This window comes from Ambystoma mexicanum, chromosome 6p, assembly GCF_040938575.1.
Source record: "Ambystoma mexicanum isolate Mex_15411 chromosome 6p, UKY_AmexF1_1, whole genome shotgun sequence".
Lineage (NCBI taxonomy): Eukaryota > Metazoa > Chordata > Amphibia > Caudata > Ambystomatidae > Ambystoma > Ambystoma mexicanum.
The window spans coordinates 1,212,928,346-1,213,000,434 of NC_090935.1; the positions used below are offsets into that span (position 1 = coordinate 1,212,928,346).

Consider the following 72,089-nt stretch of genomic DNA (forward strand, 5'->3'; position numbering starts at 1 on the left):
AGCCAACTTCTATGACTGAAATTTCAATGATGACGATGACATTGGCTCAAAAGGGGGCTTCATCAGGGCTGCCAGAACCAGGTTAAGACTCCAGCTTGGAGGGAACTGTTTCGCCGGAGGAAAGGTTCGGACCAACCCTTTAAGGAAATGTTTAATCAGCCGGTCACTAAATAACAGAGTTGAATGTCTCTTCCGAGTAAATCTCAAAATGGCAGCTAGATGCACTTTTATGGATGAAACAGACTAGCCTTTTTGAGCTAGGAGTAGCAAGTATGGTAGAAGCTGTTCCGGTGTGATATCCAGCGAGGCCAGACCTAGTTGACCTGCGCACCATATGCAGAATCTCCTCCATTTGTATGAATATGACGCGTTCGTGGACGGCGCCCTCGCCGCTTGCAAAATGCGACGACAGTCCGCTGGAATCTCTAACGTACCAAACTCGGAGAAATCAGGAGCCAGGCTGTCAGACTGAGGCTGTCGGGGTCGTGATGCCAAACAACCCTTTTCAACTGAGACAGAAGGTTTGGGACTTTCTGGAACCTCATTGTTTCTGCCGCTGAAAGATGAAGTAGATCGGAGAACCACACTTGTCTGACCCAGTACGGGGCGCCACCAGGATCACCCGACATGGATATCTTTGGATCCATTGCAGCGTCTGACGTATGAGCGGAAAGGGGGGGAAGGCATACAGAAACTTGCCCGTCCACGGGAAAGAGAACGCTTCCCCTAGTGAGTCTTGCTGCGGCCACCTGCTTGCGTATTGTGGGCATTTCTTGTTGTCTCTCGTTGCAAAGAGGTTGAGGGCCGGATGACCCCATTTCTCGAAGACACGGTGTAGTTGTTGGTCGCTCAATTCCCATTCGTGTAGTTGGTTCATTTCCCTGCTGAGAGTCTGCTTGCACGTTTTTGACTCCTGGCAAGTGGAACGCCAATAGATATATCTTCTGCTGAATGGCCCAATGCCAGATCTCCTGGGCTTCGGATGACAGTGGAGCGAGTTCCTCCCCGTTTCCTTAGGTAAAACATTGTTGTTGTGTTGTCTGTCATAATCCGTACAACCGATCCCTTTATCCGTGGAAGAAAGGATTTCAGGGCCCAACGCACCGCCCTTAATTCCAGCACATTGATATGAAGGCCGGATTCCTCCGATGACCAACGCCCCTGAACCTATAGGGAATCCAGATGAGCTCCCCATCCAGTTAGGGAAGCATCCGTCACCACCGTCATCTGGAACACCGGTTCCAGTAAAGGTATTCCCTTCGTCAGACTTATGGAAATTCTCCACCACTGAAGTGCCTGCACGAGTTTGCTGTTGATGGTCAATTTGTCCGACCAAAGCCCTTGACTCTGTGCCCATCGATCCGCCAAGAATTCTTGAATCGGTCTCATGAAGAGACGACAATTGTTGATTAAGGGTATGCAGGACGACATGGTCCCCAGTAGGGACATGTACCTTCGCACTGATACTCTGGTGTTGACTTTCCACTCCGATGCTTTTTGCTGCAGTTTCAGAACCCTTTCGACGGATGGCTTTACCAGTCCTGACTGCGTCTGGAACTCTGCCCCCAGAAAGACCAAGGTCCTTGATGGCAATAAGGAGGACTTTTCGAAGTTCATTGCGAAGCCCAAACGTTGTAGGAGGCACATGGTGGCATGCAGACTTTCCTGTGTTCTTTCTGGAGTCAACCCTCAACTAGCCAATCGTCTAGATAAGGGTACACATGATGACCTTCTTTCCTTAACCAGGCTGCTACTGGAGCCAGACACTTAGTGAACGTCCTGGGAGACGATTTTAGACCGAATGGGAGGACCTTGAACTGATAGTGGGTCCGTCCGACGACGAACCTTAGAAATATTTTCTGACGCCGACGCATCGGGATATGGAAGTATGCGTCCTGAAGATCTAGCGCCGACAAATAGTCTTTAGATTGAACTTTAGATTCTTGAGCAGTTTGTTGAGTGCTCGTAGATCTAGAATGGGACGCCATTTTCCATTGGGTTTCTTGACGACAAAGTAACGGGAGTACACTCCGTCCTCTTTCTGCCACCGGGACCAGTTCTATAGCCCCTTTCTGCAGCATAAGCGTCACCTCTTGCCTTAGTATTTGAAGGTGGGGCTGCGTCGAGAACACCGGTGGAATGTGTGGCGGCTTGTCCTTGAACTGTAGAGAATGGCCCAGATGTATCGTGTCCAAAACCCATTGGTCTGTTATGCGTGCCCACTAGTCGACGTAACGAGACACTCTGCCCCCCAGGACGCCCTGTAAGTTGTCATTGCTGGCTTTTGGTCTGTTTATCCTTCGTCGACGAGGAGTAGGCGCCTCGTCATCTGGAGGTTTGGTCATCTCTGCCTTTTCGAGTAGCTTGGGCTGCACATCTGTAGCCTTGGGAAGAATAGGAGGGCCTGGTAAAACCTTGGTCTCTAGATGATCCAAACCGGGAGTTACCTGATGCTCCTCTGAAGGGACGAAAGGAACGAAAATTCCTACCACTCTGGAGGGCTCCAAGGGAACAAGCCGTGTCAGAATCTTCTTTCATGCCCTTCAGGGCTTCATCGACTTTCTCCCCAAACAGGTGTTCTCCTTCGCACGGCATATCCATTACCTTATATTGTACCTCTGGTCTGAACGTCGTGCATTTAAGCCAGGCCTGCCTCCGTAACACTACGCCATTGTTAATTTGCTTAAAGCCTGATTCCGCCAGGTCGACAGCAATGTTAATGGAATGATTGGAGGCCTCTTCTCCCTCACGTACGAGCAGCATGGCAGACTTCGTGTTCCTCCGACAGATGGTCCAAGATAGGAGCTAGTCGATGCCACATTTCCCTATCATACCTGGCCATAATAGCCAGGGAGTTGGCTGCTTTAACTGTAGTCGCTCCGACAGATAGCACTTTCTTTCCAAAAGCATCTTGTCTCCTGGCTTCGTTATCGGGCGGGGTCGTGCATTTGTGTTGCGACCTTGCCTTTCTGGCTGCCGCGGCAGATACCACTGATTCCAGCGAAGCTTGAGACGTCAAGAACTTGGGGGTCGATTCCGGAGCCTTGAATTTCTTTTCCAATCGACCTTTTACTGTCGGTTCTGAAAAAGGGTGATGCATGGTTTTCAGTCCATCCTGCCAGACATGGTCTAAAATGGGGATAGCAAATATCGGCTTTCTTCTCTTGCCCATATGATCGAACAGAAAATCTTTTTTCTCTTCTTCTAGGACTAGGCCAAACTCCGCACATGCCTTACCCATCATGGCATGGAAAGCACCCACATCATCAGGTGGTGATGGCTGTGCTGGACTCTTCGGAGTTTCCATCTCTGCTTCAGAGTCCCATGTAGGGTCCCTTGAGGGGGATAACGAGATGTCTGAAACCGACCCTTCACGTTCCGACTTTGACATTTCCCCTTCTTCCTGCGGACGAGAACGATCTTCCTCAACCGGGTAAGCGGTAGGAATTCTGGGTGGAGGGCGAGGAGCCAGGCCTGGCTCGTCCACGACTGACAAGGCTTGCGGCGCTGTCAGGACAAGCTGAGGTAACCGAGTGTCCAACCGCTCCAACAGCTTCTGTAATGTGTTCAACACCGCCAGGGACAGAACAGCCTGGGGATTCAGTAAGGAAGAGGTAACTGGAATGGCACTTCCACTAAAGAGCGACCCCGAACCAGTTGGTTGTAGTCCCAGATCGGTTGGATGTGCGACCGGATCACGGTCATCCTCCGCCGAGGAGATGGAGAAAGCCGCTTCTGGTTACAGCAAGGCTTCAGGTGGAATCGGGTCAAAAACCTTCGGTTGCCATCCCACCGACGGGGCCACCGTCGACAATATCTTTCCCATAGGCTCAGTTTGACCTGATGAAATAGCCGTCGGAAGAGCCGTCGCCAAAGACAAAGCAGGCGTCGACGACCGGACCGTCGCCGATGAAGTCTGTGGAGCAGGGCCTTGAGGCGTTCCTGCCGTTTTTGGCCTCGACTTGTGGGACGAGGACTCTCGACTCGAGGTAGACTTAAGACGGTCTCCTGAGGAGGATTGCGATGGGTCTTTTCTCTCCTTTTTAGATGAGGGAGAAGACGAAGCCTTATGTGAAGAGGACGACTTTGCAGGATGTTTCTCCGAGAGGCGTTTTTCAGATGAGCGCGATTTCTTCGCCGGAGGCTCTGCCGACCCTGATCGACGAGCCAAGTAACCAGGCGTCTGTTGCAGTCTTTTAGGGTCTTCTGTGAGAAGCCTTGACAGATCTCACACATGTCCGCTGTATGAGGGTGAAGGCAGTAAATACAGTCCATATAGCTGTCTCCTTCATATACCTTCTTAAGACCGCATGTAGCACACGGACGAAATAACGCCTTTCCAGACATACTTCGAAAAGAAACAGTCGAATCAGAAGTAGAAGAACGCACAACCTAATAAAATAGTAGATACGAGGTAATCCCACTACTTTGGTAGACGGTTGAACTCTGAGGGAGCCGCGGGGGCGGGGCTACTTATACCTCTACATCCTAATGGCGCAGGCGTACGCGGCCCAAAACGACATAGATAGGACACAAAGTGTCGAAATTTTCCTATGGAAAAGGTCTATATAATTTACTGAGGATTCCCAGCCCATGAAAGATCCAATGCTGGAGAACTAGATGAACCGGCATGGATAAAACCTAGTAGGGAAAATGCCTGCTAGGAGATTCCAAAAACCCATAAGATGACATACTAATGAAAGTAAGAAATCTATTGATATTCAGAACTACATGGAAGAAAATACAAATTAAAAAAGTAAGTGAAGAATCACAAAACTCACATGTAATTCAAATACACAAGCATTCAACTAAAACTAGTCCAAACCAATCGATCCCACACCAGGAGGGGAATGAAGCAGTGGAGTGCATATTGCTGCAATCAAGTAACGTGAAATGTGAACCACAGCTAGTGGTTGACAGGTACATTACAGGAATTGATTTTCGCATGATTTCTCTTTTAGTTTCACTTTTTGGAGTCACACCATGTGTGAATTAAGATACACTATGCACTGAAATAATAACCAATTACTTGTACAATAGAGTGACTCTTTTGAAATGTGTCTAGCGATAATACATGTATTGATTTGTTCAAGTATATTGAAATTGTTGAATTATGAGTCGATTGATATTTTTGTGTGTATATATGCGATTGCAGATTGTTTTGCTCCTGGGTGTTTCCCCAAAATGCGTAGAGCTTGAAATTTCGTCTCAACACAAGAACGTTGTTCCCCTTGTTCATGATGTCCATATGTGAAGCCTGTTATTTTATGTCCATATTCAATTGTTAACCAGAAATTATTGATTCATTTATTTGTTTCATTATTTAAACTTTATCATACATATGTGAAAATCTAAACAGTGTATTGACTGGTTTATTTCAGCTTAAATGGTGTGCAGGGGACAGGAGTGTCTTTAGAATTAGACACTTTCTTAGTTCATGTTTTGCACGAGCTCCATGTCAGTCAGGGCTTGTATTCCTCCCCACCACCCGGAACATATAAAAGTGTTGTGAAACTGCTCCATTTTCTATATAGGTGTGCTCCTATTGAATGACATTTTGGTTTATGAAGGTGGAATCAAGACAGTAATGCTTAGTAAACGTGTGAATTGTAGAGCAAGTGGCTGCCTCACAAACATTTTTAATAGGAACACCTTTTTTGCAAAGCAGTAGTAGTAACCATGCCCCTAGTGGAATGGGCTCTCAATCCTTCTGGAGGATCTTTGCCGGCCAGCCTGTAGCATTCTGAAATAACTAAAATAACCCATCTGGACATGGTTAGGTTAGCACATGCTGTAACCAATCAACAGTGTATCATATAACTAGTTGGTCATGCAGACAAAGTTTTTATAACCTTGAGATGCAGAAACTCAGAGCCCTTTGCAGGGGTCAAGCCTACGTAACCTCTCCTCTTCCTTGCCAGGTGGAGGGTAGAAAGTGGGTAGCTATCTTTTGTCCTAAATGAAAGTCTGATATGACCATAGGTAGGAATGAAGGTCTGACCCCCCAGGACAACCTTGTCCCTATGAAATACTGTAAAAAGTGGTTATGGGGACAGTGCCTGCAACGCACTCTATGGGCTGATGTTAGCGCTATCAACAAGCTGGTTTTCAATGTTAGTAGTCAAGGGGCATGAATCGAGTGATTAAAATGGTGCAAACATGAGAAACATTAAAACAGGATTAAGGTCCCAAACGGGAACCTGAAAGGGAGATGGAGGGAACACATTAGTGAGTCCCTTTATCAACAAGGGTATTTTAAAATGTGATGTTTCCTCAGACGAGCGCTTGAAGATGGAAAGCATCGCCAAATAACCTTTAATGGTCCCAACCTGGAGCGCAGTACAAGGATTTTATTGCTGGCCTCCTGGCCGAAAGCAAAATCTCCATTACGTCATCCGGGAGGTTCCAGTCCTTACACCTCAGCCTCTCAGAAACCATGCGTGAAGGCTGAGTGGCTTGACCTCTGGATGGAGAACCCGACCCTCCTCTCACAAGAGAAGGTGCTCCCTTTGTGGAAGACGTATTGGAGGCATACCTGCTACATTCCCAAAAGAAAAACCCAGGGAATGAGGTCACTGATGCCCTGCCCCCTTCCCCAAGACCCTTGTTCAGAGACACACTCAAACACGCAAACAAGAAAATGAGCAGTCTTTCCCTTTTTTGCGTGTGCGCAGAAGTCAATCTTCACATCAGAGCAGGAGATGCTAACTGGGCGCCAGCCTTCAGATCAGTCGCAGATCCTTTGTTTCCACCCACACCTCCAAGTGATTGGCCAGATACTGTGTGTGTAGTTAATCACATGGAGGCGTGGGCGGATTTCCTTCGATTGCAGGAAACCCCGGAGACTCCACGCTCTTCCCCAGAAACCCGGAGAAGAGCACAAAAACCCAGAGACTAGGCAGGTATGAATGGAGGGCAGAGGGACATGTCCAGAAGGTCTGGGTACCACGTCTCCCTGGCCAAATACGGGGCAATTAGGATCATGTATTTCCTGAACATTCTCAACCTCCTGACTGGAGGAAACGTAAAGGAGTGGATACTCCCAGACCACAACAAACGTGTCCCCTAATGCTCCTCTTGGGGGAAATTCCCTGGAGCAGTAAAGTTCACACTGGTCACGAACAGATCCACTTGAGAGGTCAGGGGCATAGGAGACCGATAAAATCTGGGGGTACAGGGGACCCCTTGGGGACTTTGCAGAACTGAAATTTTCACAATAGCAGTACGTATTAAATTACATATACCATCAATATAAAAAAACAAGAGAAAAGAAAACAGAAGAAAATTAAGGGAAAAAAAAGCAGTTCAGGGTATGAAATCCTTCAATGTGGAGTCCCACTTTAGAAGGCTCAGTTCACGTAAAAATCTTACCACTTCCCAGGTCAAAAGACTTTCCAGGTCAAAACAAATTGCCACTAGCACAGATCGCTAACACTATGAACTCAAGGGCAGAACTGCTAGATACAGGAATACACAACAGAGCGAGTGATAATGATCCAAGTCCCGCGCGTATTCTTAGCAGGGAGTGGGGCATAAGGACTGCCTCCCACATTCACCTGCGCAACAGGAACTTCCTCGTGTGAGAAAACTAAGCCCAACTCCCTTGTCTCCAACAACTAGCCATTCTCTTATTAAAAAGAATACGTGCATTGATGCTACCACCAAAAGATAACTAAAGTTTTGATCGCATGCTGCACGCACCAAAGAAATAGATGTAAAAGTACTAACCATTGGGCCCGAAGTGAGATTGGAGCCCAGCCTTCCGCCAACATTCCCTTGGGCAGCCCCATAAGACCAATCCCTTGGGCGTACTACCATAAGACCACCTTCCAACACAAATGTTAATCTTTGCACCCTTGTCTTGCATACACAACACAAGCAGCGCTGTGTGCAGCCACCCCCAGGGTGCAGACTCACTTTAACTGGTCTGTGGGTGTGATATATAGATGGAACTAGCAGTGAACCGTTCACGTGCACATTGCTAGATGAGTTTGTTAGTTCCACAACCTGGATGCCCTTAAAATGCCAAGCGTGTCATTTAACGCAGGAGCGGCCACAGTCAGTCTTCTACCCACCTCCAGGTGCTGTTTCTTGGGCTGGGTTCTGTATTAACAGGAGCTTCTTACAGAAGCGAGCACAGGTCATGGTCACCTGGGTTTGGGCATGAAATCTGCAGCACGCTGACGGCACCCCCGTCAGACACGCAGTTTATTACCCAAGCTTTAAAAATGTGTTAGTCAGGTTTCATTCCGACCAGACAGACCGCAGATAACACTCACAGGGTATGCCACCTCATAGAAAAAGTAGGATTCACCCAAACCCCCGCTATTCTCCTCCCCTTAGATGCGGAGAAAACATTTGACCATTTGGAGTGGTCACAGCTGTTCCGCACCCTGGAGGGAATGGGATTCGGCCACAACTTCATACAAATGGTCAGAGCAAATTACAGAGCCCCATCACTTCGAGTATCAATGAACACAGTTGCAAGGCAGATTGCCTTAACCAGGGGCACAAAATAGGGCTGCCCATTATCGCCGTTACAATATGCATTGTTCCTCGAACCCTTCCTGATCAGACTCAGGGGGCAAACCACGTAAAAGGCATAACGAGGGCCGGGGTAGAGCATAAGACCATGGCCTACTCAGACGACATGCTAATTTTGCTAACGGCCCTGGAGACTTCCCTTCCAGCGCACCTGCCAGAACTAACCCAATTCGGAGCAGTCTCAAGCTAAGCAAGCAAAAGTCGGAAATACTGAACCTAGCGGCGGATCCACAAGTAGTGGACACCTTAGCAATAGAGACGCAACTCCATAAAGCCTCAGATGAACTACAGTACTTCGGTATTCATTTAACACCTACAACAGGTCAGATCTACCGGGCTAATTACCCGAACATACTAGCGAAAGTGAAAAAGGACCTTGAGAAGTGGGTCCCCCTGAATATCTGCTGGTGGGGCAGGTTGATGGCAGTAAAAACGTCGATCCTGCCGAAGATCCTGTACTATTTCCAGACGCTCCCGAGAGCATTTTTCAGGGCAAATTAATTAGTGAAGGCCTTCATATGGAAACACAAACCACCCATGCTCGCAATGTCTGCCCTAACAGCACAAAGAGACCAGGGGGGACTGTCAGTACCCCAGTTCCTGAAATACTATGAAGCGCCACAACTGAGGATCATCAAGGAATGGGTGGCACAGTCTCCCACCCAAATATGGGCGCTGCAGGATCAGGCGGTAGCAGGGGCCCCCTTATCTAACCTAGTATGGCTACTGAAGCAGCATAGATACCCAAATGTTAAGGTGAGCGAAGTGCTGGGGGCAGGCAGGGTTAGGTGTGTGGGATTCAGCACTAAAAAGAGGAGCACTACGATGCTCCCATCCCCACTCACAACGCTATTTGGCAACCCGGACTTCCAGCCAGGTCTGAACCGGAGTTCATATCGGAGCTGGACCCAGGCGGGTTGTACAAAACTGAGGCACATGTACACCGAACAGGAACCCATGACATTCCAGGAATGGAAAAGAGATGTCGGGATAAAAGACACAGAAGAATATAAATACATGCAGCTGAAGCACTGGGTCTCCTCTCCCACCAATAAGGAAGCGGCCACAAGGCAACTAACCCCATTCGAGACCTACATAACAGACTCGGGCTCCAAGAAATTGGTCTAATATCTACAAACATCTAAATGACCGGGGGGGGGGGGGGGGGGGCTGGAGACATTCAGTGGGCATACATGAAAAGATGGAAGACCCTGGACGAACTAATAGCAAGACAACAATGGGCCTCGACATGGAACAGAATCCCAAAACTGACCCGCCCCATCCAAATCAGAGAGATGTGGCTGAAAGTGATAATACAGTGGCACTTTACACCAGAAAGACTTCAGGCAATGTTCCCAACTACAAGTGGCAAATGCTGGAGAGGTGCCGGAACAAAGGGGACTGGAGACCCATTTTTTTGGAGCTGCCCACACCTTCAGCCATTTTGGCAAGGGGTCAAAAAGCAAACAAAAAAAGATGCTTCACGGGCTGGGAACGATACAAGAATCGGAATGACAGGCGGCCTCTGGCCTCCGGGTCAAAAGGACTACTCTAAGGCGCAACAGATGGGGGGAATGACCCTGATCAAAGCAGCCTAGATGACAATAGCCCAGCACTGGAAGCAGAAGGATCCACCCTCACAGACAGACTGGATTCACAGGGTATGGAAATTTGTCGCATTGGAATGGATGACAAACTGCAGGGAAGGCGTGAAGCTTCCCACAAAGAATGGGGTACCATTTTAGCCTACTTACAAAGTGACTTCATGACCCAATGGTGTCCCCACAAGATACAAATACTAGACATTGTGAAGGATATGGTGTCGGGATGAAGCAGAAATTCTATCAACAGGGGGGGGGGGGGGGGGAGTACAATCATATGTCTATTTTATTGTTGTTTAAGAAAATGCCAATAAAAACAAGTTTTTTTTTTTTTAAATGCTGTTAAGCAAACTCTCTAAACAGGTTTTTGTCACGACTGGGACCTTGCTCCTGCAAACGCCTGGATTGTTGAGTGCTACCTTTTTAAGGTGTACAGTTAGATACTCCCCAAAATCTGAGAATATATGTCCCAAACTTCAAGGATTGGTGGCCAAACCTTCAGGACCAAGTTGGGCCAGAGGGAGGGGGCAGCTGCCCAGAGCAAATAAACCAGATCATTAATGAGTCTTGGGGCTGAGAGGACCGCCGTCAACCATACAGATGCAGCCTTAAGTAAATAAACACTCGGACTGGCCCAGATTGCGGACCTTACACATTAGAGCTGGTCCCGGTCACGAGAGCGAGGCCTGGAGAGTTCTCAACAAGCATGTGCCTGCCTCTGGAAGGCTGGGACAGGAGAGCCGGGAGGGGGTGGGGAAATCAGTCACACCGTCCATGGGCAGCAGGGGAAGAGTCAGCCGCATGTCAGGCTTACCTGGGAGAGAGGCTCTAAAGGTGGGTAGGTTTTACCTGAGCCTTACTCCAACAGCACTCCAGACACTGGGCGCAATGAAGCACCAAAGAACATCTGCCGCGTTGGCAGGCAACAAAGACTGCCGCCAGAGCCCAGCATTCACAAGACAGCTTTTAATTACAATCTGCTGGTGCAATGTTTAAAACTGGTGTAATTTGTTGGTGTCATAGGATTGTTGAATGCCATTCATCGACCACCCACCATTTGCCCCATTTTTGCCAGTGTAGTAGTGGCACACTGAAGTGCATATATGTAACTAATCAAAGGAGCATTCAGAGTGTCTTTCCGGTGGAACATACTCTGAGAGGCACATGCATGGCTTTCTGCAACATGTGAACTTCATTTATATTACAATTATTCACTGTTACATTTAATTCTACCAGAGGGGCGGAAAAGTGCTGTAAAGAGTTATATCATTCCACATTCCTATGCAGTTAAGTTAACCTGGCCCAAAAATATATTTGAACAAAAATATATTAAAAATAGCAAAATACTACTACGCCCGGGAAGAACAAAACACCATGTGTAAAAAGAAAATGCAATTCTCAAAAAGAATATTTAAATCCCTTATGAAAGGACACCAGGTTGTCCGATAATCCCAGTTCCAAATGCGCTGGGCACGCATGAGTGCGCAGCAGAAGTACTTAGTTATAACTTGTACTTTTGCTGTTTTGCATGCACGCTCACAGCTGCAGACAGTGCAGACTGCCTGCAGATGTATTTTTACACACTGCAGGCCTGCAGCAGAGACAATTTTTGGGGGGGATAAATGCCATTATATACCCCCCACTTAAAAAGGTGGGGGATTTGTCCCCCCTGCTCCCCCACCCCCATGTCCTACACCCATGAGAGGGGTTTCCCCAAAGGACTTCCTGAGCTAGTTCCCATACATGGGAGACTGCTCTGCCTGCTCAAAGCATCCACCGCCGTGTTCTCCTCTACGGCTAGGTGAACTGCTTGTATTGCTCAGAACCAGAGCTGAATTGCCTCTCTGCACAGTGGTAGTGACCCTACACCCCCCTCTCTCGCCACTGTGTTGTCCATCATTATCAGGATATTATTTCCCCGTATAGAGGGCAGTAAAAGCCTTCAGTGCAAGGGATTGCTCTCAGCTCCAAAAGGAGGATGTATAGTTTGGACTCGGGCCAGGAGACGCTGGGCACGCTGAAATTTTGTGACTATCTGCAGAATGTCCTGAGCCCTCACCTCAGGTGGCGAGGTCTTTCCCAAGGATGTATTCAGTACAGTCCCAATGAATTGGAGCTTTTGAAATGGCATCATGTGGGACTTGTAACTGAGGGAGAAGCCTAGTCTGGAGTGTGTGGCAGATCATGCTGAGATGATCCAGGACTTTTTCGGGAGAATGGGCTCTGATCAGCCAATCGTCCAGGTAGGGGTAGACGAGAGACACGCTATCACCACCGCCATCAGTTTGGTGAAAACCCTTGAAGCTGAGGTCAGCCTAAATGGCAGAACTCGAAACTGATAAGGAGAACCACCAACGGTGTACCTCAGGTACTCTGTGCTTGAGATTGATTGGCACGTGAAAATAAGCTTCTGATGCTTGTTAATCTGCTTAGAATCACATGCTGTGCATATGGTCCGACATCCAGTGGTAACCATGTATTTCGGTGACGCCAGCATAGGAGTGTCTGTAACACTATCCCTATCGGGACGTGTAGTGTGCCCAAAATCCCTGACCCACCGATGTCCCTCAGATTGTTTTTTCCCACCCAGATAACTGGTCACTCTATTGCAGAGCTCTTTCATAAGAGACATTGTTATACCTTGTTTATCGACTGTCGATTATTCCCCAAGAGTAACTTCGATGGTGCTTCCTGTGCTACGGTGAAGACAACGGGGGACTTTCAACGCTGCGGTGGACTTTCCCGACACCTAAACTCTGGCGGTGGAGCTGCCCACTTGGCCGGGCCCTCTGGCCGGCCTACACAGTAGGTAGAGTGTGGTCGGTGGGGGACACATCATTTGAGCTATGTCTCTCCTCCTTACCCCTCTTTGCAATCTAGGTCTGGTCATCGCTTTTATTACCTTTCGCTATGGAAATGACATCATTTAGGTTTTGCCCCTCTTGAAGGGCCAGATAGGATGAACACAATAAGTGCAATAATTGTCTACCCCTTCACCACAGCGAAGCAGGATGCGTGGCCTGTAGACTCCTTCAACCTAAAACGTTTAAGGAGCACAGCGTTTAGCGGTGGGACGCCTACGGCATGTCACGTGCTGGATCTTGTTTCCCCCACCGCCGCACCCGCTGAAAGTGACAGGGGCACTAGTGATGACCATGCATCCGTGTCAGATGCCATCGACCGCACGACAGACCTCTAGGTCCGCCACGCCTGTCGCGAGTCACGCTATCGGCGTACAAGATCGCCACACTAAACACACAACCCCTTCCCCGGTTTCGACGTTAGCGGCGACAGGACTGCTGAAAGTTGACGGAATCCTCGGATCCTCAAGATCAACAGCCATCACCCCACAGCAGCGTCTTGCGACTAGACCTTCAAAAAAAATAAGGGTGCTCCCTCCAAACCACATTCGGCCATCGGAAGGGGACAAATCTACCGTTAGGCCTCCTTGTCATACGGCACGCCCCACTTCGCCAAATGCATTGCTAGGATTGCTTTGGCGGTCGGGCTGAAGCCCAAAGACGCAACGAAGCACGAGAGGGCCGCGGACATGTCGAGCCGCAACTTCCCAAGGCTCAAGAAGATTACGAGGATAGTCAGGAGCCTTTGGGAAACAAATTTCAGCGTCATAGGGAGGAAAATTAAAATGTTCCACCCTTCTGGTTCATCTAAATGGAAAAATCCCGTCATTGGGTATGACAAATTATCACAAAAAAATAAGCCTGGTCCGAGCTACTTGCGTTTGAAGATCAACATGGTGCCAGGTAGAAAATTAGAATGCCAGCTCCCATTGCAAGGGGAAGCATTTGGGGGCAGAAGGCAAAAAGTACCACCTCCACAGGGATACCAAGGGCAGCAGGCCCCTCCAGGACAGGAGTTCATAAGTGAATAAGGGAGCCAGGTAACTAGGGTTACAGACTGAGAAGTTGAGGAGCAGGGAGGCAATTCCAGAGGGAGGCTCCTGTGGGGGAGATAGCAACCGCTCACCATCTGCCTGGAGCAGCGCCTGACCCTCAGCGTTAGATAGTTGAGCCAACTGTCCAAGTGGGTGTTCTGGAAGAGTGATGTAGTGCGGGCCCCAGAAAGCCTTGCGGATGATGCAGACCACCTTGAGCCTTGCAGTCACTGGGAGCGGTTCAGGGCAGAAAAGATCAGTCCCGAGGCCAAGGACAAGTTTTATAGCCCTGTTCTGGATTAGTTGCATAGAGTAGAGGAAAGCAGATAAGAGACAGAGGCTGTTGCAATCAAGAACCAGGGCTCTGGCGACTCCGCTTCTGCGGGAAAGTGAGACAAGGAAGAATAGTTGAGGTGGAGCTGGTAATGGGCCTTCTTGAAAGTCATTGATTTAATGAGAGCAGGTTTTTTGCCTCTCAGCCCAAGGAGGATGGCCAGAGTGTGTGGGGGAGGTGGGCGAGCAGGAGCCAGGGTGCCAATGAGAAGGATCATGTCTTACTGGCATTGTTGAGGCAGAGTCCTTGGAGGCATACCAATTTTTGCCTCAGGAATGAGAGGCAGGATAGTCAGCTGAGGGAAGCCTGAAGGAGACCAGAGCATCTGCATTACAAAGTTGGGAGTTGATCAGGTGGGACAAAGGAGCCAGATAAGACATTGAAGAGCCAGGGTGAGATGTCCGAGCCCTGGTGGACACCACATACAGAGTGGTGGTGGAGGGGGAAGGTCCCAAGTTGGACCATGGGATGTCAGTCCAGAAGGAATATCAGCCATGCCAGAGCCCGATTCATGACGCCCAGGTTCTCAAAGTTGGACCATGTTGAAAGGGGAGGCCAAGGATGGCTGGATTTCATGTTCCCCCCCACTTACTAACCCCCCACCCCCCCCCCTCAACCCTGCCTGGACTGTTGCTGCAGACCCATGCCTTCAACATTGCCACCAGGTTCTTACCAACTGAGCTTCCACTTGCCTTGTTGAAGCAGCCCAAGGGTATCCCTTCCTGCTCCACTGCCTCCTGGTGCCTGCAAGCAACTATTTACATGGCTGCAAAGTCCACACAGCTTTCTGGGCCCACAGCCCATCTCCAACTCGCTGACCAAGTACATTCCTCAAACCCTCTGCTCAGCTACCCCCAAGGCAGGGGCCACCCCAAAAATGCAAAATGGACAGTACAAATGGCTATTAACTACACCCTGCTGCCACCACTATCCCATGGCTCGGTCCACGCCCATCTTGCTCCCAACGCAATGAGGGCCAGTGGTGGCTGGTGAATTTTTTAAGTGGAGGGGCATAAACATTTCACCCAAGAAAAATGGCAGTGCGAATTTTTAAAATGGGTTAAAACGCATCAAAAAATGGGTAAACAGCCAAACAGTTTGCAATACGTGCTGTGGGCACATGGATGGTATCTATTTACTGGACATTTTTGAAGTGCAGAGGGGACATGGCCTAGCAGTTAAGGCTAGGCTGCTACCATTGGTGGCAGAACCTGGCGGAGGGACCCCTTTGCAATGGCGCAGACAGGCTAAAAACAGTGGTGTGGAAGGTTGCCCAGAGCAATGCCGGTGGTTCAGATTCATTCAAAACCTTCCACCCATCACTTTTGTGCATGGAGTAAAGATACCATCCCCCTGGGACCCACTGGGCCTAACAATCAACATGGTGTATATATGCAAGGCGGTGGGGTGTCATGGGTATGATAGCCCAGTAAAAAAAATAAACATCCGTCCCCCAGTGCCCAAGGAGAGCTGATTTTGGCAGGTGAGTGGGGGATCTTGCAACAAAGGCATTTTTAAGATGCTTTGTACAACCCCCCCCGTCCCCACCATCCATCACTTGCCAAAATCAGCTCAGACCAAAATATTCATATAGCAATCTCTAGAATTCACACGCGAGCATCCATCACCATTCTCTACAAAGGTTTTAAAAGGAACCATCTGCAGGGACCTGTGTTTTGCAAGGAAGTGCATGCAGCACCTCCCCTCAAAGTGACATGCAGTGCGCACCAGCCAGCATTTCCTATGAGCTATGCAAGGCTGGCTCAAAGGGAAAGATTCAGCCAGCCCAGGAGCCTCAGCTGGAAAAGGCAGCTGAGGGAGTGCTTCACTTGTTGGCTCCTTCCATAATGGGTGAGTGGGGGGGGGGGGGGGGGTCACTGAACGGGCGACAGCCTCGCTCGGATTGTACTATAGGGCAATGCATATACCAAAAATACTAGTATGGGCCACCTTTTTGGCCAAAGGGAGCCAGTTTGACGAGTTCGTTCACTATCAACTTTGACCACTGTTGATATTTTAATATCACAATTTGCTTACATTTTAACACAAAGCACCCCCTTGTACTATTCACTGACAAAGGAACGGCTATCCATTTACTTTCTCATTGGTGCCCGAGAGATCCTCAACCACCTGCCCCATCCCATTTGCTTCGTTTTTTCACATCTCATGCTGTGCACGTAGTCTCCCCCAGGATGCTGGGCGCCCCAGTTTTAATACCTCTACTCCAAGGTCATATACTTCTCCAGACAAGACGGGGTATCTCTCCTGCTCAGGCCACCTGAAATTCTAGCAGTTCTCCCATGCAAACCATCTTGATTACTCACTCAGTCTCATTGGGCACTAGGCTCTTCTTTATGACCAGTCCGCCTTGCTCAGGCAGTAATATGCAACCTCTTTAACCCCCTACGGATGTGCTATAACCCAGAACCACGCAGCCCTGGTCGCACTTGAATGTTACACGTGCTAGTATGTTTGTCCCGCCTTCCCTCCCTGGTCATGGCGCCTAGAAACTCGTGTACAAAACCTGTAAGCCTCTGCGGCTGCGCAAACCCCTCGGGAATATACCATGGTTAAAGTGCGTGGATGACCTCATTCATGATGCTCCCAAAGAGCAGTACTGCTGACTGCTCCAAACGAAGGCCACACAAAAAGCTACCTTCCTAAAAGCGTGTACGTAATTTTGATCATGGCCCCCTGCAGGAAAGAGGCATCGCTTTAAATGGTTTATTGTACAACACGGGTCAGCGGCGTTATGTCGAGGGAAATAACCCACTATACATGTACACGTGACATACCAGTGTACCGCTAAAAAGTGAGAAGTGCCTGTTGGGACAGAAATACGGCCCCCATCAAAAGCATATTGCATATTTTTTATTATAGCAAAGATGTAGATCTGATGGCAGCAGGTATGCTGCGCGTGTGGTCATTGACCACCAATTCAAACTAGAACACCTGTCTGGATAACGAAGACTACCCCACCACAAAAATTGCACATCTCATATTTCTATGTGACCTTCTTAAGACCAATATCATCCCGGTGTGCTCTGCGACCAGCAGCCCAGGTAAGGTTCCGAAAGCTGAGATGCTGCCGAAATTGTGTTTTCAAACAATGACCAAAACCAAGGCTGGCAATAAAAGTGGCATGGCAATGTTCAAGTTAATACAGAGGCCGCGTGTTCATAAAATTAAATTTTATTAATTAAAAAGGCGTTTTATTTTAAAACAACTGCCACAAGTATAAACAAAGCGAACTACGTCAGTACTGCTAATTATACAGTCCACCCTCGTCTTGTGGCCTCAACTGCAGCAGGATGTTCTGATGTTAGAGCCACAGTATACCTAAAACGTAACCAGAAGCAATGAGCAAATGCGGCAATGCAAAAAAAAATGAACAAAGTTCCTGGTGCCGCAGTGGTGCTAGCCTTTATCAAAAGAGAAGTTAAAAAAAGCGAATACCATAAAGTAGACTTGGTGAAATGCAACGAGACTTGGTTGTAAAGTTTATTTTAAAAATAATAAAATGTTTACAAAAACCATTCCGCACATAGCTCATGGCAAGAATGAACTCCCAAAACTCAGTTACATCAAGCAGTCTTTACAATAGTTACATAAACGGGACAATTTACAACAAAAAATAAACTCGGATGCTTCCAAAATTAGCTCCCACCCACATTAAGAACTAAACGATGTCTGAAGAGAAGCAATGATGTCGTTACACCTCAAACGCAGTTACACCGAATGAAGCAGAGGAATGTTGGCTTGAATAGAAGCGCGGATCAAAGAAAAAAAGGCGATGGGTTCCTTTATTCTTCACTAGTCTTAGAAAAACTTGCCAAAACACTGCTTCATACTATATAAAGAAAGTCTTACATTTGAACCCTTGAGCATTTGCCTCAATTGTTTTGGAGTCAAAACCCATAAGAATAATCTTCAGAATACTGCTTCACACTAAAAAAAAATGAAACCATGTATTAAAACTTGAATCATTAAGTACGCAAGTCAAAACCTACTAGGCTCACAACTAATAACTAAAAAGATACTGAAAGAGGTTAGCAGCATAATCAAATGAAAGTGGTTAATAAAGCAGAGAAAGCGTGCTAGATGTGAAATGCTGCATCAAGACCCATCAATCAAAAAACCATTTGAACTTGTCCTGTAGAGGCATGGCCTGTGCCATATGGCAGACTGTGATTTGTTGTCACTTTAGTTAGCTAAAAACAACAAAATCACTAGTCTTCCACACAGAACTAGGCCAAGATCCACTGAATCTTCTATTTTTATTTTCTACAGGGTTATTAAAGAAGCTTATAGAAGTTGTTTTTGCAGCAGTTCAACAAAGGAAAGTTTAAATGTCAGCGAGGTTAGTTGGCAAGCATGGAGAAGGTAAAAAAAACAAGCGAACTATCAAAAACAAAAATAGGTCAATACCTGTTCTGAAGCAAGTACTGTGCATTTTGAATCTGGTCTTGTGTGCCTATAATGGTGATTATCCTATCTTCGGAACCTTCAAGCGGCTCATCAATTTTGATTGAAGCTCCAGATTCATGCCGTATTTGTTTTATCCGCTGGCCTCCTTTTCCAATAATCGAGCCAGCCAACTGAAAACAAAAGTGGTTGTCGGTTACACGGTGCCAGAATATAATTTGAGCCCTCACCAAAAAAGTTGAAGCAGACGTCCACCACATAGCGACGGTATCAGCCCACATACAAATGGTGAATGCTACTGCCAAGTCACAAATGCATGTGTATACAATCTGAAAGGGCGCGCGAGTGAATCGATACAAAAATTAATCGACTCTTCACATCCGGCCCAATGTAAGTTGCTAATGCAGACAGCTTTAATATATTCGCCAGTTCCACGTGCATCGCCAGTTCCACGTGCATTGGCTTCTGGATCCAGAAAGCTGCCGGTGCCACACTACTCCAACTAGAACCCAAAGCAATCGACATCGGTAGATCTTACACTAAACGAGCGACTACTGGCAGGACGTCAGACCAATCACAGTACTTACATCTTTGGGAATGGTTACTTGCGTTGTGATGACGGGCCCACCAATGTCACCATATGAACCACGTCCCCCTGCAAGTAAGTGGACGAGGTTTAAGTTTCAGTTATCTGCAGTATCATTTATATTAGCCTCAAAAATGAAAGAAGCTACCTACCATATCCAGATGCACCCTTAAGATAGCAAGCCAAGCAGCAAAAAAAAAAAAAAAAAAAAAAAGAATAAACTTCCGTTATTTGATTTTCTTTTTGCAAGTCAGATAGTTTTGCATTCTGGCCGTACAACTACCGAAACAATCCAGACCAATTACGGAGCGTGCCTTTGGCGTTCCCAAATTGTTGGCATACCCAGCTTGCCATTTTGGCAAGTTCTCCCACACGTGCGCCCATATCTTTCACCATGTCATCCAAATGTTATTATTAAACCAGGAACAGCACGTGGGACGGGATAAACTAAAAAGGTTAGAGGCTGGCCTTCACGATGGCCGCCATACATGCGTACATGTATATATGATTCCCTCCCAGAAATCCCATGTCGGAGGGGGAGCGTAGAAACAAGCGTGCGGGGTGGGGCAAGGCACACCACGGAACGCAGCCCCCCCCACCCCTGCGTGTACGGCAATTAGACCAGCAGGGAGCACGTACTAGGCCCTTAAAGTATTCCGTACATGGTCGCCAGGACAAACGGCAGATGCAAGTTTGTTAGCTAGCGTCACATCGACCTAACGCCAATCCCCCTGGATACAGTCAACCATAGCCGCAACAAAACACCGACAGCACACAAAGGCTACACCTAAAATCAGCGGGCGGTGTAAAATGCCAGCAGCACACAACTCTTGCACCTTCCCCCTCCCCAACTTAGAGCCACTAGAGTGCTGGATAAACATCATGCACGGTATTAAAGCTTTACGAGATCAGTAACTATTGGCGGGAGGGCCGAAATTACAGAACCGTCGATTACAATATGTCGTCGCAGGTCGATTCGCGGAAATTCATCTCGGTGATAAAAAAAAAACTCTGCATGTCATTTCCCCTTAAGTGAGAACGGAATAGGCAAGACCCAGACAGACCCTAAAACGGAACGCGGGTTATAGTCCGATGCACACCAACACTGATCAATGAATAATGGAACCTTACCATTGTATCATATTCACCAGGCCGTCCAGCATCGTAATAAGTCTGAGACGTCTAAAACCAGAAATGGGAAAAGGTTAAGTCTACCGTTTCTTTTTCTCCCCCCCACCTTCCTCCGGCTATCTATACCCTTTGCTTAATCCCCAAACCACCAGTAGGCGCACTCGGCATGTCTCAAATCAAACATGCAATCCACATAATAGTCTGCCCTACTAGAGCCCAACACCCCACCGGACTCATGAATGTCCCACCCTACAAGTGGGAATGGTATATTCTACTAGCAGATTTGGTTTGATGACCCGAAAGTAAATGCCCCTCGGCCTCCTTTTCCCTGAACGTGCCCTACAAGGCAGCAACATAAAAAAAAATCCCCCTGCTGCAGTGTTCCCTTGGTCGGTTCCTAATGGCATACAACGGCACAAAAATTAACAGGAAACCGTTAGGCTAACTCACCATTGCATCATATTCACCGGGACGGCCTCTTCGGTCACTGGAAGTATAAAGAAAAACGAATTAGATGGTCCTAGAGCTAGTGCCGTGGGCAAACAAGTCTACCAAAATAAAAAAAAAGTAGAGCTTACCCTCCCCTGGGAGGTGGAGGTGGTGGTAGAGGGAGATTACGGGCTCTGCTACCACCCCTACCGCCACGGACTGGAGGTAAAGGAAGAGGTCCTCTGCGGGGACTCATGTCATCGTAGTCTCTTCTAGACTGCTGCATAGGGCGGGCCCCGCGGCCTGGTGGCATACGGTCAAAGCCACCCCTTCCTTGCATCGGGAATCCCATGGGACGTCCTCCTCGGCGGTCATCAAACATCATTGTGAAGCCGCCATAATCGTACGTCTCATCATAGAAATTGGGATCGTAGGGCTGCGCGCGACCTTTGACTGGAGACTAAGGAAATAAAAGTAAAGTCACTGACCTGGCTAGAAACACCGATTACCCCGCAGCACCTTCCCCAATTATCTTACTCCCGGAATAGCACTACGACAGGAGAAAGGTTAGGCAAAGAACACTTTAGAAGAGCATTGCGTCACACCGTTCTAACAAGTTACCTCAGATATCAGGTCAAGGACGACCTTGATGCATTCAACAACTCGGTCTGGTTTTCCGCCGATTAAAACAACCCGATCAGTCGAATGAGGACAACACTCCTGGAAGAGCTTAATGGTAGTCTGAGTGTTCTAAAATAAATAAAAAATTGCAGGTGAAGCACGGCACCAACACGAAAGCCCAATCTAGCTCGAGGTTAAGATTCGCCATCAACACCCCTCCGCCCCAAAATGTTTGACAGCGTGCACAGTAAGCATTGCCTTTCCATAGACCACGTGAAATAGAACTCGGTAGTACCTCTCTAAGCTCCTTGATTTTAGCACCCTTGACGCCAATAATGCCACCTGCTAGACTTTGGTGTATCAGTAGCCTTAATTCACAGTCAAAGTCGCTTCCTTTGTAGTGTTGGTACTGTTGATTAAATGGAGACTATTAGACAGTTAGTTGGTACAAAAAAAGTGACTCAAGTCCACTACATACATTTTGCAAGCATAGATAATTTCTTTACAGCAGTTTACTCGGTTAAAAAAGCATACAAGGTAAAAATCAATCAACTACATCATTTTACCAAAGATTTAAGACCTACCTCTTCTAAGGTGGGGATGATTTTCTTTAATATTTCTCCAATTGTCTCTACGTCTGCACTGATGCTCAATATGCTGAAAACGCCCAGTCACCAAAATAAAAAATAAAAACACTAGTTTTAAAGTCACTTATGGCAAGCTCGCACAGCCAGAACACTCATGCATTCATCAGACTACATCCACGAGGTGGTAGAAACAGGTTTGTGGAAGGGCTCAGATTCAGTGGGCAAAAAAACTAAACGCAGAGCAGGAAGGAGGAGTTTAAACCGTCACCACCAATTTAGACCCCCACCCCCGAGACCATACCATTTCACACGAGTTATAAAATCAAGTGGGAATATGCGGGCGGTGAAACATCTGGGAGCAGGGAAATGTAAATCAGTTCGAAAGTAGATATAATTAATGGGTCCTCTTAAGAAAACGAAAATGCCGAAAAACAAGCAAATGAGAAGTGAAAGTGAACCAGAGGAATTCGCCGCCAAGAAGAGATGTTGGGGAGGCAAGGTGTGCCACAGACAGAAAGAAAATACAAGGGGAAAAACGGATGTATGACGTAGCAAAACTTGTACACTTGAAGCTGTGCTCCTTCCAATTAAATTAAATGGCATTTGGGGAAACTTACGTAAAAAGCTCAGTGACAATAAAGACTTATGGGAAAGACAGAAAAACATACACTTTAAGGGGTTACTAATATTTTGTAATCATTAAGGCAGGTAATAAAAAAAAACACATTTCTCTTTCTAATCAGGCAGTGAGGCATAAACTTTTGGGACATACCGCTCGGGGCCACTGCTGTCTGGGACTGAAACACTGGCATTGTACTGCATTGGTCATGGCGTTCGTGGTTGTTGGCATTGGGCATGGGTATTCAATCGGAAGTTGTCAGGTATAGTGCCCGTTAAGCAACGAGCACATTTTTGGGTAAAGCCAACCAGGGTTCACATGGGCGTTCAGGGGTGGATGGGCCAACGTCATTGAAGGGCAACGCAGGGACAGGTCGATCCAGTACATGGGCAACGGAGATATGTGGCCAAAAAAACAAGGAGAGGGAAAAGGGGGAAAAGCAATAAATTTTTAATGTAATACAAAACTATACTCATTACTCAATTAACAAGTTGCACTAAAGGTAACTGTATAATGGTTTGTGCTAGATTAACATTTGTGGACCTTAGCGCTTACAAGTACATTACTGTCAAAATATTAGGTATGCTAATTAGGGTTTACTATGGAACATAGTTAGCAAAAAAGAAACCAACGAAAAATGGTCCAAACGTTGGGCATTTGACATAATTGATACCGTTAAGGCAGTGATGGGAAAGAAATCCCTCGGTCCACTAATATTTGAAGCTTTTATATATCAGCGATGACAACTCAATTCCGCAACACCGTCCATGTACTACCCTGCGACAAAGAGGGGCTTGTTAGGAGTGCACGCCAATATATAAAAGCATACCAGACCAGGCCCTCCAAGTGAATGGGCTCCCGTGCCATGTCTCGGGCATCAGGTTACGTATACAAAAGGAATTGTCATAGTAGGGCGTGCCAATCGGGAAATGTGATGCAAAACAGATGCTATAGTCTAGTTAGTGTAAAACAATATCCCTCCCAAATGGGTACTTATCCCCAAACACTGGCTATACCGTGAAATTCGAAGTGGAACCTCCCCCCGCCCCCTATCTAGAAGACACAAGGGGTTAAAAAGTGGCGGACCCAAACCTCCAAGTATTGCCCAAACCATAAACCCGATAGCTGTGCATTAAACGAATGGGCAAACACTCACGTCTGTCCTCAGGGCCTTGATGTTCTTTCCTCCTTTTCCAATTACTGCCCCGGCGTTCTGAAAATAAGTATCTTCGTTAGGGTATAACGCGGTATTTTCAACAGAAAACAAAACGGCCTTTAAACAGCATGCATTCAATCCGAAAGCAAAACAAATTTAAATGACTTGGGTCCCTGCTATCGAAAAATTAGTTTATCAAAAGCGACTCCTTCGTGTCGCAAAAAGTTCTGCCATTTCCGTTTCAAATGTGCCCGATTAGCTTATAAATACGATTAACGAAAAAGTTCGAGCTTTGAGGAACAAACCAGTCTCCATACTAAAATATACCTTGCTCTGGAGCAGAATCCTGAGCTCAACCAGCTCATCCGTGTTTCGCGATCTTTTGAAAGCCTGTTCTTCCTCCATGTCTTCTGCTGGTCGTTTGCCTTTGGAAAACGATAAAGGGTTAATTAAGCCTCTTTATAGACTTGAGCAATCCAGTACAGTTGAGATTCATATTGCAATTACCGTTGGTTTCAGTGTTGGAGAATTCAACTTCTTGTTCAGTCTCCATGGTCTAAAACGATTTCCGTAGGCTAAAAGAAAAAGGCCAGGCCGCAAATCAAAATTTACATAGGACTATCCTACTACAAAGGGACGAGGTATAAAGTATGGTAGAGAAAACAACAAAAGAAAGTCGGCGATAATAAAGCATACCAAGGAGGTAGGGCACTAACGATTTGAGCGAGCAGTCGGCCGCCATTTTGTCGTTCTGCGCGACCGGAAGGCGGCCATTCGTGACTACTGGGACCCTTAACACCCCCACAAAAGTGACGCGAGAAACGCACCACGCCAAGGCGACAGGCTCACTGTTCATTGCCATCACAAAATAAAGAAGGTGCCCACAGTGGACGTTTATAGGCTATCAAGTTCGCCATAACTGCAATCTCATGTACAAATGAACATGGCCGCTGCCGCCATCTTGTGGTACACGCACTGCGCCAACCACCTCACGAGGTTCGCGATGAGGCAAGAATCCGGCCCTCCTTGAAAACGCGTACAACGACAAGAAACAAGACACTCGAGAACCGCTAAGGCCACAATAAAGATACCGGAAACCCATGTTAAAGATTAAGTATCACGCACCTTCCCCCGAGCCAGCTAATGAACGGCCTGTAAACTATCACCCGCCAATAACCAATTACCGGAATGGTACAAAATGTTGTAAAGTACTTACAATAGCGTATACCGGAATGGTACAAAATGTTGTTAAGTACTTACAATAGCATAACAGCGTATAAAAGATCAACGAAACACTCGCAAGTTCCCGTTTGTAAAACGCACCAGATATATCGCCTATACGAGACGATCTGAGAAATGCTTTTACATCTAATTTAAATCACTCTAATCACACAAACACCAGCACGCACGGCTAAGGTCTAAACCGTTAGCGAACCGGCAGTTGCTCGCGCTGCTTACCTCGCTCACAGACACAAAGCCCAGGCGCTCTCAACAAGGACGACAGCAGAGAGGAAATGGAGTAGTGCTGTACCGGAATATCTACCCTCAGAACCCCAGTTATTGCAGCTGCTGGTCGCTGATAGGCTGATGGCGGCTCCTCCTGTTTATAGAGCGCCATTCTATTGGCCAGCGCAAACGTTGATTAAAACCTGGGCGTTCCTAATCGGCTGTCTCCACGCCCTTTCCTGTCCCCGCTGCGTTGCCAACCGTAGCTAGGGCAGTTTCTTTTTTTTTGCAATGAAACCACGCCAAAAACATAACCTTACCGTATCTTGGGTTGGTACCAACAAGTTACATGTTTTCTTTAAACTACACACGATGCATGTGTATACAATACAGAAATAGAACGTGTAGGGTACCATCTAGGTCGCTTTTCCTCTCAAGTTTTTGTTGTAAAGAAAAGGTTATCTCTACGTTCTCGAACAAGTGTGAATGCTTGTGACGCACAAATAAAGGCGCCGACGAGAATCTGCAGAAGAGTGGCCTGTAACGCGAATACATACAACTACCCTTTACAATATGTGGCCATCGCGATGTTATAATTACTCCTGGGCATATTTCAGGGAAATTTTAATTAAGAACGGTGATGCTTTAATGTGGGCGAAGCGCACATTATGACTATTTGGTGCCGGAAAAAGGGGGTGGATGGAAACATGGCGACGGTTAGTCTCGCGAGGCCAGTTGAGCGTGCTGGATTAAGGGTGCCACGGTGCCACCCCTTAAGGTTTCGCGGGCTCGCAGTTGTAGCAGCAGGAACGTGGAAATCGCGCCTTTACATTTCGGGTACTTTAGTGATTAATTCTATTTCGTTATATTTTAGTCCACATTGGATTGCGCCGTTTTATGGTTGGGCACATGCTTCCTTTTGACTATACCAGTGATGTACTCAAAAAACGTGATCCTCCTTTCTCCTAAAGTAGGGGTGCCTTCGTTTCTGGCGTACAGCTAACTTTGTCACGAGGATTTATACAAAGCAGCACGCATCAACAACTCCTCAGTTCCCTTCCCACCACTCTCTATCTTTAGCAACGGTTATACGATTGTCCAAAGCGGCACTGAGTTTGGATTGCAAGTTGAACTTGACTCTCTTTTCGCACCACGCCATGTTTACTTAAATGTTGGTTGGGGTTTTCCTCTGCATTGTACAGTATTTGAGCATAAAAAGATTGTTCTTTGTAATACAGATTTTCCATACATTTGTTACAGAAAGTCACGATTCTATTAAAGACTCGGAGGCGAAAGATTATGCTCTCAACTTTCCTTTATTACTCGCAGCAAAGTAACAATAAACAATTCTGAAAAACCAATAAACAAAAACTATAATTCCCAGAAGCCTGCAATGAATTCGTAGTTTGTTTTTCATAAGCTCATCAGACCAATTATATCTCATCTCCAAAAATCTCTACCTGAACCACAGTCCTTCCTCTTTCTTCTGCTGATCGAACATCCAAAAACTTGCTCCCCAACTGGTAGATGATTTCTTAATCTTCACTTTGTTCCCCTTTCAAGGTGTCGTCTTCTGCTCTGCTCCTGTTGAAACATGTATACCATTACCTTTCTCATCATGAACGGGTGGGCAATCGCATAACATCATTACAGTGCCATTTACAACATTACATTACTCTTTAAATATCATATTTGCACACTTTTATTGTATCGATTGAATTGGGTGGAATAATCTTTCACCTCTGAGTCTTTCATAGAATCATGACTTTTTATAAGAAATGTATGGAAGATCTGTATTTTATCTCAAGACTCGGAGGCTCGGATTATGCTCGTTTAAAGCTTACTTACCACCAATGACGCTACTTGATCTATTGGTCTAAAATAGAAATTCTTAAAAGAAATTCTTAAAAGTTTCCTCATTAGACCAGTCTGCCGCCCTCAAAATATCTTTATGGCTCCTGCCATAAAGGCCGATGACGCCATAGCAGCTCTCGTCGAATGAGCTCCAAACTGACCCACATCTATGCCTGCCTCTGCCATGCACCATCTTACCCATCTGGACAATGGCCCTCATTACGATACTGGCGCTAAACCATGGCGCTATTAGCACCATGGTTGGTGCCGGTATCGTAACGAGTCCGCCAATGTTCAATGGGGAATTACCACCCCATTCCAAGGTTGGCGGGGCGGTAATTCCCCATTGAACATTGGCCCTTCCCCATTCCCATTTTTCCCCCATAGGGCTCAATGGGACTGGGGAAGGCGCTAAGTACGGTACCGCAAGTTGCGGTACCGTACTTAGCACCAAGGTCCCTTTGCGGGTCCCTACTTTAACGGCTGGTCTAGACCAGCCGTTCAGGTCGGGTCCCGCAAAGGGACCTCGTAGTAAGGCGCTAATGGGTTACGGCGCCGTTAACCCATTAGCGCCAGGGTCGTAATGAGGCCCAATGTGGCTGATGCTATTGCTTTAAAAGGTTTCCTTATAGCTATCAACAACTGATATTCCCCATTGGGCCTCACCATATTCGCCCTGGCTTCATAAACTTTCAAGCACCTAACAGGACATGACTTAGGCTTCTCCGGAAAAGCCATATAATCAACCGATTTAATATTTGTCTTTGTCCTCTTCTCTATATAAAATATTACCCCTGAAGGTGAGAAGGATTTCCTATTTATCTCTAAAGCCTTCGCATCAGACACTCTCTTGCATGAAATCAAACATCACAAAGTAGTTAACTTAGCCCACAGCGCTTTCCTAGAAAGATTCTCATTGTCTGGCCAAGCCTCAAACATCCTCAAAACCACACTCACGTCCCAATGATGAGAATATCTAGGTGTGGGTGGTCTCATGCACTTGACACCTTTAAATAGCTTGCATATTGGGGGATGCTCACCTGCTTGTCTACCCTCAATGTACTCATGACCTGCTGATATCGCAGACCTGTAGTTGGTAATAGTCCTGTAAGCCGCTGCCTGTGCTGCCAGAAAATTCACTATGTGTATTACATCCTTTCGTATGGGATCAACTTCTCTCTCCATACACCAATTACTCCATCTTCTCCATGCCACTCTGTAGGCCTTCCTGGTAGCTGGGGCCCATGACTCTCTAATAAATTGTTGAGCCATCCCCGAAAGTCCTGGCTTGGCCCAGGTCTTCCTGAAATCGCCCATGCTATCGGGTTCAAATTCCCTGATCGTACCAATGGGGGAGTTTCTCCTGTTGGACTTAACATTATGTCCCCTCTGTGTGGTAGCAGAATTGAAGCCTCGTACAACAACTCCAGAAGGTCTGGGAACCATGTTTGGCTCCTCCAATCGGGTGTCACTAGAATCACTGTTGCTTCCTGTCTCCTGACCTGCGCCACCATGCGCGCTATCATGGCGAATGGAGGGAAGGCGTATTCTTTTGCTGGTCCCCAAACCTGGAGAAATGCATCCGTCGCTGTTGCTTCCGGATCTGGTCTTCAGCTCTGAAACTTGGAGATCTTCCTGTTCAATCTCGACGCAAACAGATCTGTCCAACACAGACCTCTCCGATGCATTATTTCCTGAAATACTGAGTTGTCCAGTTGCCAATCGCTGGAGTCCCTCAAGTATCTCGAATTCCAGTCTGCCACCAGATGGAGATATCCCGGCAGGTGTTCTGCCCTCACACTGACTCCCCTCTGGAGGCATAGTTGCCAAAACTCTTTGGCCATCTCTGTCAGCATCCTGGATCTCGTCCCGCCCAGTCGATTTATGTATCTGACTGCCGAAACGTCCATCTGTAAACAAATGGCACATTTCACTCCTTCCCGAGTCCAACAACAGACTGCGAAGGATCCCGCCAGAAGCTCTAGGCAATTGATGTGTAGACCCAACTCTTTGCTCGACCATCTCCCCCCGGTCGCTTGATCTCCACATCTGGCCCCCCATCCACTGGCATCCGACTCTATTACCAGGTCCTTTGATGAGCCAAATATCGCCCTGCCATTCCATGCCTCCATGTGGCAGTACCACCATTCCAGCTCCAACTTAGCCTCTTGAGATATAGCCACTTTCTGTTTGTAAGATAGACCCTTCCTGAGATGATCTATCTTTAACCTCTGTAGTGCAGAGGTCCTGGAAATATTGCCTGAATCGATGATGGCAGACGACTTACCAACCTTGCTATCTCTCGCAATGAGATTTCTTGTCTTGTCATCATACACTTTATTTCCTTCTTTATGAAATTCACCTTCTCTAACGGTAGTTTAAGTGGACCCTGAGTTGTCTCTAAAATTAAGCCTAGAAATTCCATCTCCCGTGCTAGATGTACCTCCGACTTCTCCCAGTTTATCAGAAAACCCAGCTGCTGTAGCAAAACTGTTGTTTTCTGAATCTGCTCCCCCAGAATCTCTCTGTCCTGGCACATCAGACAAATGTCGTCCACGTAAATAATCATTCTGATCCCCTGTTCTTTCAGGTGTCCTAGAACTGGTTTCAAAAGTTTGGTGACGCACCAGGGAGCTGACGCTAGACCAAATGGAAGCCATTTGTACTCCCATTTCCCTCCTTTACAGAAGAATTGTAAAAGCTTCCTCTGATCCCGTTGAATCGGAATCGTTAGATATGCATCTCTGAGATCTATCTTTGCTAACCAATCTCCTTCCTGAAGGACGTCCCTTAAAAGGTGAATCCCTTCCATTTTGAAATGTCTGTATATTAGAAAATAATTCAGACCCTTGAGGTTTATTACTGGTTTTAGCTTGTTTTTTTCTTTCACTAAGAACAGGTTGCTTATGAAACCTCCCTAACCGTCTAAGGCTGGACCTATTGCGTTCTTTATCTTGAGTAACTCTACCTCTGTCTTAAAGATCATCGTCTAGTTTGCTGAACCTTATCTGCCTTGGTGAGGTTACCTGTGACGGTTCCTGCCAAAACTCTAACTGAAAACCTCGAACTGCCTGCCTCACCCATGCATCTGAGGATATCTCCTTTCTTTTTTCGACGTTATGTTATGTTATTTTGCATTATATAGCGCCTTATGTACCATTGGTATGATCTCAAGGCGCTGGTAGGTTGAACGCCCTTGGGAACCGAAGTTCAGATCAGTAGAGAGGGACAGAGATTCATAGGTGCATGTGAGCACCGGATATGTGTGCAGCTGGTGTGACATTCGTGTGATAGCTGCTTCATAGCGGTAGGTGTGGTGATTGGATGGGAGATCAATAGTATGTGTTCGGTCTGGCCGGTTGTTATCCAGACCGATTCTGGCTGCGTTAGTCCTGAGGAGGACGCCTAGGCTGGAGGGTGCATCACCAGCTGTGTTTATTTAGGATGATGTGGAGTATGAGGCAAGTGATGGTATGAGAACAGCTATACCGAATGGTGTCATAGTATCACTGTGTTCTAGTTGAGTGATGGTGTGAAGAAGAGAGTAAGCGTGGAGATGTGATATGGTGGTTTACCTTAGGTGCATGAGAACAAGCACTCTCCAATAGCTCCATGCACTCCAACCGCTCCATGCACTCCAAGCCGCTCCATGCACTCCAAGCCGTTCCACGTACCCCGTTTCACCCGTTCTATCCACATACGTCATCAGCTCATCTACATACATCATCCGTTCAACCATCTACTTCATTCCACCTACTTCACCCGTTTCATCCACATATTTCTTTCATTCCACCCACTTCACACGTTCCATCCACTTCACCTGTTCCACCCTCTTACTCCACCTATTTCATCCGCACACTTCTTTTGATTCATCCACTTCACCCGTTCCACCCACTCTCTGTTCCACCTACTCGACCCGTTCCACGAGGTTCCCTGTTCCAACCCCATACTTCGCTCGTTCCAACCGTATATTCCAACCGTTCCAACCTTATACTCCACCCGTCCCATTCACATACCTCGTCTGTTCCATCCACATACTTCACCCGCTCCATCCACATACTTCACCCGCTCCATCCAGACACTTTGCCCACTCCATCCACATATTTCAACTGTTCCATCCAAATACTTCACCCGTTCCATCGACATACTTCACCCCTTCCATCCACATACTTCTCTCGTTTCATCCATCCATTCCCTTAATTATCTACAAATTTCACCCGTCCTTTCCCATACTTCACCCGTTCCATCCACCTACTCGACCAGTTCCATCCACATACTTGACCAGTTCCATCCATCTACCTACTTCACCTATGTCATCCATCTACATACTTCACCCGTTCCATCCACCTACTTCACCCGCCCTATCTACCTACTTCACCCGCTCCATCCACATACTTCACCCGCTCCATCCACATACTTCACCCGCTCTATCCATCCATTCCCTCAATTCATCCCTATATTTCACCCCTCCTTCCACATACTTCACCCGTTCCATCCACCTATTCGGCCCATTCCATCTACATACTTGACCTGTTCCATCCATAAACTTGTCCCTTTCCATCTACATACTTGTCCCGTTCGATTGACATACTTGACCCGTTCCATCCATCTATCTACTTCACCCATACCATCCGTCTACGTACTTGTGCCATTCCTTCCACGTACTTGTGCCATTCCTTCCACGTACTCGTCCCATTCCATCCACATACTTGTCCCGTTCCATCCATTTACCTTATTCACCCGTACCGTCCATCTACAGGCTTCATCCATTCCATCCACATCTGTTTCGTACATCCACTTTCTCGGTTTCGTTTATCTGTGTCATCCGTTCTTCCACCTACTTCACTATTCCAATCACGCACTTCTCCCGATTTCATGGAACCTTTTCGCCAGATCATCCACATACTTCATCTTTTCCATCCACATACTTCATCCGTTCCACCCCGTACATCCGCTCCACCCCGTACATCCGTTCGTTCACATACTTCACCGGTTCCAGCCACACACTCCATTTGATCTACCAATTTCACCTGTTCCATCCACATGCTTGACCCGTTCCGTCCACAGATTTCACCCGTTCCTTCGAGATACATCACCCGTTCATTCCACCTACTTCAGCCGTTCCATCCACATACATTTCCCGTTCGCTCCACGCTCTATACCCGCTCCATACTCTACATCCATTCCATTCAACATACCTGACCCGATCCGTCCACCTACTTCATTCATTCCTTCCACCTACATCACCCGTTTTACACCCTACATCCGCTCAATGCTCCCATCTGTTCCACGCTCTCATTTGCTCATTGCTATCATTCGTTCTGCACTCTCATCCACTCTACACACTTCATCCTCTCCACTGACTTTAATCCGTTCCCTAGACTTGACCCGCACCCTCCACCTACATCACCCGTTCTACACCCTACATCCGCTCAACGCTCTCATCTGTTCCACGCTCTCATCTGCTCCCTGCTATCACTTAATTCCACGCTCACATCCACTCTATGCACTTCATCCTCTCCGCTGACATTCGTCCGCTCCACCCACTTCATCCGCTCCATTCACTTCATCCATTCATCATGCATTATCGGTTCAACTCATGTCACATGTTTCACGCACTCGATCCGTCCCATGTTCTCCATCTGTCCCATGCACTACACCCGTCTCGTGTACTTGCATCGTTTATTCTATTCGTTCCCTTTATACTATGCATTCTGAAATTCCATGGCATCTGTTTCATGCACTCTACCAGTTCTGTGTCATGTATTCATCTTTCCAAGCCCTCCACTTTATTCCTCCTGTTAATTTTGTTCCTCTCGTCCATTATATTCATTTCATCCATTTCGTTAATTTCAACCATTTTACTGCTTTTATACAATTAATTCTTTTTATCCATTTCATTGCTTAGATTCATTTTACTCATTCTGTCCTGTTTGTCTTTTTTTTTTTAAGTTTACATTAGAGGTTAATAGTTTTCGATTTCTCATTTGGAATCTTGATGTTGGATTTGTTAATTAAGTTAATGTTATTTATGATCTAGTACTTTGGGCTAGTTGGATTGCTGTTATCCACTTTATTCCTCTCGTCCATTTTGATCCTCTTGTCCATTACATTTATTTCGTCCAGTTCATTAATTACGACCACTTTATTGCTCTCATACAACATATTCATTTTATCACTTCTCTGTTTTGATCCTTTTTACTCATTCTGTTTTGTTTATCTCTATTTTTTACCTTAGAGGTTATTAGTTTCCGATTTCTTGCTCAGATCATGATGCTGGATTGTTATTATGATCTAGCATTTTGGGCTAATGTCATTGAGTTGCTGTTATCCAGTATGAGTTATGTTTTAGGGGAAGGGCCATGTTTTCGGTAATTTGCGGAAAGACATGAGGTTCTCGGTGAATCGGATGTGGGGTGGGAGTGCGTTGCACAGAGTGGGGGACAAGGCCGTGAATGATGATCCACCTAATCTGACTAAGTTTGTTTTACGTATGACTAGGAGGCCGGCTGAGCTTGATTTTAGAGTATGTTTAGGGTGATAGGGTTTTAGTTTGTCTTGAAGATATTGAGGTCCAGTTTTATGCAGTGCTCGGTGAGAAATGCACAAGGTTTTGAATGTCACCCTTCGGGCAACCGGAAGCCAGTGCAGACTTTTGAGGGCTGGAGAGATGTGGTCTCTTGGGCCAAGCGCTAGTAGCAGTTTGGCTGCAGCGTTTTGTGCTTGTTATAGTTTAGACAGTTGGTATGCGTGCAGTACGAGGTAGGTAGAGGGGGTTAGCATAGTCCAGCCTTGATATAACAATTGATTGGATCGCGGAGAGTCTGTTGGGAAAGGAGAGGTATGGAAAAATGTGCCTAAGAGTTTTAAGGTGGTAGTGGTAGGACTTTGAGACATTGTTGACTTGGCGCGAGAGGGTTAGGTCTGAGTCTAGGGTGCATCCAAGGTTTTTTACCGAATTAGAGGGTGTCGTGAGTTGCCCAAGGTAGACGGCCAGGGTAGTGGGTACTGGAGGAATGTTTGTTTCCACCTTTTTCGCTGCTTTTATTTCTCTCGCCTGGATTACTCTGGTGCTGCTGTCTACTGTTTCCTCTCCAACCTCTGCACCTGCCTCTTCCCCTGGAAGGGAAGAAAGGGTTTGACCTCTGGTCCTCTTGCTTCCAGTTGGCTCTGCCGTTATAGGATCTTCCGTATTGATTGCGGCTGGACGAGCGGCCCTTTCCTCCTCCAGCCCAGTCAAAAATCTTCCTCCCGAAGAATTTCTTAAGGGATGATTGTGCCTTGTCCATGGATGCGTATGTGTTGGCGAACTTTGCCATATCCTTAATGAAGAGATCCCCAAATAGTTTGCCCCTCGCTGCTGTAGCTTGCTCAGACGAAGCGAGCTCTCCCAGCCTAGAGTCCAACTTCATTAATATGGACCTCCTCCTTTCTGTGGCCAACGTCCTGTTGGCATTCCCCAACAGGCATAGGATTCTCTGCGCCCAACCAGCCACTATCTCCGGGTCGATGGGCTCTTTCTTTGTCTTGGCCACCTTAGCGAGCTCCCAAATTATAGTGATAGGCCCCAGCATATCCAACAGTTTGTCCTGACGGGACCTCCAGGACCTGGCAATTCCTTTTTTCACATCCCTGCCGTATCTCCCCAGGAACGTGATTATTCTCTCGTCAATCTCCGGTGCTACCACAACTTCCCAATCTTCAACACTCGATGCAGATATGCTCTGCCAGTAATCTAGATTGAGCACGCGTGGGCGTGCGTGCGTGCGTGCGTGCTTGCAAGTTTGCCTAAGTAAAACACACACTGTCACATTAACACACACATTCATAAGCATAATAAAAGGAAGTAAAGTAGAAGGACAGGGTGATTTATGGACAAGGACTATTATGATTGGTTGAAGTAATCACATGGTCAGTTTGTGGACCAATAAGAACAGAACTACAAAGACTCTAAAACAATGGTTATATTGAGTTTTGCTTTTCATGTTTTATTGGTTTGTACTTTGCTGCTGAACAGTAAAATGGAAAGAGAAACATAATCCGAGCCTCCGGTCTTGACATAGAATTGTAGTTGAAGCCAACACATTCTCTCCCAAGCCTATCCAAATGCATTGTTACACAATAAAGGCAGCTGACAGAGAAAAGGTTTGATAATACAGTGAGACAAGGGTACATAAGCAGACCCTTTTCTGTGGACATGGTTAATAGAGTATGATAATTACATTTTCAATTTTATTTTCACAAATAAAAATCTCACAAAAGTAAAATGACATACAAATTCATGAAAGCTTTTACAGCAAAACAGAAACATGCTAAAAGACTTCTGAAGAAACAAGTTTACACATTTGAAACAGGGCTCACTGCATAATCTTTTTTAACCTTTTAACTGCCATGGGTTTTCCCCCCTAGTGCCAAGGCCTTTTTTGGTGATTTTGGTATTTCGCCATTCAATGCCTTCTAATGTTTTCTGTTTCATTAACCCCTTAAGTGCCAAGTACAAGGTATCTCGTCCTTGGCAACAGGCAGGTAATCCCAAGGATGAGATACCTCGCCCTTGGCACTTAAGGGGTTAAGGACTAAAACCTCTTTCATAAAGCGTATGGCGGCCGGGTCAATTACCTTAAAATCCTTTCAAAGGTGCAGAAGAAAAGTTTGACGGACCATGGCCAATTTACAGCACGTCAGACTATGCTAATAGAGAGTAAAGAAAATAAGTTAAGTTTCCCTCTAACTGTGATGAATGGCTAACTTCACAAATTCTATCTAAATCCGCTGCATGGCTAAACTTCACAATTCTATGTAAGTCTGACGCATGGATAAACATTACAATTCCATCTCAAAGTGGCGCATGGTCAATCCTCACATTTCACTCTACATGTGACGCATGGTTAAACTACATCTCGGCAGAGGGTGACCTCCTAGATTGGAGGCACAAACAGTAAATGCAAAACACCTAGATTGAGATATCTGGATATAGTGCGAATGCCCAGGTATGGGACACAACATTAAAATAAACCACCTAAAGGCTGGTACACAGCAGTGATAGAATTAATATTTACTAGCTGACTAATTTTGGTATCCTATGCTATGTCGGTAAGAAGAGCAGCAGGGCCTCTTGGAACACAGTGATTACTGTACTCCCCACCCGGACCACACTTACCTTGTCAGTCGCGGCTAAGGTTTAGGAACCTAAGGCCTTACGGAACCCGGTCTGCCACTTATTTATTCTGCCTGATTCCCGTTGACAAACATCCAGATGCTCCAACAGCAAGGCCGCAAAGACCTTGCTGTCGGCATCAAGTATGGCAATGGGTCGATAACATAGGGCACATATTGAAATCCTTTTTTGAAACCAGGAACTATACCGATATACTGAATGGATACCCTTGTTTACCTTGTGAGGCGGAACCGGTTCTATTGTGCCTTTCTGTAGAAGAAACTTGATATCTGCTTGTAGAATATGCTGGTGTTTTTACAACATCTTTCTGTGCTTTGGTGGACAATGTTTTTTTTCTTTCTAAGAACTCTCTTGGACACAGTGAACAGCACCCACTGACGTGATCCCCTCCCATGCTTGGTTTAATAGTGAAATGTGAGTCCGTTTGTGGGATACATGGGAGGGAACCTGAATGGGTGTGTCATTGCTTAGCGGCTGCTTAGCCTCTAGGGGCTGCAGCTCTACACCTGCCCCTTTTGTAGCTCTATTGAAAAGTGGATTGATAAGCAACTGATTGAGTTTGGGAAGAATGCCATGGTGTTGAAGGTCCCCGCCTATACCTTGTCTGTGAGGTACGTGGGTATCCCCCGTGAAAGGAGCGTTGTGTGTTGAAGGCGCCTCATTGAATATAGAGTTAGATATTTGCCCTAGAGTTTTTTTAAGGGCCTCATACACTTCCTCTGCATTAAGAGGATCGACTGCTCTACCAAATAAAATACTGGTTTCAATGGGCATATTTAGCAGTTTTGCTTGAGTCTCTAGTTTGAAACCGGACTGTTGCAAACAAGAATGCCATTTCAAAAGGGGACCTTCAGCAATAATGTGACCAACGTGGTCTGCTGCATTTAAGTTACTCTTAATTATGCAGTTGGCAACTTGTTTGCTCTCAGCTACTGTGTTTTTAATTGGTGACCACAATGGTTCAAGAAAAGTATCAAGTTGGTAATTGACTCTGTCCCATAGGGATCTATCTTAGCTGACTAACTAAGTGGTATTGTTAGCAATGCGTATCCAATAGGCTGCTGAAGTAGATACCTTCCTGCCTAGAGCATATCATTTGTTGCTTTCTTTTTCAGGTGGCACCCCCACAGATGCTAAAGGAGTGCCCACCCTTTTTCTTGGGGTTGTGACCACTAGAGAGTTGGGCTTCCAACTGTCCCCTAATGTAGAGGGCGTCAGTAGGTGCAGGTTTAAACGTCTTTTCAATACAGGGATTAACTTCCCTGGTTAGGGAGGGCGTAGTAAAAGTAGGTTGAATCAGTTTTAGCAACTGATTGCAATTATGTTAATGTTAAAGGACTTTTGCACCGCGCACTATCGCCACTGGAGTGGTCCCCTGGTGCTCTGGCAGATCTGAAAAGAAAAAGGGGTGGGGTGAGTTAGTGGGATCACGCGGTAAAAGTGCAAGAGAGCAGTGATGTGCTGTTGGCAGCCTCAGTTTGGTTAGCACGGTTCGCTGAGCTTAGGTGTGCTTTTCGATTGGTAGCTGTAGTGTTCTGTTGTGTGAAGCTATGTGTGATTTTCTTTTATTATTATTTATTTTTTCTTCGAGTGTTGTGAAGTTTCTGCGGTTTGCTGTGCTTTAGGAGTGTGGTTGTGTTTGGTTAGTGTTTGAGAGGTGTATGCAGAAGGGTGAGATTGTTAGTGGGTTGGTTAGTGGTCTTGCTATCTAGATGCAATACATGCCAATTTCCAAATTCTTTCCAGATGTGGCGCGTGAATATCTCCAACCCGATGCGGCACTGGCCAATATTCACAGTCCCGTCCAGATGCAACGCAAGCCAATATTCACAACTATATCCAACTGTGGCACTGGCTAACACCCACAATCCAGTCCAGAGTGGACGCAAGCCAACATTCACAATCCCGTCCACATGTGACGCAAGCTAACATCCAAAACTCTATCCAAACACGTCACTGGCAATGCTCGCAGTCCTGTCTAGATGCGACGCAAACCAACATTCACAACTATATCCAAGTGTGCCACTGGCTAACATTCATAATCCCGTCTAGAAGTGACACAGGCCAATATTCACAATTATATCTCACTGTGGCACTGGCAACACTCACAATCCTGTCCATATGTGATGCAAGCCAACACTCACAATTCTATCCAGGTGTGGCACTGGTAATGTTCACAATTCAATCTAAATGTGGCACCCCTCTATCGGTTCTAGGTGTTGTCTCTCCCGTCAAGGTTTTTGTCAGCTTATTCTTTTCATTTTCTGTTTTGTTGCTTCTGTCTGTTCCGAGGTGTTAGAGGCAAGTTTTTAGTAGTTTGATATGATATGATATGGCACTTATAATGCACCTATACACAAATGTTTCAAGGCGCCAGTTTCAATTAATTTCCTGAATTTTAGGTGGTCTTTGGTGTTTCTTATTCCTTTCTGGAGGTTGTTCCAGATTTTTGCTGCCAGGTGGGAGAAAGAAGAGCCTCCTAGTTTTTTCCTGGCGTATGGCTTTGGTTCTAGGAGATTTCATTGCTTGATCGGAGGAGTCTTGTTGGCTTGTAGATGGTTATTTTATTCTATAGTAATTCTGCTAGCTGAATGCCCTGTGTGTTTTAATCACATTGTTTTGAACATGATAGGTTGTTTGATCGGAAGCCAATGTAGCATTTTTAGCGCTGGTGTGATGTGATCTCTTCTAGATAGTTTGAGGAGGAGTCTAGCCGCTGCATTTTGGATGCATTCTAATTTCTTCAGGTGGAGTTCCGGCATCCCGCGTTAGAGGCTATTGGCGTAGTCGATTCTTGACATGAGGGCGACGAGTGTTTTGTGGGTGAAGGACAGGAAAGGTAGGATTCTTTTTTGTTCAGTGAAGGAGGAAGGAGGAAGAAGCATTTCTTAATTATCACGTTTACTCGTGGTTCTACGGTTAGTTCATTGTCCATTAGGACTTCCAAGTTTATGACTACATTTGATGGTGTGGGCGCGGTTCCCAGTTCTTTCGGCCATGGTATGTAGGTGTTCTCTTGGTTTTTGGATATAATCATGATTCCTGCCTTTCCTGGGTCATAGATTTTTTAGACATTCTCTTAGAGTTGAGTGATCTGCTTGTGCATCTTCGATTTTGTAGATGATTTGAGTGTAGTCTGTGTAGTTGTAGCATGTAAGGTTGTATTTTTTGCAAATTTTGATTAGCAGAGTCTGTTAGATGTTGATGTACAGTGGTGATAGTGAGGGTCCTTGTGGTACTCCACAGTCGTTAACTCGTGGATTGGATTTGAAGGGCTTTATCCATACAGTTTCTGTTCTGTTTCTTAGGAATGATTTGTAGTGCTATGTCCGTTATGCCTATATCTTCTAATCTCTTGATCAGAGTCTCATGGCTTTCTGTGTCGAATGCTGCTGAGAGGTCGAGCAGAATCCGGGCTCAATTGTGTTGGAGTCAGCGTTTGTTTTTAGATCGCCCCAGGTGGATAGGCGTTCTCATTAGTCTTCCTGTCACTAACTCATGGGGTGTGAGGTGGTGGTCAGACTCGGGCTGATTCCTTAGGGCATATAATGCTAGGGTTAGGCAATATAGCCATGCCTTTTTCAGTGTCAATTTAAGCTTGGTGACTCTTTCCTTTAGGAGGCCGTTGAGTCTCTCACATAGTCTGTTTGCTTGCGGGTGATGAGCAGAAGAAAAAGGGTGTTTAATATTCAACAATAATCCTATTTGTTCAAATACTTAACATAATGCGGCCCATTATCGGATCTCAGCACCTCACACACTCCCCATCTGTGAAAGACTTCTTGTACTAAAAACTTTGCTGCGCAAGTGGTGTCCGGGTGTGTACAAGGACCTGCTTTGATCCACCTGGAAAAGGGACACACCACCAATATCAGATGCCTGTATCCATTACATACGTGCAGCATATCAACATAGTCAATATGTAATATGAAAAGGACCATTCGGTCGAGTAATTACTCCTCTATCGTTCGCAGTGTATGCCCAGCAGTAAACTTATGACATAGGATGCAATTTACTACATAAAATGCAACGTGTTCTAACAGGTTCAGTACGAACCAGTCTTCTGCAATTGCTGCAGCGAGACTCTCCCTAGTTACATGTACAGGGTAGTGTAGCTGTTCAAGCGCTACCTTTAACAAGGCTACTGGCCTCACTGGCTTTCCAGTACTGTCTTGTCGCCATAATGCTTATGTGGGGGATAAAGAACACCCACTTCGATTCCATAATTCCTGCTCTTCCTGTGGTGCACTGCCTTGAATCTCCATTAACTGGGCCCTTGGTAAATAATTAAATCCCTCATTCACTACCATAATCGTAACTACTTTCTCCTTAATATCTGGAGTATCAAAACTTGAAATATCAGGTGAATACGCAAGCCTTTTGGCCTCTGCGGCTTTGTTCCCGGAAGAAATAGTCAGTTTTCTTTGTGTGCACTGCGCATTTAACTATCGCTATGGCTACTGGGAGTTGTAGTGCCTTAATAAGCCTGTCCAATAATGATGTGTGCTGCACTGGAGGGCCATCTGCTCGGAGGTAGCACCTCCTTTTCCAACGTGCTAGCCCTACGGTTGACGTCACATAGGCAGAGTCACTGTACACTGTCACTTCCTGTCCTTTGTGTTTCTCGAGCGCGACAATAAGGGCTAACAATTCTGCTGCTTGTGCTAAAAAGTGAGACGGTAGTCTTGCACTTGACACAACCTCAAATTCACAGTTTGCTCTATGCCTCACTACAGCTGTGCCAGAATGCCTTTCCCCACTTCTTTGATACATTTTCGATGAACCATCAATAAAGAGAATCTCTCCTCCTGATGATGCATTTTCCTTTATGCATGGTATATTGTCATGAAACTCCCCATAGTTCGCGCAGTCATGCACATGCTCGCCCTGTGCCACTGGCTCAGCCACAAAGGTGGTAGGATTCACTATTTTACACCTGACAATTTTAATCGCTGGATTTGATATAATAACTTCAAATACCAAAGCTCTCTGAGATGTCAATGTACCCTTAGGTTTCTCCAAAATGGCAAACAAAGCATGCTCCACAAAAAGTGTCATAGAACAACCCTTCACAATACTTGTAGATTTCTCAATTGCGAATGCGGCGGCTGCCAATGACTGTTCGCAAGGAAACTGTTCTTTCATAACCGGGTCTAAAATACCACTGTAATACGCTAGAGGTTTGTACCCTAATGTAGTTCTCTGTGTAAGCACTGCTGTCATAACTGTCCCATTGGTGTGGGAAAACAAGAAAAACTCCTCAGCATAATTGGGAATTCCTAAAACAGGAGCTGTATAAATTGCTTTCTTCAAATCCTCCCTCCATTTCTTCAGTCCATTCTATTATCTCCTTATTCACCTGTGCTTTCTTTAAAGCCTACAAAAGGGGTCTTGTGTATGATCTATAACCAAACACCCATGCTCTCAAATAATTACATACTCCCAGAAATTGTTGCATCTGCTTCACTGTGTGCGGTTTTGCAGTTTGCATGATCGCTTCAGCGCTTTCAGGTGTAACCTTCTTTCCCTCATGTGAAATCAACTGGCCTATGTACAACACTTCTTCTTGACAATACTGTAACTTCTCTTTATCTACCTTTTTAACCCTTGTCGGCTAGAATAGTCATTACTTGAATCAAGTCTTGTCTACACTCATCTTCTTTTGTGCTACAAATCAAAATGTCATTACATACTGTATCACAGCACTCTTCAAATCAATATTGCCTAGGTCCATCTGTAGGATTCTATTAAAGATCGATGGAGACTCACAGTACCCTTGAGGCAGCCTTGTGTGCTTCAGGCGGATTTGACGAAACAAAAAGGAAGTCAAGTCTTGTTAATGTTGATGTTAAAGGATATTTGTACCTTGCACTATCACCTCCAGAGTGGTGCTCTGGTGGCTCTGAAAGAGGGAGGGGGGATGAGTTAGTGGGAATAAACTGGAAAAGTATAAGAGAGCAGTGATGTGCTGATGGCAGCCTCAGCTCGGTGGGTCCGTCGGCTGGGCTTGGGGTGTTTTACGGTCGGTAGTGGTCGTGTGTTGTTGTGCAAGTCTATGTGGGGTTTGTTTTGTTGTTGCAGTGTACTGAAGTTAGTGCAGATTGCTGCGTTTTAGGCTTATGGTTGTGTTTGGTTAGAGTTTGAGAAGTGTATGCAGAGGGATGAAATTGCTAGTGGTTTGGTTAGTTGGCATTGCTGACTTTGCAGTTATGTCTATGTCTGATGTTTGCTATCATTCACTATTCCATCATTGCTAATTTTCAATATTCTGTCTAGATGTGAGGCAGGCTAGTGATCACGATTCCAATCAAGTGTTGCACTTACCATCATTCACAGTTTCATCGAAGTGTGGCACATGCTAACATTCACATTTCTATCTAGATGTGACAAAAGCTAAAGTTAAGAATTCCATCTAAGTGTGGCGCATGCTAACATTCACATTTCTATCTAGATGCGACACAAGCTAAAGTTAAGAATTCCATCTATGTGCAACAGGATTGAGGAAATGCATTTTTTATATCAATCATGGTGAAATACCACTCTTCTCCTGGAATACTGCATAGTATCGTCGCTGGATTAGGAACTAAAGGAAACTCTGCCTCTACAATCTGATTAATCGTTCTCATGGCTTGTATTCATCTCTACAACCCTCCTTTTAATTTCCTCACAGGGTACACCACAGTATTGCACAATGACTCTGATGGTACCAGAATACCTTTCTCCATCAGTGCACAGAAAGTCTAAAAAATTCCCCCATCTGCCTCTCGAGACATTGGGTATCGTCTTACTTGAGGTAAAATCGATCCTGGTTTCAGCTTTATTTTAACCTCCCCTACTCCCTTTAGTAGGCCTACATCATAAGGGCCTTCGGTACATAAAACGTTTGACACTTTCTCCAAGTCTTTGTCAAAAAAATGCTGCATGCTGCCGCATTATCGCCATGCACTGTGGGATCTCCCTTTTCTCTATTCTGATCCAATATGTAATGCTCACAAAAAACACCACTTCACCATCTGATGGATCATCTCTAAACATGTTGTTGTCGGTGACGTCAGTCAGTCTGCACCCTTCCTCATTGGCGATTACTGTTCTCCATGGGCTACCCTCATCTGTTCCTTCGAGCATTGCCATTTCCCCTCGTACTATGGGTGCATCTAATTCTAGGGGTATGGTCTGTCCCCATCTTCGTCCATAGGTACCTGTGTTCTAAACAAAAATTAATCGGGTATCCTCATAGTCCTTCCCACTAAACCAGGTAGCCATGTTAACATATTGCTCACCCCATAAAGGAAGACTTTGGGTTCTATCGGCACCCCTCGCAGAGCCAGCCCTGTAAATGCCAATATAAACTCGCCCACATTTATATAGTGTATCCCAGGAGTGGAGCACACTATACCTTTGTCAGTAAAAGAAATCGTCATGTTAAGTTTTGTCATGAAGTCTCTTCCCAAAATATTAACTGGTGCCTGCCGTGAATACAACAATGGAACAGACATATCACACTCTCCTATAGAGACTGGTAATTCGTCAGTAAAAGGAACTCTGTAGCTCCAGAGAGACCTTGAGCATTCATGGCATTTCCCCGACATTGGATATTTTCCCTCTTGTATACATGAACGAGTTGCACCAGTTTCTACTAAAAACGAAAAAGATTTGCCTCCTATCATCACGTCAACCCTTGGTTCCTCTTGGCGGGGGGGCCTGTTGTTACAGATAGTACTGAACACATTAAGTCGCCCTGTGAGCTGTCCTATTGTGGATACATGCAAACCCCTGTACCTGTGAAGGATTCCCTCCCACCACAGGGACACCCCCTATTCTAGGTGTCAATAACTGTTCTGTGTTTGCATTCTGCTGTATCTGCATAGGGGCGTGCTGCGAAGGCCCTTGTGGTGGATTTAACAGTGCTTGCTGTGGTTGCTGTACCTGCTGTGCCTTTTGCACTTGCGGCGCTTGTGTCTGATACACTGTCTGATCTTGCGCAAATCCATCCCTAGCTTTTGAGCTATATGCTGGAGGATAAGCTGTCCACCCTCCTGAGAACTGGCCATTTTGTACATACCCTTGACTTCCGCATACGCGCACAATGTGCTCTGTCATCCCACATGTCCAACATATAAGAGGACCCCGTCTGACTAGTCCCCTTGATTGAATCCTCCTTGCGCATTCTGATTCTCATTCTACGCATTCTGAAACCCATTTTGAGCGTTCTGAAATCCACCCCTTCCTCTGGAGCCCATGCCTCTACCCTTTGGTACAAATCTGTTCTGTTTTATTCGCCTGCGATGTATCCACTACTTGCTGTACTCCTAGCTCTTCTCTGCTCATCAGCACTGCCCCTTCTATGGCATACTTTTACAATTTCTTCTGGACTAACTTGGCTTCCTCAAGTTTTTTAACATCGTCCTTCCTACTTTTCTCCTCTAACAACCCACAGTGATGCACTATAGTCAACTGTATTTCAGGCCATGGTTTCGCTTCCATTCCCACTTACTTCTTAAGCTGCCTTTGTACCTGCTCAGGTAATCCTTGACATCAAATGTGGTAAAATACTGCCACTGTTTTTCCTCACGGCTCGCGTGTTTCAAGAGTCCAGCATTCCTGAATATCCTGAATATAAGCAAGCGGATCTTCATCTTGTTTCATCTTTCGAGTCATAATCGCACCATTGTCTAATATGTTGGGATTCTGTACTCTGAGAGCTCTCCAGACATCTGCCCTACAATTATTAAATGGCGCTCCCGTGTACGCAGTGTGCAAGTATGTGGTCATGTGTTGCAATTGTTAGGGAGAATTCTCTGTTTAGGCTGAATTTCCTAACCTAGTGAGTCCCCCAGCAGCTTTGCTGGATTTTTTGGGGTTTATTTTTTTTCTCCTGCCAAGAGTGAGACTCTTTTACCCTCACTCTTGGGCATGATTTGAGTGTGTTTCTTTGAATCTAGATGTGTTTAATGGGCTATGGGGTCTTTTACTCCATAGGGCTACATGTGTTTTTGTGATATGTGTTACACAGCACCCTCAGTGCAGTGACACAGGGGTATCTTAGTGACCCCCCAGTATAGACTCCATACCCTGGGACTGACTACTGTCTCCCAGGGCATGCAAAGTCACATTGACTTTACTAGTCTTAAATTCTGAACAGAACCAGTACAAACCATCATATTGTGGACGTACTGGCTGGGGCAATTCGATTGCCCCAGGGTCTGTTAGTCGAGGCGGCACGTCTCCGTCCCCCCTGATCGAGTTTTGGCTGGTGGCAGTGGATACTACTTTTTATATTCAACCGCAAATATTTTCCTATGGGATTTCCCATTGTTTTAGGCTACTATCTTTATTTAATTATTTACGGTAGCCTCGAACATACCGCCGGTTTATTTAATTAATATTAATTCTCCGGTTGGTATTTTTTGCCAAAACTTGATCCTAAAATGGCATTTGTGTTCTCTTCTGTGACTCCAACACAAGTCGAGCCCTTTGTTCCACTTTTTGGCTGGCTTCTCCACAGAGGCCCTCCAAAGTGGTGCCACTATGTCTGGGGTACTTAGGAGGGGTGGAGGGGAATTTAGGCACCCTGGACTGAGTTGCCTGGGCAACTCAAGTCACACTCCGTCCTGATTGGCCCAAGTGGTGAGCCGGCCGGCTCACCACTTAGCATGTTTGAGTGACAGCTAGGCTGAGTGAATGGGGGTTTGCTGCATAAAAGCAGGGCTTTGGGGACTGGAACTTCAGAAGTCGCCACAGGACCTAAGGATCCGACGAGGGAGAAGCTGAGCCGACCTGCCACGACACCACTACCGGTGGAGCCCTGCTGGACCGTCTCACCACTTTTTCCCAACGACAGAGGAGATCTCCCGCCGGAGAGTCTTCTTCCTTTGACTGGTGGGGATAACCAGTTTCACCGTCTTTTCGCTTTCCCGACGTATCTCATGGCCGTCTTGCCCGTGCCAAGCACCCCGGCAACCGGGATACCACGTTTTACCACGACCGCGAGACAAAGGTACCACCTTTAACCGGAAAACTCCGCGGTTGGTTTCTGCCCTGGTAGAGCAACGACCTTCATCTTTCCTCCAAGTCGAGATCTTCTCTTCCCCTGGACGACGACGCAACTTGCACCCACTACCAGGAACAACTGCCACCGCTGGAGGATCCTTCCCACTTAAGGTACCGTGTCCCGCCTGGCTTCCCTTGCTACCGACTGTACGGGGTAGATTTAGCCCCCGGCTTTCGAACCTGGGTTAGCCTGGGACACCTTGGCTAAACTTTTCTAAGCCCCTCTAACCTCTTCTTGAACTCTCTGCAAGACTTTCTAAGCCTAGTGTAACTGTGTGATCTTGGGCGCATTTGTGCTCTGCTCTCTCTAAGAGTGGGCCCAGCCTTTGGACTTTGGCTCACCAGTGACTTTTTGCTCTCTGCCTTGCTAACAGTGTTCTTGAATCGTAGAGTGGTGTACCTCTTCATATTCTGTCTTTTTCCCTCCCTTTTTCACAAACTTATTAGAGTGCAATCTAGTTAAGCGCTCACCTCTGTATGAAAATAAGTGGTGTTTTACTGAGATTTTCTAATAGGGAAAAAGGGGTGTATATATCATAATAGTAACTGTGTTTAGGATACGTTTACAATAAGAGTGCTGGAGTGTTTCAACTGTGTGTTTTTAAATAAATAAATATATACTTTGATACCAAAGCTCTGGTCAGTGTTTGCTCGTATTATTGTATCTGAGTGCCTATTGAGTATACTTTGCATACTGCCTAACTCTTCTTGAGGGAAGTCTGACTGCTCAGCCACAGCTACCAGGTAAATCTGGGTGGTACAGACTGCTACCAAGTGGGTTTACTGCCAACACCTGTAGTCCTAAATCTTTTGCAGTGGTCCCTAAGGGAACTGCACAGGTTTCTGCCTAACAGTAATATTGCTTTCAACAATGATCCCCTTCTGGCCATGGCATGAACATTTTATCTGCCGTGCCTTTCACCCATTCTGCACTGTTCTGTTTGAGCGTGGGCATATGTTTTGGAAATGTCTTACATAAATGCATCAGAGGAGTAATGTCTCCCATTGTGACGATTCTCAATTGACTGTCAATACTTACCAGTGTTTACACAAAATATCTTTTATGAAAACAACAAATATGAGTGTGCTCCAACAATCGCCGCTCAAACCTCTATTTTTTCAATAATCTCAGCCTATCTCTGAGTCTGTACCGACAGTTTCTCTAGATAGACGCTATATCTCCTTGGCCTTTTTTCAAGTCTCCTTACACAATTATCGCTCTTCAACACCTTAATATACCACAAATACACAGACTAGTCGACTGTTCACATTTATCCTCAGTGATCACTCCTCTTATATCTGCCCCATATAATACCCTGATCACAGGATTTGAGCTGTCATCTTATATGGACCTGTCCAATACGTAGCCTAGTTTACTTTGACTAAAGTGTATGACAACTCCTTCTGAACCCCTTGGGTTAGGACTCCCGGGCCTTCTTCTCTCTTAATTACACACAAAAATCACATGTTACTTTGCTCATTAGTAGTTACTTTTGCCCGTTACCTTCTTAAACTGCCTGTTGCTTTCTAGCTATCACAATACCATCCCTTCAGTTTATCATTCTCTTTAGTCTACTCACCATTCGCTCTATCAGCTCGAGGCCTTCGGTATCGACTGCCCCCTCCAGTTGACCACTTTTGCCTTCCAGCTGCAAAGCGCCTGTGGAATGCAGGAGGGATTTTGTCAAAAAGAGGGACCAGTCCCACCTGTCTTGCTTGTGATCTTCCGGCTAAATGGTGGAGGGTACTAGATCGTCTGAAACTCTGGAGACCTACTGGTTGATGGGTCTTTTTAACCAACCATCCAACATGCTACCAAGTGAACCCTTAAGGTCCTTTTAATTAAGGTAACACATTGTATGATGGATGGGATGGAGAATAACTCTCACACCAAGCAAGAAGACCAGGTCAGGGAGTTGACAAAATGTCTGTTTTATTCTCAATTTTCTAAAACCGGGAGTACACCGGAGGTTGCACAGCACGATCTCAAAGCATTTCATTAAAAACATGACTTTTATAGCAGAAACTCATCATACGTGATGTCATACTACGTGGCAAACTACAAAAACATACGCAGGATTGTGATAGGACTAAGGGGAGTATCTAAGTATATACTTTCTATATGGGATAGGATTGTGATTGGGTCTCTACACACAGGTGGTCAACTCATGCCCTTCCTTAGTGCAAGTCATCTTCAACAGTTATTAGCCACACGGCACACCATTGGCTTTAAAACTATAAGGCCTTTCGTTATATGGCCCTCTACAATTGGTTGGAACGCTTGTACCCTTCTGAACATTCGATTCTCTAGCAGCACGTAGGCTGGTAGCCCAGGTGCTGGTGGGTGGACTAGACCGTGTCTCCCCACCCAATTAGCCCATCATCTCTCATCACTCATGCCGTCTGCCATTCAGATTGTCTTTGAACTTGGCCTTGCGGTTGCTTCTTGTCTCTGGAAATATAAGGGAGTATGAGCACATTCTTATCAAGGTTCAGGCTTGCATGCCCACACCTATTTTCATCTTCAACTCACATGTTCAGAGACTGTGAATCAGCCCATATTATAGCATTTAATCATCTTAAATGAAGAACTTGACTCTCCTGGTGTTCTCTCTTTGCAACTTAACAAAGGATGCCTCAGCGTCTCGCGTTCACTTGCTCTTCAAGAACTGATAACCAGTTTTGGCTGCTTTTAGCCTTTGACACCAGACCAAGCAGTCTTCCTTTGGTCCATCTTCGAGCTTCGGCTTATTCTTTGCTGTGACACATACGCACACACACAGCTATCAATCCTCCTTTCTGCACGGGTTGAGCTCACTAAGATTGTGGCATCGAATGTCCAGATTCTACACATATATATTGGCGGCACTGCCTGCAATCTATTCACTACGTATAGCCAGCCTACGATTACTTAGTCTGCTTGCGTTATGGCATCTGTACAGTTATAAAACGACTTGCATTTTCTGCAGTGCTTCTTCACACGTGCAATCTACATTTCGCACATGAAAGTCTTCTCGATTCTTTACTTTGCCATCAGATTCTATGAGGTCTATGCATTCTCTGCTCTGGTCATACTTCTCAGTGCATCACACTCATCTCTTGTGACGTCACCAGTCTTTCCTTTTCACATCTTCACACTTCTTCTGAGCTCTCCCTCAGGAGACCGTCATCTCTTCTGGGATACGTCACACAGTGTTTTCTCAGTTGATATCTTGTCTCAAAGGCTCTTTGTGTATTCGGCACCATCACTGGCGTTGCGCCTGTCACAATTTCCGGTTTGCAACATATAGGCAGAATAGGGGTGGGACTTCTGCAGAGGCATTCGGCTGCTCCTCCACAATCCTCTCCTTCCTCATCAATTCCTGAGCTGGCAATCTTATGGTGGACACTTTTTGGTTATAGGAGAACCACCTTGGGCAGAGTGGAATATGATTTAATCTGCATTGCTTCTGGTAGAAATATGTTGCCAGTTAAAAGTTGTGACAGATTCTCAGGTCTAGGTAGTAGACTGGCATATCTCCTACGGGGGCCGGATTCACAATTTCTGTGGTCGGTCGTCAGTGATTTCTCAGCTGGTACAGTACCCATGCAGTGTTGCATTTACTGTTATAAACATAGCTTTACCTTACTGAGTTGACATAGTTAACATTGCTGTATCCAGTGCCTGTATGACTTTCATAATTGCAAATTGTTTCGTTTTTGAGGTACATTGGTCTGAATATTTTGATAGTGTCAGCAATATTCTAGGAGTAGATTCAAACCAGTTTAATTTGCATATTGTTTAATTAGATAATAGAAATATGAGGAATGTGGAAGCCCATTTTTTTTTTTTTTTTTTTTATGGGCAATTGCTTGAATAGCAATGGTATTGGACTAACATTCAGGTGCTTCTCTTTCCATGAGGAGCATAAGATATGATACACATAATAGACTGGAACGATTTTATAGGGCTAACTAATTTATGTCTGTGAATACAGAATAAGCGGTCAACAAATTCTTACTAAATGCTCAACAACATGTTTATTTTAACATTTGTTTAGGACCACATGCATCAGCATTGATTTCTCTGACAAATTGTTTTATGAGCAAAAAACGCACATAATAAACCACTTACCTGTAGTGACTCTTATTTTGCCAGAAAGAACAGGAAACACCACAATATTTTGCTTGTCAGTATTTTTGCACCATAGTCCTGCCATTTAAGGTTTATCAGATGGCTGAAATAAAGAGTAATGCTGAAATAAAGAATAACCTGTATCAGAATATACTTGTTGCAAGTACTCATAATGAAGGAGGTTTCATGTAAGAACAGCATTTAAATATTCTATGTTATGTTTTTTTTCAGATTTCCTGCAAATCTTATGTAATTTAAGATGATGAATGCATCTAGTGTAACCTCCAGAGTGAAAACGTGGCTTATGTCCACATGGCATGTCCACGTTCCTGACCACTGGGTGGAAGCTTGTATTGACTGGATCCAACAAGAACACAGTGGTGTTACCTTGTCTCAAGCACAGATTAACAAATTGGTATATGAGCAGTGGCTTCTGACAGACTTGAGAGACCTGGAACACCCTGTGTTACCCGATGGCATATCTGGGGCTCAAAAATGCGAACTGAATGGCTGCTATTCTATACAGATCGATTCCCTTGTGGATGTTAGTCAGCCTGTTTATTCCCAACTTCAGAAACTCCGAGGAAGAAATAACCAAAATGAACACGTATCTGATGCTACCCAGGTATCACAAAAACCTTGGGAAGCAAAGCCAACTCGAATGTTAATGGTTCAGCTAACTGATGGGGTACAACACATTCAAGGAATGGAATATCAGCCTGTTCCTGTTCTTCATAGCAACATCCCTCCTGGTACAAAAATATGTTTGCAGGGAAACCTTACTTGTCGCCTTGGCATGCTTTTACTGAGACCAGAAACTGTAAAAATACTTGGCGGTGAAGTCGAGGCACTGTTTGAGGAGAATAGCCAAGAACGGGTCCTGGCTGCATTGATTGGAGAAACCGAAATCTACCCTCCTAGTAGTTCTAACAATCAACAAACTCTTACAACCCATGTTGATGAATTAGGGCAGGCTCTTGGTCCTTCAGATGAAGAGCTTCTTGCTAGTTTGGATGACGATGTTGACATTTTAGTGAACAATACAACCCCTTCGGAAAGTGGGTATGGCAGCAGAAGCAACATCACTAGCAACAGCTCATCCCAGACCTATATGGCAAGTAATGGACGCTACAACCACCAGCCAGACACAGGAGGAGTTTCCTCTGATAGAAGTGTAGGAATGGACAGGGAAGATAATCCTGAGGAATTCTTTCTTGATGAAGATTTAAATGATATACTCGGGATTGAAACCGACCTGGACGATGAACTTTTTTTAGAAGAAGAGATCCAGAGAGAATGTGTAGAAGCAGAACTTGAGCATGTACATTTCTTGAATGAGAACAAACATGTCCCCACAAGAAGGTTTACAGAACTATCTATTTCGTCACCATTGGCTAATCGGCCAATTGAACACATTGGTTTAAACGATGCTACTGAGGATTTGGATGACTCGCCCTTTACATACATTTCACTTTTACTGGCCAGCAATAATGACAGAATTAAAACTGTCAAAATAAAAGGATTTATTGTGACATTAACTGGAAATCTCACAAAAACCAGCGGTGTCTGGTGTATAAATGCTACGATCTCTGATGGAACTGCATATCTAAATGCTGATTTCAGTAACCAAGTTCTGTCTAAGATTATTGGGTTTTCAGTGACTGAAATGAAGGAATTAAAGAAGAATGCCAAGCTGCGTGAAAACATTTCAGTGGGTTTGCTGAAATGCCAACAAGAACTCATAGATCTTTGTTGCGTAATGACCATTACATACACTCCATCTACAGCAAACGCATTGGTGATACGTCTTCAGGATGTAAACACTAATGACCTGGAAAGCTTAAAGCAACGATTACAGTACTAAGTAGAATATATTTTTGTTTTTAGATTTCAGAGAGATTGTGTGTCCGGGATATCACAATTCTCTGTGCCATTCAGCTTGCCATATTTTGCATCTTAAAAGCATAATACGCTTGAATTCTTGTTATACTATGAATGTTTTAATGTACATTTAAAGAAATAAAGATTCCATGAAAAATGTATTCATTTGTAGTTGGTTTTATTCAATTGCAGAGCGGATATTGTATTGACTAAAGAGTTTGATAAGGAATATCATACATCACTGAAAGAAAATTGTGGAATTGAATCCTTGTTAATGAAACTACCTACGTAGCAAACTGTAAAATAATTTGAAGTGCCATTGAATTTCCCAATTTTGTCCTCTCATTACATCACCTACAATATACATTTCCAAAATAAATGCAATTACATGTTCTGCCTTTGCTCTGAGCAGCCTCAGAGCATTTTGCAGGAGAGGCTTTCCAGAAAGGCATGAAGGGGCAGCAGAAAAAGTCCCATCAACTGAAATATTTTGACATCACCTTCTGAATAATACATTGGGATAGATGATCAGGTTTTGGTGGTGAAAAGCCAATGATGGGCTGGAGGGTGACAAGCTGATGTTGGGCATCCGGCAGACATTGAGGTATTGCAGGCTATGGTTGGAATACCATGAGGGATACATTTGTCTCCAAGATTGAATTCTGCTTTGAAAGGTGAGTCTTGTACAGCTTAATTATTTTGGAGAGCAACAAAGTAATTCCCAATAGTTTTCTTTTTTCCTTTCTTTAAGGTGAGTTGAAATACATTTAATCTGTACTCTTAAACCGAAATATTATGATCTTGGCAACATAAGTTCCACTAAAAAGGACTGAGACTGAGTTCAGGTAAGTCCTAGTTACGCGGGCATGTTCACAGGTACATAGGAGGGAGGCCCCACTACCCAGGCAATTTCCAACTGCCACAGAGGAAGCGGGGACACACCCAAGATTTCACACATTGCACCAACTTACATCACACATTTATGACATCTGACACAGCTGGAGCAGATTTCCACACCTCATCCCCTCCTCCCTGAAAGGGGCAGAAAGCAATTGTTGCTCAGGGAAGCACTCTAGCAACCCTCAAATGATTACATGCGCAAAGTAATTTGCAGAAGAGTCAACCAGAGACCCACGCATGGGAGCAGTAGGACACTTACTCACACACTCACTTGCACCACTACCTAAGTAAGGAACAACCACACAGCAACGGCAGGGAAGAGCAGAGTGCCAAGCAAGGCCAAGACAGGAAGGCAGGAGGAAGGAATATGAAAGGAGAGATGCAAAAGGAGAATCATCCCCCAAAATACATTGCCACCCATTTGGCAAAACATATGTTTTATTTTTATTTATTGAATGTTTGTATGATGCCTATACAGCAGAAAGTGTTTCCAGGAGCCACAAGACAAAAAGGTGTGGGGGGACATATGGGTAAAGGGCAATATCGGTCCTACTAGGCCTTGTGCCATTCAGATCGTGCAAGTGCAGTATCATGAAGTGCAAGGGGAGGGGGCAGGTCGGAGCAAGGTATGGGATGGGGAGGGAGAAGTGCTATAGGGAGGGGGGCAGGTGGGCTATGCAAGTGTGAAGGGGGGTACCCAGCTGGGCTAGTACCAGCGGAATCCAGAGGTAGGGGATAGTTGGGGGTGGGGGGCAGCCTCGGAAGGCTAAGCAGGGAAGGGAGCCTGAGAGCAAGTGCTGATAGGAAGGGGTGAGAAGGGGAGACTGGACGAAGGATGGCCTGTTCCCGGTGATACTTGTAAGGGACACAGGCATCCAGCCATAGTGGCAGGAGAAGGCTAGCAGGGGAGGGGGAGAGAGAAGGAGGAGAAGAAAAGGAAGGTCTTGAGGAGCTTCCGGAACTTGAGACCCGGCTGAAGAAAGAGAGGGGCAGGGAGGCTCCTGTCGAAGAGAGAGATCTGCCCCCCACACTCTGCTTGGAGAAACCTCTGATCTGCAGAGAGTTGGAGCTAGAGGACCAAAGGACTCTTAACAGGGAGGTCTTTAGAGAGAGAGAGAGAGTCGAATGTAGCAAGGTCCCAGGCCCCAGAAAGCCTTGTGGATGATGCAGAGGGCCTTGAATGTGATCTTTGCAACCACCGGGAGCCAGTTTAGAGATTTTAGGGCTGGAGAAATGCAGTCCCTGTGCTTGAGGCCCAACTTTGCACTTGCGTTTCAACAACAAGGCCAAGTCAGAATTGTACCAGCTATTGCGCTTGGAAGCCAGCTTCATGCGGATCCTTATGGTATGTCAAGGGTGTTGGAGATGGAGAGGTGAAGAGTAGCAAGAGCTGAGTCAGTGTGAGAGTGAATAGTAAGAGTTTGGGTGGGGGTGAAGGAGGCATCAAAAGCAGCTACTGACACTTGCTTCATTGGTCGAATGATGGGGAAGGAGACTGGCAGTGCAGGCAGAGGCTTAGCCGGGAGCCCAGGAGCTCTAGATAGGAGGAGAGGAAAGGATGGTCGGACCAAGAGAGAGGAGTAGTGAGAGGGTTAGAGAAAATGGGGAGCGCATCCAGGGTGTGTCCAGCTGAATGGGTTGGGCCAGATGGAAGGATGGTGAGTGAGAGTCGCAGAGGTTGCGAAGGAGTAGAGTGGCCGCATCAGGAGAATCCAGATGAATATTGAAGTCTTCAAGGAGGAGAAGCTTAGTGGAAGAGGTCAGAGGGGAGCAGGCAAGGGCGGCCCACTCAGAGAGAAAGGGGGATTGTAGCGAGAGTGAGGGAGATTGTAGGAGAGATGCAAAGCTTTCAAACTAGACAGTAGGATTGAGTGGGTATGATGGAAGCAGGGACCCATTCAGGGTAGACTAGAGCCACTCTGCCTCCAGACCGGTTAGACCTGGGCTTGGAGAGAATCTTGTAGCCCACAGGAATGAGAGTGTCAAAAGCAGTGATAGAGCTGGCATTGAACGACGTCTCAGTGAGAGCGAGAACGTTGAGGGCAAAGCCTTCAAGAAGGTGACTGATATCAGAGGAATGTTTGACAGCAGAGCAAGAATTGTGGGTAGCTAGGAGAAGCTGATTGCAACCTTTTAAAAGGTTTTCTGAGGCGGGGTACACCCGTTGATGGGGACAGTGAGGCCACAGGGGTGGCAGCAGGAGAAGGAAGGAAGTAAATGCGAAACCCACTCCTGAAAAAACCTTCCTCTGACCCGAACTGCCCTGCCAGCTATCACCCTATCTCCATCACCCCCTTCCTGGGGAAGCTACTTAAGAAGCTGGCCTTGCCCCAACTTAACTCTCACACTGAACTTGTTGGAGGACTCCACGGCTATCAATCTGGATTCTGAGCATCCAGAGGAACGGAAACTGCTCTTCTGAACACCCGTGAAGAACTGCTCGCATCTCTGGACTCCAACTCCCCAGCTGTCCTTATCCTTCTCGATCTCTCCTCTGCATTTGACACAGTTAACCATTCCATCCTCATACAAAGGCTCCACGATACACTTGGTATCTCGGAACGGGCGCTGGATTGGCTGTCCTCTTTCCTCTCTAACCGCTCTTCCCAAGTCATCCTAGGCCCCTTCTCCTCTCCTACTTCTATCTCCACCTGTGGTGTCCCTCGGGGCTGCATACTCTTCCCCCTGGCTCTTTAACATCTACCTTGCTATCCTTGCACGCCTCATCTACACATTCTCCTCCAACTTCCAGATTTACACAAATGACACACAGCTCTTCTTCAGACTCCCTGCTGACCCTATTTCACCCTCCATTATCCCTGACTGCCTATCTGCCATCCAGTCCTGGTACCTCCAGTACCTCCAATGATCTCTGCCTCAATGCCTGTAACACTGAAATCCTTCCGACTGGGACCTCTGCTCCTTACTTCTTCCCTTCACTCTGGCCTTCCTCCTTGGGCTCTCCCACTGGCCTTCAACTGAAGCCAGAAACCTTGGAGTCATCTACGACTCCTCTCTTTCCTTCCTCCCTCACACTCAGGACAATGCCAAGAAGTCCAACTATCAGCTCTTCCTTCTCAAAGGAATTCTACCCTTTCTCACTTTCCCTGAGAGGCACAATGTGACTCAAGCCCTGGTTCTCTCTAGACTTAACTACTGTAACAGCCTCCTCCTGGCTCTTCCTTTTTCCACCCTGTGACCCCCCCCCCAGCTTATCCAGAATAGGGCAGTGAGACTTATCCTTGGCCTTAAGCCCAGGGGCTGCATCTCTCCTGCACTAAAAAGTCTTCACTGGCTCCCGGTTGCTGCACAGATCAAATCCCACTGCATCATCCACAAGGCTGTGTGGCCCCGGGACCACACTATCTTCAACTTTATCTCACTAAATACTCTCCCTCTAGACCACTTTGCTCTTCTGGTACCAACTGTAAAGCGTTTTGCTAAACAGAGGGCATGGGGTCGCTCACTTTCCTCTGCGGGCTCCCTCCTTTGGAATAGCATCCCCTTCCCCCTGCGCCTTGAGCAGGATCTTCTCAAATTCCAGAAGCTCCTTTAGACTTTCCTCTTTTCCTCCTTCTTCCCTCCTTCTCTCCTCTGCTAATCTCAAAGTTGCTGAATCAGTGTCCTTGGCCCTTATGCATCTTCGGGGCCTTGACCTCTCACACCAATTCTTCCCAATTCCAGTCTTTCCACAGCACTTTGCATCTGCACACCCTCCGCTCTGGGCACTCACACTTTCACCCCCGCGGCCTAGGCCGTGTAGCACTCTACATTTCTAGCACTTCATCCATGGCTCACCCACGGGCTTGGACTCCCCAGCACTTACCCTCTCCTCCCTCTTCCTTTCTGCACTTGTACGTTCTGAATACTCTCGGGCATAATAAGTTTGTCCCCCTTTCTCTTCCCCCTCTGTTCTTAAATATTGTATTGTAATGTATTTCACACTCCCCCCTCCTTCCCTCCCTGCCCTGTGGGCGCTTTGAAACAGTAAACCCCTAACAAGCAAACAATAAAAAAGACGATGGAGTGATTGGAGGGAGAAGGAGCGGTGGAGATATTGGAGTCGTAGAGGAGCTGAGGATAAGGTGGAATACAGCAGAGAGAGACGGTCTGGTAAAGTCACCAATGACAAAGTGGTGATTGGGAGAGAGAGAGAGTCAATTAGTTCGGAGAGGTGGTCAATGAATTGACCTATTGGCCAAGGTTATTAAAGGAGGTTGTGAATGGAGTCACTCACTCCTTCATGGATCATGTGAAAGCAAAAGAATTCCTGAGAGGTGTGATCCCTGCATGTAACGGACGTAAAGAACTGATGCATAGATCTGAATTTGACCATGTAGAGTGACTTATTACTTGGTGAATTATACATTGTGATTATTGTGAATTTACTATGAGCAGCAATTTGGCTGATGTTATGTTGGAGTAAAATGTTATACAGCCCAGTGGTCTTGTTATGCATTACTCAAGGGCCCAAAGAGTAATATTGATGAAAATAATGTTTGAGGGTCAAGTCAGCTACAAATCTCGAATTCCCTGTGTTTTGAAAGATTCTGGTTAAGTCCCACCAAACTTCCTGAAGCCATGGGACTTTTCTTTTAAAATATCGCATACATCACAGAGCATCCCCATGCAGGAGACGCTGACAAGATGTCTGGATTAGCAGAAAGTCAGCGCGCCCCACTCCTGTGGGCTTCATAGCTTTATGAGAGCTATACCCAAGTGCACTCGCAGGCAGCAATCATGCAAGGGCTGTGGCACGGTGCCGTGGGCACCACTCCTCAGCATGGACTCTGCACCTCCTCCTTCCCCTCATTTGAGGGCTTTCATGAGGGCTTTCATTAATCAACAGGCCTAAGGCTATTCCTAGTCTGAGCAAGTGTAGATTAAGGGGTGTTCATTTAACTGTTCAATGTAGGGGTGCTTGCACTGCTCCATCACATGCAGTTTCTTCTATATGTGAGTGGAACCCCTACTGCTGTGACCAACTTCACTGTGGTAATATTGTACTGTTGAGACCCAACATCTGAGGAAAGAATAATCTACTGACGTCCATGGCGTACATTTCTATATAAGGAGGGCACTGTGCACTCCTGTTCTATGGACACATTCCTGATCTGTTCTCTGTGCGTTTATCTCCTGCCCTTGCTTAACTTGCACAGATCCATTCCACCTGTTCTACATGTTGACTGCTTGCATTGCTGTGGCCCTGATTCACATTTTCTCTAGATGACCTGTTCTGTGGAAGTGAAGCGTTAAAATGTTTATGCTGCTGTTGTACCTATTCTTCGCATGCAGGGCAAGCTCATAACCTCATAGTGTTGGTGCTCATTTTAGAGGTTGTTTGGTCTACTGCACACTGTGATTTACCTGTTAATCTAGAGAAACCTGCTATTATGTCATGATGTGGACCACTGCTGCACAATGATCTCAATACATTTTTAACCTTTTGAGTGCATCCACTGGATTTTCATACTTGTTAGTCTTTTTTTTAGGACAAAACTCATTTTTACTCTTTTGAAATTGCATTTACTCTCAATTAAAAATAGGGAGTAAAATACTCCCACCTCAAAATCTTATCTGGAGCACTGGAAGTAGTGTAGGTTGGACAAGCGAGCAGAAGATATTTCAACAATTTGTCCTAATTCTGTAAACAGAAATGATGACGCAAGGAGAGGGATGTGCAGTGGAAGTAATATATTTGAACGTTTCCATAATTTAAAAAAATAACATCACAATTGTTTTTGTAACTGATAAAAAGTCTGCAAAGTGAAATATTGAGAAGTGTTTCGTTTCACATGAGGAAGAACTTTGATACCTCACAGATCTTAAGAGTTTGTTCATTTGTTGCAATGCAAATAATATTGGTATGGGAAGTTTGAAGTTGGTGGCACAGACATGTTCATGTTTTTGTGGGGATTCCGGATGAACATTCTCACCCTTAGCACTTATGGGGTAATCGTCGGGCTGGGGTCCTTCTCCCATTTTGGTTTGTGCCTTCACCTGTAGTACTATATGTTTTGGATATTAGTGCCTTGCCTGGGTTTGAACTAATGTCCAATTTATCGAACTCAGTAAGTTGTCTGGTAGCTTTGCTGTTCACAGACCCGTGCATTACCCAAGATCTGATCTATGAATCTCCTGTACCCCAAACTCTCTTTTGCATGTTTCAAATGATTTGGTAGTATGGAACGTATCTCCCATACATGTGCATCCATCTCATTTTCAACATGAGAATGCCATATCCTGCTATACAAGTGTGAAGTCGGGTTCCTGAAGACTGGGGCGATTGGAGAGAGAAACAAAGCGAGCCCCCATCTATGGCATGCTTCATCCCAGATAGATAAGGTATGATTAGTAACAACATTGAATGGTTACGAAATGAGGCCTCTTCCCCCCCGACTTGGACACAGATTCTTGACCCTGCCTTGCTTGTTTCATGAGAAGCCATAGCTTCTTGGATTATGGTTTCTAAGATGTGCTCCGATATAGTATTATTATCATTAGAGTATTTATTGAGCGTGGACCTAGCTTCAGAAAGCAACACAGCCCTCTACAAATCCTAGGGGGATGTACACATTGAGGCAAAGAGAAATACAAGGAAGCTGGGAGCTAATAATGAGGGGGCGGGCAATTTTAATCTACAACAAATACAAGATGCGAAGTTGGATATTCATTTTAATTAGAGCTATGCGTCCAAACGAGGAAAGCGTTGGCCGCCTCCATTTGTTCAGATCCAATCTAATACTAGCTATCAGACCCACATAATTGGCTGTATATAGGTGTGTATATTTCGGTGTCAAATTAATACCCAAGTATTTGATAAATGTAGATGTCCGTTTGTATGATGTGATGAATCTGGCAATATTATCACTGCTTCCATGGGGGCGATCTTCCCTAATGTGGCCAGGGTGAGGCAGACACTCTCTGATCCGAACCCTGGGGGTGGATATTTGAGAGAGGATGGCTTTCGTGGAACTAAGGGTAACTTGCCAGATGAGACATGGTATTCCACTTACTAATCCCAGGTTAAACACCAAGCTCCAACTCCCCAAGCATCCATGGTCTATTATAAGGAGGGAGAAAACCACCTGTGAGAAACCTAGGGGTATTCTCCCATTAAGAGCCAGAAAGCCCTCTATTCAGGTGGTCATGGGAGGGCCATTGCTCTTGGATCACAACCCAGGGGGTGGACGAGCGAGGGAGGATCACCTGGGTTGGGGGTATCCGGGTGTGCCTTTGTGGGAATACCCCAGGCGAGACGTAGTATTCAGACAGTACTTCAAAAGAGGAGGAGGTAAGTCGCTGTCATATTAACAGGATAGGCTGATTCCCATCACCCTAATACAGGTTTAATTTTTCCTAATAAATCCCATCATCAATGACCCAAGGGGGAGGGAGGAAAGAGTCAATTGCCTAAGGTGGGGAAGGAAGAAAAACCAACTAAAACAGCCAGGAGTCTGCTGTTAATATGCATTCATCCTCTACCAATTGAAATCACAGGGAATACTATCAAAACTCATGTTCTCAAACATCATGAATATGGAACGGGGCAACCATCCCCTTGAGGGAAAGCCAGGCTACAGGATTTCCCCATGTCCATTGTCAATGCCCTGATAAGTGGGAAATAGATCTTCCAAAATCCCTCCATCATTCCCTCTCCATTTCCAACCAATACTGAGACGAGGAAGAGGCAACTAGGAGCAGTAAATATTACCCATAGAAACAACACAAGGAAAGTAAGGGAAACCGACTATAGAAAGAACTGTCCCACTGATATTCAGGCGGAGTCGGGCATTTACTAATTATCACTCACACCTGACTCCACTTAAGTTTTTTGCAACTATTAAAGGAGACTGATAGGAGCTGAGGGCTGGAGGAGAATGGCGTGCCGATACACTGGCCTGGTGTTTGTGGGGGCTGCAACGTGGCAAGGGACCAGTGTCTCCAAGGAGCCGGAGTGAGGCTGCCTGCATCCTGCTGGTGGCGTCAAGGAAAATGTTCGTTCCCCGAGCCCCAAAGGTGTCTGAGCGGTAGGTGGTGGGACCCTGAACTCAACTCCATGCTTCCTGAAGGAACCGCCGGTCGATGACACTGCCCGGTGAGTTACGTGAACGCAGTGAGAGAAACTCTGGAGCGTGTGTGTGACTGTAGCAGAGCGGGAGAAAGGCACAGAATATAAAGCGGCACGGAGCGAAAAGCAAGTGACAGAAGGCAAAAAGGTTTTGAAGCTGGAAGCGATTGGAAAAGAGTCTGAAAGTGAAAGTGAAAAGCGGAAAGTGTATAAAGAAGCGCTGAGAGAGCAGAAAGAAAAGAAAGGTGCAAATGAGCACCGAGAGGACAGAAATGTGTAGGAAAAGGGTGCAAGTAACCTGCAACAAAAAGGAGGGTGCAAGTGAGCATCAAAAGTACAAGCGTGCAAGAGGCACGCGAAGGAAAAGGAAAGTGCCAGGGGCACGGAAAAGGTGAAAGCAAGCAAGAGGCAGTGCAAGTGTGCACAAGAAAGAAAGCAAAAGACACAGGAGAACAAGGGGTGCAGGAAGCACCTGAAGGTGAAAGGCTTAAGAAGGAAGATCAAGGAATAAAGAGTGGTGTTACAGATCGGAGTGGAGTGGTCACACCTACGAGGAGAAAAGAACCAGGCGGTTCGAAACTGTGATTGTGTCCCACAAGTAAAGTGTGTGTGAAAGCACTGTGTTTAAAAAGGAAAGGTACATTCTGGCAACTTGAACTTGTATTTGAAGCCAAAAAGGGGCCTAAGGTTGGGGAAGGGAACCCTGAGAGGTCTAAGCAAGTTGGAGATTTATTGTTTTGTAGCGCTAAAAGGATTGAAGCTTGGAGAAGGGAACGCTGAAAAGCTTCACAAAGAACTCTGTTGTATTTCTTTTGTGTTGTTCTTTTTGAACTTGGACAAGTTGAAAGGGGCCTGAGTTTGGGGAAGGGAACCCTCAGAGGCCTAACTTGTTGTTTTGATTGAAGCTTGGAGAAGCGAACCCCAAGGCATCCAAAGACACTGACGGTATTTGAGAATATTGCAAGGGCTCTGTGGAGAAGGTCTTAGGAAGAGCCTTTTTATTTTTTTATTTTATCTCACATTTTTATTGTTTTTTCTCATAACACAATACAAATAAAACATTGACTCCAAAGGAGTCCACCAATCTTAACATTGAAACAACCTTTGGGTTCAAGGTTTGACAGCACACAGTAATAGCAGTATTACATATCCATGACTTTGAAGCAATTTGTATAAAGCATACAGTATACGATTTACAGCAGCTTAATGAGCATTCTCCCACTTTCCCCAGACCTTATTGGCTTTCTCCGGGCAACCTCTGGCCGTATATACTCGCTGTTCCATTGCTATGCATGAATCCACATCATTAAGCCATTGTGCATGTTCCGGAGTTATGTTGGACCCCCACAGTTTGGCAATGTTACGTTTAATCAGTGCTGTGAAGGTTGAGAACAGCAATTTATCATAGTTGACATTGATCCCTCGTCTTCCACACCAAAACGCATTAATTTAGGATCCCTAGGCACAGCACAACCCGGGACCCGCAATAGTGCATCACAGCATTGTTGCCAATATCGACTTATGTGAGAGCAGTCCCACAGTATGTGAAAGAAGGTGCCGTCTTCCTAGTGACAGCGCAGGCAATTAGGTTCTGTGATTCTGCCCCAACGATAGAGTGCTACCCTTGGGTAGTATATTCTGTGTAGTATTTTGAGCTGTATGAGTCGTAGTCTGGATGATATGGCTATCTCCCTTGGGTACATCAGTATTGTTATCCACTCTTCTGGCAGGATCGCTCCTACATCCCTTTCCCTCTTGGACTTCAAACTCACTAAGTCAGGTGTAGCAAAGCAGGTAATGACATTGTACATCACAGAAGTAATTTTGGCATCAATTCGGTCTAAAATTAGGTTTCTCTCTATGGGAGTGCAGTCTGCCGTGTTACTCAGATCGGGGAGGTGATGCTGTGTAGTGCATGATTGAACTGAGTATGACAGTATTGCCCCGTATCGCGAAGGTTTAATTTGGTAGCCAGGTCTTTGAAGGGTACAAACCTTCCTTCCATTATCACATCACCCACCTTTGTTATCCCTGCTGCTTTCCAGCTTTGCCATTTCGGGAGCTTATCCAACTCAGATAGGTTCTTGTTTGTCCATAATGGCTGTGCTGGGGTGATTTTCCCTTCCCAATTAATGTATTTGTGTGTTTCCGCCCATATTATCTTCAGGTGGGACGACATAGTTCTGCGGGTATGAGCGTAAGTTTTCTGGTATAGAGACTCCAGTGGGGCTATTTTCGCCCCACCTGCGGTATCGGGTCTAATGTGGGGTAGTGATGTATCTTCATGTAGCATGTAATTTATTACCGCCATTTGGCTTGCCCGATAATATGTCTGCAGGCGTGCTAGCCAATACCCCCTTCCCAAATGGACCGCTGCAGAGTATGAAATGCCAGCCTCTGGCGTCCATTGCTCCAGAGGAGCTTCCTAAGGATCCTGACAATCCTGTGAAATTCACGTGTGGGGATATGTATTGGGGCATTTTGAAGGATGTTCAGGAATCGTGGCAAGGTCTTGAATAGCGCTGCTCTTTCTAGTAGGGTCAATGGTAGGGCGATCCAATGTTTAACATCTTCTGTAAATCGGTCTATGATTGAGTGTAGATTTCTGGCCACATATTCATTCAGGTCTGTCGTGATTTGAACCCCCAAGTTTCGAAAGTGGCTTCTTTCAACACGAAAAGGGCAGTTACGTGGAACAGCATTTTCCTCTCCTTTGATTGGGAATAATATCGATTTCGACGAGTTCACCCTCAGACCACTGAAAGATTCATATCTTTTCAGCAGGCACTCTACTACTGGACAGGAAATTGCACGATCAGACAGGTATAGGAGCAGGTCGTCTGCGTATAACGAGATCTTATCCTCCCAATCATCTGTCCATCGGAATCCGTTCCACGTCTGCATGTCCCTTAATAATATAGCTAGAGGCTCTATTGCCAGTGCAAAGAGCATTGCGGATAGGGGCAGCCCTGTCTCGTCCCTTTGCCTAACTTAAAGGGTTTAGATGGCCACCCATTCACCCTAGTCTCAGCCTCGGGGGAGTTATATAGAAGTTGGACCCATCCCATAAATTGTTCCCCAAAGCCCATTCAGCGCATTATTTCCCATAGTGCTTCCCAATGGACCGAATCGAAAGCTTTTTCAAAGTCTATCGCCAACAGTGGCAGGGGACCTTGGAGAGCAGGGATGCTTTCTAGTGCCGTGTGCAATGTTGTATGTATGTTCATGCGTGTGGATCTTTTGGGCATGAAGCCACATTGATCCCTATGTGTCAGTGACGTGATGACTTTCTGTAGTTGATTCACCAGTATCTTTGCTAGAATTTTTGTTTTGGTGTTTATTAGTGAGATTGGTCTATATATTACAGATTTATTGGGGTGAGGCAATCCGTCATGGCCCTATACGTTGGTACACGCTGTTCATTTCCCCACTAGCACTATGTCCTTTTCTGCCACGTTGTTATGCGGAGACCAGGTCTCAGGTACAGGTTTGTGAGCGGTCACTTTGCCGCTCCAGACTGTAGCGTCACCCGTTACCGTAGCCCGTCAGGTCTGTCCTCCCCGTGCAGAGCCCCTCCCGGAGGCGCTGTTTTCCAAGTATCACCCGCTCTCGGCCGCGCAAAGGAAGGAAGGCGCCTATCCCTTAGCGGTCTGACTCTCTGTCGCCTCCAGATCCGTTGTCAGCAGCGGGCAATTCTTCAGTCTTCCGATCGCAGCAGGCAGGGTGATTGCACCCCCCACCCCCTCTTACGCCGGTCTGCTCCTAGGGTCACGTAGTTTAGTACCCTCCTGTTCGCCCCAGTTCCGCAGCTCTGGTACAGGTACTATCTGGTTCGGGAGAAGCTCCCAGGAGGAGGGGGGAAGCCCTACCACCGGGAGAGAGCAGCGGGCGGAGTCAGTGGCATCTCTCTGACATGCGTCTCAACCCAATCTACGGTATACTCGTCGTCAACCCCCCGCAGGCGGTCCTCTAACGCTTCTAGCTCCTCTCCGAGGCGAGCTCAGTATTGCCGGAGTCCGGCGGCGAGATCACAGTCCTGTTGGTCTCGTCAGCCACTTCGGTGATCCCTCGTTAGGCGGACGTCTGCGGCAAGAGATCTCTTCAATCATGATCGGCGGCCATTTTGCTGCTCAAGCGGTGTGACCCCGGGCGGGTTATTTCAGCACCAATATCTTCAGTGTTGTTGCAAGTTTCCGGCTATCAGGTCGTCCACACAGTGCTGCTGGTATGGCGTGCGGATAGGTGTGTTCATACACAAATACAGCCCCAATTTGTAGGATGTTTGCACAGGATTTCTCTGATGGCCCTCGGAGCTTTGAAGGACTACGTCCTCATCACTTGGCAGTTGGCCACGCCCCTCATGAAGAGCCTTTTTGATTGAACTCATTTTTTGTGACTGTAGTGATACACGAAATTGCAACCTTGCCAATCAGGGCTTTAGATGACAGCATTAGCCGCTGAAAGCCAATAGTGTATTCAAGGTATGTGCTAAAAATGCTGACAGTAGTCTGTTGTAGCACTTCCATTATGCAGTAGTGAGCTACAAGGGATATGCAGGCCTAGTATGAAATAGGTCACATTATGCATTGTTGATAGACCGGCAGGGAGAGGGTCCCTAGCTATGTAGCTAATAGGTATTTTTGGAGTGTTTGGAACATCATGGCACCTATATAGCGCTTAGATAGCCAGTCTTAAGCGCTATAAACACTAAGCTATGAGTGCATGCCTTTTAGAGCTTGCAGATGGGGTTAATACATCCCTGCTTCCCTTAGAATATTCAGCCTCACTAACGGTAGCCCTGGCTCCAAGCTAATCTTCCTTTTCTCTGGGAAGGTACTGATAAGACATTCCTCAGCCAGCGCAGATGGGAACCAGGGAGGGGTAGGAGCGAGCGGGGTGCCTCTCAGAGAGAGTTGGGTTTTTTCCATGAACCAGCCCATATTTTTGCACAGGGAAAGTTCTGGAACTATGCGTCATGGTGACTGACATCACGAGATTATAAAATATCCATGCACACATGACTCGGGGGGAGATCGTCCTGTGGACTTGATTCGTGTACAGTCAAGTGCCCGGAATTGGCTCTCACGGTGTCCTTCAGCATTGTTTTTCTATGAAAAGCCCAGGTCTCCCAGTGCTGATTAAAGGGACGTAAGACTGTGTTTCTCTATGTTTCTCTATATTTCTCTATGTTTCTCTATGTTTATCTAAGTTCCATGTTTCACTATATTTTGCATTGTTTTAAGTTTATGCTTTGTAATATTCTTTAACTTGAATCCCAAATGTATATGAAATTCACTGCTTAGAATAAATATGCTAAAACTTTGAGGGTGTCATTTGTCACTAGCATGAGATCACTGCTCAGCACAATAGAACCTGTATTTTGGGCTGAATTGGGTATTTTTGCTCTCAAAGGGCTGGCCCCGAGGAAGATTTTGCCCATATCAAGACATTTGGTGGCAGCGGTGGGATTTGTGAAGAGCAGTGCCATGCTGACATGACAAATGGTGTGAGAGAACACAGTGTAGAGTGGGGAGCAGGCTGTCGCATTTCCTTGGTGGTCTCACTGCAGCTCTGAGACTTCAAAAGGCAGCAATGTTGTGTCGGCTTGCCGTGGCCGATAGCTTGTGTGGTTAAGACTCCCTTCAGTAAATCAGTTGTGACTGACTTATTGCATGGGACTGGTGCCAGGGAGTACAAGGCGATAAACGAGCGGGAAATGGCTTTGTTTAAAGCACTCCGATGAATGGTCAAGAAAGATGTATGCTCAATTAGAAAAGAATTTTATCATGCGGTTTCCCCAGTTTAAAGTTGTAATTTGGAATGCATAGTGAGACGGAGTTCTCATCTCTATTCTGTCATGAGGGCAGGAAAAAAATAATTGCAAGGATTTGACATGCAAATTGTGAATAGTGATTTAACCATTGACTCAGCCCCAGTGTGCTAGTGAGTGGGGGCTGTAATGTTCGGAGGCGAAGGTTCGCTTTTTTGATGTATGCTTTTGAATGTTGGCATTCCTGAATAATGAGGAGCCATGCTTAGGAGAATGAGTAACATCTGTGCTGAGAGCCTAAAGGGTTTGTTTTTCTTTTGGCAACTGTAAAATTCCATGTGCTGGTGGTGGCGAATTCTGTTTAAAGGAAACACACTAAAATGGTTATATTGCATTTTAAGCTGTGCCATGCTTTTAATGGGTGAGAGACTCACTTAAAAGGAAAGTGAGTGAATGTTATTTGGACTTTCGATTTTTGTGTATTGATTTGAATTTGCTGAATCAGTTTGCAATGGTTGGGGGGAAAAACAATTTATATTTTTCTAAATTGCCCCTGGAGTATTTTTGATCCCACGCTATGCCATGGATTTGTGCTGTTGCCTTATAAGTGATGTATGATTTGGAAATAGTAACCTGTTGACTGTGATACATGGTGAAAAAATGTTGTTGACACATTAAACAGCCCACAAGTAATATAGAGTGTGGGTTGTTTTTGCAAAAAAAAAAACGTGCAGGGAGCTGCAAAATAATATGGCATTTTTTTTTTATTTTTTAAATGCACTGAAATGAGTGGTTATAGTTTGGCAATGGTACAACAGAATGAAATATCTGTGTGTGATAAGATAGCACAAAGATTTAGTGGGTTGTGAGTTCTCTTGAAAGATCGCACATTACAAGAAAAGAAAACGTATGCTTTTAAATGGGACATTAATCAGGTTAAAACAGGCTAAAAAGACGCTTTGACATTTTGCAAAATTACATGGAGTAGAATCTGATGACAAGAAAAGTGCCTCTTTTGAAAATAAGAGTCTTGCTGTGTGTGCAGAGCTTGTGCCTTGAAGCTGTTTTGGGCGAGGTGCGTGAAGGCAAACAAAAGCAGAAACAGTACAAGAAAGAGTTAATCTGGATGAACTGTCTTGAACGAGTGCTTCCCATTGAAGCCGCCACAGTATAAGAGTTATAGGCAAAAGAGATAAGCTGGGTGCTCATGGCGCTGCCAGGTGCACACGAAAGATAAACAATGCCTGCATTCCTGAGGAAGGGGGAGCAAAGACAGAGAGCTGTTCAGAAGTAAAGAATTTGCCCAGTAAACTGTGGTAGGAAAACAAAGGCTTCATGCAGGATGGCAGACGGGCACATCACATCTGAACATTTACCTATGCATCTGTGAATGGGCCAAGAAAAGACAGCTGCCCATTCCAACAGACATTACTGTGCAAACCGCATTCCCATGTGATGTGATGTGAAGTGAAACGCTATTGCTGTGCAAGCTGCATTCCAGTGCTCCATGTGATGTGAACTGAAGTAAAGCGCTGTGCACTGGAGAAGAAACCTCTAGGCGCTTTGAGAAGAGAAAATACACATCTGGCAAACTGCAAGCTACATTGCCAGGGATGGAGTAACTGACAAAGACATTATGGCATTCCAGATGGAAGCAAAACTGACAAAAGTGCTTAGCCGTTTTGCAAAAGACAACATGCAGAGCGGGGCTTTGAAGCATAACATGAACACTGCACATTAGCCATGATCCAGAAGCCTCATGGCTTAGTGCAAGAATGAATGATTTGTTGAAGCAACAAAAGAAACTGACTTAGACTATCGCACTCAAAGGGGTGGTTCAAGAAACAGCAAACACCCTTTGAAAAAATGACAAGTGAAAAAACCAGAGGCTTGAAAAGACACTGCCTGTAAGGAAAGAAAAATAAACAGCTGCTTGTGCAACTGTAAGCGGTATTGGACTGAAAGACTTTACCTTTGAAAAATGGAGTGATGCCAGCAGGGCAAACTAAATCAAGATCATGAGACACTGGAAGCAAGTTGGCGCCTGGCATTTGTAATCGCTTTGGTGAAAAAGAAAAGCATTGTGCGACCTGGGTACATATTATATGGCTTTGTAAAAGCACAGATCAGTCTGAGGTACCATTGACCAACTATGATTGCATTGCACAAATGAGTTTGTGATTAGGCAGTTACACCCCGTATGGTTGAGTGTAAATAAGCCCCCAGAAACATGCAGAAGGGTGATAAATAATTGCAGTAGCAATGACAAAGTGTGTAGTTACCTGATGAGACTTTTTGAAGATGGGGGTGGTATTATGGGAAGGGGTGGATAACGCTGATATTGAAGTTTTGATGACATCCTAACATGAAGAATAATGATATTGAACTTTTGATGAAATCCTAACATTTCTGTTTGTATTTTGCCTAGGCAAATAACCAAGAAATAGATTGGGGGGTAGACGTGTGCAAATGCCGGGTGACACTGATCAAAGAAGGGTCAGACGCATTCTCAGAGAAAGCGAGCCACTGCGACATGCTATTTCAACTTTAAACGTGCCCTGCACCGCACTCAATGCTGCAACCTGTGAGAAGTGTCCAACAGAGTAATAACTCTTGCTGAACTGGCACGGTGCAGACTTGGCTAATTATCAAGTATTTGATGCTACACATTCAAATGATTCAGTTGCTGGAAATAACTTAAATGACTTGCCCTTTCTTGTTTAAAGGACTATGGACAATGAATTGTGGACTGTAACATCAGGCACCACAAACAGCTGTGTGACACAGCAATTGAATGCTAACACATTGAAAAATGGTTTTTAAATGCACTGTTGAGATGAATCTGAAAAAACGAAATGGTTTTACTCTTCCAACTGAATTGCTTTAACCAGAGATGTTTTGTTTTTGAAAAAAAATATATACTCTACATTGCACGTAGGCAGGAAAATGATTTATGAACTGTTGGGGCAGCAGAATTATGCAAGCAGGAGTGTAATTTATTTTGAGATAAGATGAGTGCGCACATCAAAGTCACCTGTGCGTAGGTTAAGATTCTTAATTGAAGTAATGCTGCCAAGTGTATGAGCTATAATTTGAAATGGTAATCTTTGAAACACTGGATACTTTTACAGCCAGCTTAAGGCAGGTAAATGAAACCATGACTGACTTGATGTTTGATTTTATGACACAGAGTGTGACACGGTTTTTGTTAAACCAACCAGTTTCATGTTTTTGTGGGGACAGCTGTCTCCAGCACACTAATGCAAAGAGTCACCTTTTGATTGTAGACATTTGGAATAATTCTTTGGAAAAGCGCTACAAATGAGTATCCACATGGAATTGCTAGTGTACTGGCCTGGCACATTGTCGGGCATCTTTTGTCACTGAATGGATACCATTTGTTTAATTTGTCTAATGTGATGTTTTTCTGACCAAGAACTGCAGCGAGTGTTCTCGCCAAGATTTTATGGACTATAACTTGACTAAATGAATTTTTTCCATGGTGTGATGAAACAGCCACTGCCGGATAGTAGTATGGTGTTTGTGGCTAAAGTTAATATTGTATATGGTAGATATCCCACTTGAAGAAGAGTATTCTCCAAGTCACAATTGCAGGCTGGTAATGCACACCTCCATAATTACAGTGATACACTTAGACATAGATTTATCATGAGGCAATGTTTCCTTAGTACTACCAAGCTGCTACAAATGGAGTCCATTTCTATGGCCCATCACTAGAGTGCGCGTAGCTAGGGAGCTAGATTCATTAATTGCAGGAGCTTTATATGCTTGTGACATAGAAACTGTGCACAATAAGCTAGCCACTATGGGTTCTGATGCCAGCTCTGCTATAGAACTTCTGGCCTGGTGGGGCCCATTGATACGCCCAACACTGCTACAAGTATTGACAACCACTGAAGATGGCAGAATTTTAGGTATGAAGACATTTTTTCTGCCATAGGGCAGGTCAACAAGACTGCTATATACACACGATGCATTGTATGGCAAACATTGTTTGATCAGCAGGTGTTGGCTTTTTTACTGGGTGGGGGCGACCATCCTCCACACACTGGCACGCAGAGCTACAGTTACCAGCATACATATGGATTGAATTGCTTGCTTTTGATTGCATGAATAACACATGCCATGCTTTGATGTAAATTAGTAGAATTGTTTTTATTTAGATAACCTGGTGCCCATGGGTTCACCTTGTTCACGAAATTAGATGGTTTCTGGTTGGGTTCCACCTACCTGGGGGGAAGTGTCTAGTCACACAGCCCACAGTCACGCTTGAATGCCCTGGGATCAGGGGGAGGTAGGCCCTTAGAGTGAAAGGCTGCCAGGTTTTAGAATTGGTAACCATACATAAATGCAATAGTGCATTGTAGATTAGACTACACTGGATTGCCTTGACATTTTAACTGCATGCTGCTTTTTAACTGACAATCAGTTATACAAAATTGATTTAGGTATTTTTGTGTAGGCCATGTTTTGGCTAGAGTAAATGCCCATGTTCACTTTGTGTAGATATTTTTGTGTAGGCCAGGTTTTGGCAAGGGTATATGTCACTGTTCACTTTGTGTACATTTTTGTTTAGGTAGTGTTTTACCTTGCATGCCACGCTAACTAACCGCTAGAAGATAGTTTGCTTAAACCTCTTGCAAAGCCCCAAGGTCTTTATCACTGCACTAAATACTATATTGATAGGTATTAGTCAGCATTTGTCGCACAAACGTTGAATAGGGGTGGAATGTAGTGATACACGAAATTGCAACCTTGCCAATCAGGGCTTTAGATGACAGCATTAGCCGCTGAAAGCCAATAGTGTATTCAAGGTATGTGCTAAAAATGCTGACAGTAGTCTGTTGTAGCACTTCCATTATGCAGTAGTGAGCTA

General features: G+C 45.5%; 2 protein-coding genes across 4 annotated transcripts; one reads left to right on the plus strand and one right to left on the minus strand.

The window, feature by feature from the left end:
* Positions 1 to 17,550: 17,550 nt before the first annotated feature.
* Positions 17,551 to 25,524, minus strand: HNRNPK (heterogeneous nuclear ribonucleoprotein K). 3 transcript variants are annotated; one of them, XM_069625868.1, is made up of 16 exons: positions 25,387 to 25,522; positions 24,436 to 24,503; positions 24,256 to 24,353; positions 23,929 to 23,985; positions 22,926 to 22,969; positions 22,151 to 22,223; positions 21,862 to 21,993; positions 21,567 to 21,695; positions 21,095 to 21,405; positions 20,967 to 21,003; positions 20,517 to 20,567; positions 19,538 to 19,553; positions 19,387 to 19,454; positions 18,803 to 18,972; positions 18,245 to 18,322; positions 17,551 to 17,713 (listed from the first exon to the last, which is right to left on the minus strand). In XM_069625868.1, the coding sequence occupies exons 2-15, from the start codon at positions 24,479 to 24,481 to the stop codon at positions 18,283 to 18,285; spliced, it is 1,272 nt and encodes a 423-aa protein (XP_069481969.1). In that variant the 5' UTR covers positions 24,482 to 24,503; positions 25,387 to 25,522; the 3' UTR covers positions 17,551 to 17,713; positions 18,245 to 18,282. The 3 variants fall into 3 exon arrangements, with proteins under 3 accessions (XP_069481969.1, XP_069481970.1, XP_069481968.1); XM_069625869.1 differs by lacking the exon at positions 17,551 to 17,713 and having other exon boundaries at positions 17,862 to 18,322; positions 21,862 to 21,975; positions 25,387 to 25,524; XM_069625867.1 differs by lacking the exon at positions 17,551 to 17,713 and having other exon boundaries at positions 17,862 to 18,322.
* A 380-nt stretch (positions 25,525 to 25,904) lies between these two features.
* Positions 25,905 to 52,612, plus strand: RMI1 (RecQ mediated genome instability 1). Its single transcript, XM_069625866.1, has 2 exons — positions 25,905 to 26,211; positions 50,802 to 52,612. The coding sequence occupies exon 2, from the start codon at positions 50,830 to 50,832 to the stop codon at positions 52,432 to 52,434; it is 1,605 nt and encodes a 534-aa protein (XP_069481967.1). The 5' UTR covers positions 25,905 to 26,211; positions 50,802 to 50,829; the 3' UTR covers positions 52,435 to 52,612.
* The last annotated feature ends 19,477 nt before the right edge of the window (positions 52,613 to 72,089 follow it).

Bases quoted from the DNA above. Each gene is read 5' to 3' on its own strand.
- HNRNPK (XM_069625868.1), bottom strand. From the start codon at position 24,481: ATGGAGACTGAACAAGAAGTTGAATTCTCCAACACTGAAACCAACG. The intron at 24,354-24,435 runs GTAATTGCAATA...CGTTTTCCAAAG, and splicing joins CTCCAACACTGAAACCAACG to GCAAACGACCAGCAGAAGAC. The intron at 21,696-21,861 runs GTACTACCGAGT...TATTTATTTTAG, and splicing joins AAATCAAGGAGCTTAGAGAG to AACACTCAGACTACCATTAA.
- RMI1 (XM_069625866.1), top strand. From the start codon at position 50,830: ATGATGAATGCATCTAGTGTAACCTCCAGAGTGAAAACGTGGCTTATG.